The 72,089-nt window shown below is 34.2% G+C and overlaps 3 protein-coding genes across 4 annotated transcripts; 2 read left to right on the top strand and 1 right to left on the bottom strand.

Annotated features, from left to right (window-relative positions):
* Positions 1-32,856: 32,856 nt before the first annotated feature.
* On the top strand, positions 32,857-36,156 carry LOC107898494 (uncharacterized). Its single transcript, XM_016823959.2, has 9 exons — positions 32,857-33,233; positions 33,580-33,605; positions 33,824-33,902; positions 34,004-34,213; positions 34,311-34,433; positions 34,510-34,567; positions 34,664-34,737; positions 35,439-35,527; positions 35,611-36,156. The coding sequence occupies exons 1-9, from the start codon at positions 33,129-33,131 to the stop codon at positions 35,678-35,680; spliced, it is 834 nt and encodes a 277-aa protein (XP_016679448.1). The 5' UTR covers positions 32,857-33,128; the 3' UTR covers positions 35,681-36,156.
* A 3,892-nt stretch (positions 36,157-40,048) lies between these two features.
* Positions 40,049-41,686, top strand: LOC107898495 (transcription factor SCREAM2). 2 transcript variants are annotated; one of them, XM_016823960.2, is made up of 4 exons: positions 40,049-40,609; positions 40,881-41,006; positions 41,204-41,377; positions 41,470-41,686. In XM_016823960.2, the coding sequence occupies exons 1-4, from the start codon at positions 40,532-40,534 to the stop codon at positions 41,566-41,568; spliced, it is 477 nt and encodes a 158-aa protein (XP_016679449.1). In that variant the 5' UTR covers positions 40,049-40,531; the 3' UTR covers positions 41,569-41,686. The 2 variants fall into 2 exon arrangements, with proteins under 2 accessions (XP_016679449.1, XP_016679450.1); XM_016823961.2 differs by having other exon boundaries at positions 40,303-40,609; positions 41,207-41,377.
* A 5,657-nt stretch (positions 41,687-47,343) lies between these two features.
* Positions 47,344-49,746, bottom strand: LOC107898496 (probable carboxylesterase 16). The gene is made up of 2 exons (XM_016823962.2): positions 48,914-49,746; positions 47,344-48,253 (listed from the first exon to the last, which is right to left on the bottom strand). The coding sequence occupies exons 1-2, from the start codon at positions 49,519-49,521 to the stop codon at positions 47,716-47,718; spliced, it is 1,146 nt and encodes a 381-aa protein (XP_016679451.1). The 5' UTR covers positions 49,522-49,746; the 3' UTR covers positions 47,344-47,715.
* Between the last annotated feature and the right edge of the window lie 22,343 nt (positions 49,747-72,089).

Here is a 72,089-nt window from a genome sequence, read left to right as displayed (position 1 = left end):
CATTATAAACAAGCCAAATCTCATGGCTCAATACATTTCAAACACATAGGCACCAATAGCCAAATTACTTATACACTTAACAAACCAACTAGCCTATACATGCCACATAACCAAAATTACAAACCTTTTAAATACTGAAACCATAGCTGGATAGTGTGATGGGATCTCCGACGATTTCCAACCCGAGCGAGCCTTCGAAACACTATAAACATAGAAAAATAACACAAAATAAGCTATAAAGCTTAGTAAGTTGATATGTAAATAATAAGCAATCTGTTAACCTGGTTTTACCAATCCTTACAACATGTTCTCATGATAATACAATCAAAATTGCACATAGTTCTACTATTTACTCATGTTCATATCAAGCTGTCTACTCGAGTCATAGTCACTAAATTATTTATATCTTGCGCTACGAAACTCCAAATTAAGACCCGCTTAATTTTCTTGCAATTAGAATCACATATCTTCTTACCATAAAATTTTCAGAATATTTGGTTTAGCCAATAAGTACAATTAATTCTTCAAAGTCGTCCTTGTTCTATTGTCTGACAATTCTGACCCTTCTTCTCTAAAAATTAATTATCTCTTAGTATGAGATTCAGATGATATTCCTATTTGTTCTTTCTTGAAAATAAACCCATTAAGAATTTTAATCATATAAATTCTAACACATAATTCTTTTATACAATTTTTAATGATTTTCCAAATTCAGAATAGGGGATTCTAAAATCATTCTGACCTTATCTCACAAAAATTCAAATATCTCATAATACAAGATTCTTTTGCTTACACCGTTTCTTGTATGTGAAACTAGACTCAATAAGATTTAATTTAATCTCTTATTAAATCTCTAATGCGATTTCCAAAATTTTTAGTGATTTTTCAAATTTATACAACTGCTGTTGTCCAAAACTATTTTATTGCAAATTTTACTCTTTCATGATTTCTTTCATACATTTTATAAAATTTCATTTCCAGTTCCATACGTCCTCATAACACATATCATATTTCATCTATATAATTCACATAGATCATATTTCATTTCATTCTCAATCATATAATCATTTACACAGCTAACCTTAACTTTCACAAGTTTAATCAATTTAATTCTCATATAACATTCAATTCATACTTCCATACAGCCAAATGAGCACATTTTGGTATACAACATATTTAAACACATACCTTTCTCATTTCATATACATGATACGGTGTGAACTCACCAATTCACTTTCATTTGATTCTCACATAGGTTCTGTACGTACCTATCTTGCTTAACTCAATCGTACTTTCATTCTCAACTTTCACTTACTTGTTAATTACTGTCACAAATACCTTGCTTTCGTTGTACCATCACTTATAACCATGTTTTATCCGCTTTTCCCGTTGAACCATTTGGAATACTAAAGGATACTCGGGGATCTCGTACACATAGTACCGTAACCATGCCATATCCAGATATGGTTTTACATGTAATCTCGTATCGATGCCAATAGCCTAGCCATGGTCTTACACGAAATCACATACCGATGCTAATGTACCAGACATGGTCTTACATGAATTCTCATATCGTTGCCCTATCCTAGATATGGTTTTACACGTGATCTCGGTAACCTTAATGTCATGACATTTTTATCCTATATATTCCTAAGGTTCAACCGGGATTTTTACTTTGTCGAATCTCCGTCGGACATTTCCAAATCATTGTAATCACAATTAAATTCAATATTTAAGCATTCACCATAATTATCTCAATTAAGAATTTAAACATGTATAATTTAATGCTTATTAAACATACGAACTTACCTCATACGCTGAAATGACAAATTAGGTCGACTAATCCGATACTTTGTTTTCCCCAGTTCTAGATCCAAATCTCATTTATCTCAATCTATATAATATCAAAATTTACTTATTTAATCATCATTTCATTCAATTTAGCACAATTTACACATTTTGGCAAATTACATTTTGCCCCTATTATTTCACATTTTTGCAATTTAGTCCTTATCACATAAAATCACAATTTCATGAAATTAAACACAAACTCAAGCTAGCCAAATTTTCCATATCTTACAATCAGCCCATATTTTCAATTTATTTTACATTTTAACCATTAAATTTCCACATTTCACAATTTAGTCCAAAATTGACATTTTTCTCAAAAATCACTTTATAAAAGATGAAAATCTAACATCAAATATTCATAATCTATCATAAATAATCAATTTAATCAAGCATTCAAATGGAAACATGTTAAATCTTTAACAATTTCGAATTCAGAGGCACGAGCTAGCTAGATTACAAAGCAACGATCTCAAAAACGTAAAAATCATTAAAAACAGGTTAAGAATTCATACCTAATTGAAGGGATTAGGGTTGCCGAATGTTGAACATAAAAATGGCTGCTTCCTCTTTAAGTTTCGACTGAAAATGGTGAAAAGATGATGATGTTTTGTTTTTATTTTATTTAACTTATCATTAATTACTTATTTACCCTTTTAGCTTTTAAAAACATTAATAATAACACAAATTTCTATTCTACTATCATCCACTATCTCATAAATGGGATATTTACTACATAAGGACCTTCAATTTTAAGTTCTATAGGTATTTGATAACTTTACCTTATAGAACACAACTTTTACGCTTTACGCGATTTAGTCCTTTTTACCGAATTAAACACTTAAATGGTAAAATTTTTTTACGAAAATTTCACACAATAATTTTATCATGTTTTAAACCATAATAAATAATAAAATAAATATTTTGAGTTCAGATTTGTGGTCCCAAAACCACTGTTTTGATTTAGCTAAAACCGAGCTGTTATAGGCAATTTCATAGAGGTACCAATAGCACAATCAAACATTAACAATAATAATTTTCAAATGCACATGATCGTGAAAAATGCACATGTGAGATCCTACCCATACCATTCGCTGCACACCACGAGTTCCCCAGAACCCGTCTACCAAAATCCAACGTATGTGAGCAATGCTCTATGTGGTAAAGCCACCAATAATCAATAATGTAGTGAAACTGCCAAATAAATAATGCGATATAATCGTCAATCCCCTCGGTACTCCAAATGCAATGCACTGACTAAAAATATGCGCGGACTTATTATGCCGCCGGTACTCCACGGAACTCCTCCGTCAACCATAAAATCTCATCCCAATACACATGCAATATGTCATACAAATTCATACACAATCACATTTCAATACTTTTTACATTTATTCGACATGCTCAACATGTCTTCAATAATCACATATTTTCAAAGAAAGGAAACAGTGTTCCAATTTTCAATTTACCATTAAGATGGTATCTATCAATATCGTTCAATTCACATACTTTACGAATTTCATTGTGCACCAATAGCAACCTTACGTATATATATCATAGTAAATATTTCATGCATTTAAATCATGCATAAAACTAATATCTCAACTGTCGAAACCATTTTCATATTCAAAAAAACGAATGGGGATCAACTTTGAAAATAAAATGGGAGTCGCCACCGATCCTTTATTGGGGTAAGTGTGATCGGATCACCTTGAAAATAATTTTAGGTCTGCGAGATTTGAGAAAATAAGTCCGGGAGTCGGTTACACACGAGGAAGGGTTAGCACCCTCATAACGCCCAAAATTGGTACTGAATCGATTGTTTAATGTCTTAGTGTCGAAATTTTGAAAAGATTTTAAAATGCTATCCTTTAAAACGAAAATTCGAATGAAATGAATTGGATGATAAGACTCACTTATTTCGAGGAGATAAATTGCCACACTCAGTAAGTTAGAGTGCGTCAGTTCAATCTTCGAAATTAGGTTTGTCCCTATTTTAAATTTTAAAAAAATCATGTATTTTGAGAAGGATATCTGATTATTTGGGTCAAATGAGAAAATCAAAACCCAGTAAGTTGGGGCTCGATTTCGCAAAATTCTCAAATATCGAATATTACCTTTATTTTCATTTATTAGAAAAACCCTCGTCTCGAGAAAACAACATGTCATATCCAATGCGTTAGGACACAACGTGTCGAATTCCCGAGAATGAGCTTTTTATTTATGTTTTAATTAGAAGGGATATTCTCGATTATTTAGATACGACGAGGAAAATTGGAACCCAATACGTTAGGGCTCAATTCTTTCGAAGATTCCAAATACCGAACTTTGCGTTATCTTGAAAGTTTTTGAATAAATTGGTTTTGATACTTAAACCATATTAAACACGACTTTTTGAACGAATAAAGCACAATAGAATAACAATGCACGACGTGAGGCGATAGTTCATAAACCACAATATATGTAAATAAACACTAATAATAAATGAATACAAATAAACAAATACCATACGCATAAAGACAATAATTTCACATCACATGTAAATATCAACATTAACATTTAAAAGCTAATAATAATAAAAAACTAAGAAACAAGCGAATTAATACAAACACCAACCCAATGTACAAGTCTGAAATAACTAAAAAAACATGAAATAAAGGAAATTATATATTAAAATAAATTTAAAATAAATAATATATAAATGAAAATTTGAAATAAATTAAATAATACGGTTAAAGATAAATACTACATAAAATAATAGTGTCCAAAAAATTTTAAAGTAAGTATTATGTAAAAATAAATCAAAGCACATTAAATAATATATATATATGTACGTATATTTATAATAACAATACATAATGAAGATTAAACAATAATACGTAATAAATTTTGAAACAATTGAATAATACACTAAAACGATTATTTATAATACCAATAGAATATAATGAAATGGGATACTGATATATGATAATATAAAAACTTAAAATATTAATACATAATAAAAAATGTACATATACAAAGAGATAGATAAACGTGTAATTAGTACAAATGATATCATTGGCTATTACAAAAATAATTTAAAAAATAATAAGAGCATTTAATTTGTAGTATAAAAAAATAGTATATATAGAAGAGCTAACTTGAAACTAAAACAGAAAGTCGAAGTGCAAATATGCAATAAAATGAAATGAAAGGGACTGAATTGAAAATCATTTAAAATAAGAAGGACTAGAATAGAAATTAAACGCACAAATCCTATCTGGCAATCAAGTCAGATCATTGGAAACGGCGTCACTTGACTAAGGACTAGGATGAAATCACAACGAAATGCGCGGTACAAATTAAAAAAGGAAAGAAAACTGAATCGAAACAACTCCCAAAATGAAGGACTCATAGTGCAAATAGACCATAAGGCACAAACGACCAGATCCTTCCTTCGGGTTGGGTCACCGTACGGATCTGAACTTCCAAACGACGCCATTTTGAAGCCATCGTATTGGCTCAAACGATGGCGTTTTATCCCCTTGCTTAAAGGCTAACAAAACCCTAATAACCATAACTTTTTCACTTAAAAAAATCAAATCAAACACTCTCCGCGCCGTCCTGCGGACGACCGATCGAAAAAGGCCTCCGAACCCTCGCTCATGCTCCGATTGCGATGGAGAGAACAGGGATTCGGCCTCAAGGTAACTCCTTTCACTAATTTTACTTTCTCATTCATTTTACACTAGCTATAAACAAAAGAATAAAAGGAAAATAGGAAAAAACGGAGATAAACTAAAAAAACCTTGCGAAACTTCGTTTTCTTTGAATCCTTTTTTATTTTCTGTATTCAATCTGTGTAAAAAAGGGGAATAAGAAGCCCTTCTAGAAAAAATGAATTGGCTTTTTATAGCCAAAGCGAAAATAAAAGAAAATACATAATAAAAACAAAAATCTCCTCTACTCTCTGTTCTTTTTTTTCTTTTTTTTGGCTATTTTTTTTCTATTTTTCTTCTCGTTTTGCTGCTTGTTTTCGTTTGTTTGCTGCACAGGTATGGTCGTACGAGGCGTCCGTGGCTGGGGTGACGTGGCGCGGAGCATATAGACGCTCGTCACACGTGGATGGCTTGGCTGCGGCGCCTGGGTCTTCTAGGGTTGCCTGCTGCTGATTTGTTTTTCTGTTTTGGGTTGTATGATAGCTGGGTTTAGGTTTGAGCTGGGTTAATTTGGGTTAAAACGGGTTGGGCCATGTTGGGCCTGTGTATTTAGACATTAAACTAGAAACTTTATTTGATTTTTATTTTAATTTAGTTTCAAAATGCCAGGGCAAATTTGGGTTATTACTGCTGCCCCTCTTTGCTCATTATTGTGTAACGGGAATGAAGCAAAGAATAAGAAAGCCAAATTTGCCTGGTCATACGGGATTTTGGTGTTCCTCTTCAAGTAGCCTCATTCCATCCTACTACATCTTCAGAGGTATAGGAATTGGTGCCTCGATCCACTCCACTGTAATATCAGGGACATAAGATTTGTAACTCGTAACTTTTGGAAAGTAAGATTCGTCATTGTGGCTTTAATCTTTTTAACTGTAATGTCGAAGAAGCAAGATTCACTGATGTGGCTTTAATCTGTTCCACTGCATCGCCTGGGGGATAAGATTACTAGCTTCAATCTGCTCCGCTGTAATCTTAGGGAGATAAGATTTTTGGCTGCAATCTGATGTGATCTACTCTATTGTAACTTCAGAGAGATAAGATCCTTTATTTTAATCTACTCCACTGTAATCTCAAGGAGATAGGATTACTAGCTTCAATCTGCTCCGCTATAATCTCATGGAGATAAGACCTGTTATCTTTAACCAGCTCCACTACAACTGATGGAGGCAAGGCTTTGTTTTTGATCTGCTTCGCTGTTAATGCAAGAAGGCAAGATCTGCTATCTTTAACCAGCTCCACTGCAACCGATGGAGGCAAGGCTTTGTTTTCGATCCGCTTCGTTGTTAATGCAGAAAGGCAAGATCTGCTATCTTTAACCAGCTCCAATGCAACCGATGGAGGCAAGGCTTTGTTTTCGATCTGCTTCGCTGTCAATGCAAGAAGGCAAGATCTGCTATCTTTAACCAGCTCTATTGCAACCGATGGTGGAAAGGCTTTGTTTTTGATCTGCTTCGCTGTTAATGCAGGAAGGCAAGACTGCTATCTTTAACCAGCTCCACTGCAACCGATGGAGGCAAGGCTTTGTTTTCGATCTGCTTCGCTGTTAATGCAGGAAGGCAAGATCTGCTATCTTTAACCAGCTCCACTGCAACCGATGGAGGCAATGTTTTGTTTTCGATCTGCTTCTCTGTTAATGCAGGAAGGCAAGATCTACTATCTTTAACCAGTTCCACTGCAACCGATGGAGGCAAGGCTTTGTTTTCGATCTGCTTCGCTGTCAATGCGGGAAGGCAAGATCTGCTATCTTTAACCAGCTCCACTGCAACCGATGGAGGCAAGGCTTTATTTTCGATTTGCTTTGCTGTTAATGCAGGAAGGCAAGATCTGCTATCTTTAACTAGCTCCACTACAACCGATGGAGGCAAGGCTTTGTTTTTGATCTGCTTCGTTGTCAATGCGGGAAGGAAAGATCTGCTATCTTTAACTAGCTCCACTGCAACCGATGGAGGCAAGGCTTTGTTTTCGATCTTCACTGATCTGTTCTCTGGAGAACATGACCTGTATAATGAACCTAATTACGCCTAATGATTAGGATGGCATGATCAAAGTGAATCAAATGCTCCTAACTAGACATGTGTGAATGGTGTTTGCATGAATGCAGAATTTTATTTTTCCGAGAACGATCCTGCTTAGGTTGTCATTACTCGAAGTTTATTAAGGCTTTGTCACTGAAGTGCTATAACACCTTCCTTCTCGACTGGCGTTTTATAAAGAAACACTTAGTTAGGTTGCCCCCACTGTAAACCTCAAAGTTTAATCCATTGGGGAGCAAAATTTGTACCATCATTCTCCCACTGCAATCCAAGGGTAGAAATATGTGGCTTTTCCTCAATCCTTCCTTATCACAATTTAAGGATACATGATCCGAATCGTTCTAGTTTCTTTCACCATTCCCAAGGTGTCGTGCCAAAGACTTATGTGCAAATGAAGGCTCTCTTTTCCGAGGTAACCTCCTCCTCTTGCCTATTAATTGTCGCTTTCTTTCTAATTCAAACTTTGTCATTAACCCGACATCTTGTCATTCTGCCCAATCAATGCATTTGAAAACAAAATCCAAAGAGAAAATCCAAATTTAGACTCTTCCTTCTCAGATTTCCAACCTTTACCTGGTGCTTTCTAAACAATAGTCCTGTTTCAGGCTCCTATATTATTTAGAAACTTTTTAGAGTAATATGCAAAACTTTCTTTGTGAAAGTTTTATTAGTCCATTAATCATTATTCCAATGCAACATGTTTGCAAAAAAAAAAGGTCATAACAATGGATAAGAATAAAGTTGGTTCTGAGCATAGCTCGAAAGAAAAAATTATCGAAAATAGTAAAGAAGGATGACAAAAGAATTAATTGAGAATGTATATCTTGGAAAAGAAAAAGGTATTCCAAGAAAAACAAATAATATGAGAATTGGGTGCCCTAGATATCGCAGCTTGAACTTCTCTGTACAAACTTTCTGAAGACCATTCTGAGTTTGACATGTGTTTAAGAGATCTACAGTGCTTTGTCGATGCCCCAAGATGTTGCCTACTTTTTCCTATTGATTCAGGTATAACAAGATTACCACATGCCCCATTCTGATCAATATTTGAGCCGCCTTTTTCGGGTTTTCAACTCAAATCCCCTTTGGCCTAAGGTTCCCTTTGCGGGTTTTCCCCTTAGCCTCTCCATTTTTCATTTTTCATTTTTCATTTTCATTTTTCATTTTTCATTCTCATTTTTCATTTTTTTGACTTAGAGTGCCCTTTGTAGGTTTTCACCTTGGTCCTTTCTTCTTTTTTAAACGAATTATTTCTTGACTGGATCCGAGTTTACAGGATTTGGTGAGTTTTACCATCTATCCTACTCAAGATCAGAGCTTCTCCGGAAAAGGCCTTTGGCATCCATTTTCCTCTAAAATCCTTTTGTGGAGGAAGGATCTTTTCAACATCCAACCTTCTCGTGGAATTCTCTGAGACGACCCTGTTTATTATGGGCTCGTATCATTTGTTTCTGGTATATCCGACCCTAATGAATAGCTTTTAACATTTTTCCTAGGTTCAATTGATCACATCACGATTGGATCCATTCTGCTTCATCCAACTCTAGCTCAACTAATACCCAGAGAGAGAGGAATTCAATAGGTAAAACTACCTAAATCCCACAAACCAAAGAGAAAGGTATTGCCCCAGTACAGATGTTCGACAAGCAATGAAGGCAAATGGTAATTTCTCATGCCGGTCCTTGCAAGTCTCAGTCATTTTCCTTCAATTTTCTTCATCTCTAGGCAATTTGGTGACAAATCGTGGTGTCTGATTTTGACTTGATTTCAGACCTCAGCAGTCGTGCTGTTGTCCAAGTTCAATACCATCTTCTCTGGAATTCTATATAAGCATATGATGACATTGGCGTATGAAGCGGCCTCTAATGATCTCAAAAATGAAGCAATGCCCATTAGAAGTATTCGATAATGTTGATGTCCATGCCCCATTTTGCTCAAAGTTTGAGTCGCCCTTTTTGGGTTTTCAACTCAAAACCACCTTTGGTCACAAAGCGCCCTTTGCTGGTTGTCGCCTTGACCTCTCCTTTTCTTTGTTCTTTTCCTTTTTTTTCTTCTCTCTTTTTTCATTTTCATTTTGACCTTGATTTTTTATTTTTATTTTCTTCTTTTTGTTTTGATTTGAAATTTTTTTGCTCCTTTTTTTTTGAATTGGATCTGAACTCTTGGGATTAGGCAAGTCATTGTTATCCCTTTCGAAGAATCTTCTCTGATATCGGATTTCCTTTATAGAGCCTTTTGGGGCGAAACTAGGACTGAAAACTTTTGATCTTCCTCTTCCATCAGGATAAAATCCAACAACATCTTGAAGGGATAGAAACTCGACTTCAAACGGGCAAAGCTATGCTGGATCGACGAAAAAGGCATTGCCCCGGCAAAGAATTGCATCGTTCATACTGCAAATTTCTGCCATCGCGCTGCTGTGCAGATTTCATTATTAGCGGTTAGCCCGGGCATATCCTGGTATGACCATACAAAGACATCTTTGAACTCTAGAGGTAACTCAACAAGGTCTTGCTTCGCCTTTGCAATCAGGTCAATTCTAATATTCACCAAGCCCACAATTCCTAATGATTCATTGTGAGGCAGGATCTGTCTATCCTCTCGTGCTACCATCGTCAACAAGTCAGAATATAGGTTACAATCCATGTCATTTTCAAAGTCATGAAATCCCTCTAAACACATGCCTCGCTCAAAAGGAAAATCTGGGTCTATAGCAGAGTCATTCACGTAATTGATATTTGGGAACCCATAATAAGTACCGAAGAATGTACAAAAGAATGTATAAATTCATGAATAATTATTTGTATCATATGATTATGAATGAATGAATAATAATTTGTATCATATGATAATGAACGAATGAATAATGAATGAATAATAATTTGGAAGAAAATCCAAAAGAATGAAAGAATCTGGAATTGTTTGTAAAGAATGAAAGTATTGGCTCAGTAATAATTGCAAAGATGTATTTCATTAAAATAATAACATTCAGACATGAGCCTATTTCACAAAGGAAATTTCTATCATTTTTAGGCTAAAAATAACAAAAATGTTCTGAACATTACTTTAAAAAGCTCTAGAGACTATAGGGTTTTCTTCCACAGTCGAATTGCTTAGAACACTTCCACGTTTATAAGGGCGGATATCTAACAAGGTCCCTTCTTCAGTTGCTTGTGCATTGCATTCACTCCATTTATCAATTATGATTGGGTAACGGATTTTCTGCACTGAAGTCATCAAACTTGACAACACCCATGTTAATGAGCCTTTCAACAAGCTTTTTAAAGACGGTGCAATTTTCTATCGAATGTCTCCCAATTCCCGCATGATAATCACACTGTGCATTCGCATCATACCACCTGGGGTACGGAGGTTGCAGGGGCTTTGAGTAGAAAGGGGCAACAATGTGCGCATCGAATAAGCGTTGATACAGCTCCTTATACGACATTGTAATTGGCGTGAACTGGAGCTTCTCAGTACTTGGTTTCACTCCAGATTCTTGTCTCAGTGCACCTTGTTGACTAGCGACCCCTTTATCTTGATGACTTACTGACCTTGAGTAACCTATGTTATTCATCTCATCTTCTTTTCTCCTTGAGACTGATTTTTTTTGTTACTCTCTCCACCCTCTATTCTTCCATTTCTGATGGCGTTTTCGATCATTTCACCATTCATGATTATATCTGAGAAACTCTTTGAAGTACTTCCCAACATGTGAGTGATGAACGGGGCCTTCAATGTGTTGATAAAGAGCATCGTAGTTTCTTTCTCTAGGAGTGGCGGATGGACTTGGACTACAACCTCTCTCCACCTCTGTGCATACTGTCTAAAGCTTTCATTCGATTTCTTTTCCAAATTTTGCAAGGTGATTCTATCAGGGGTCATATCTGTTACATGCCCGTATTGTTTCATGAATGCCTGTGCTAGGTCCTTCCATGAACCAATCTCGGTACGGCTCAACTGATTGTACCATTTCGACGCTGCTCCAATGAGGCTATCCTGAAAACAATGTATTAATAGCTTATCATTGTTAATATACCCAGTCATTCTCCTACAGAACATGGTGATATGGGCTTCTGGGCAACTGGTCCCACTATATTTCCCAAATTCAGGCATATTAAACTTGTGAGGGAGTACTAAGTCTGAAACCAAGCTCAGATCTTTTGCATCGATTCCATGGTGACTATCGGCGCTTTCCAGGGCTTTGAATTTTTCCTCCAACCATTTACACCTATCCCCCCATTGTTTCGACAGTTCGACGTTTGCCTTCTCTTTTTCAGCCATTTCATCGAAATCAGGAATAACAAGATTCACTGGTTATCTCTAGGATTAGAACCTGATCCAGCCTGAAAGTTCATCAGCATTGAAACATCAGTTTGAAACCGCTGAGGCTCAATTGAAACAGAGGATCTGCGCGGAGGTACCTCGGTCTGAATCTGTGCATGCAGAGGTGTAAGGCCTAGAGGATAGATAGGTCTATCATTGTCTTCTCCTTCATCATTTACCATAGGGCCTTTCCCCTTATTTATTCCTTTTAGTAATTGCGTCAGCTCAGTCATCATGTCCTTTTGAGACTCCCGCATCTTTTCTGTCATGTCCTGTTGAATTTTTTCCATTGCTCCTTCATTTATTTCTGTAGCTGATCTTGCATTTCTTTTTGCATTTGCTCCAATTTCTCTAATCTTTGATCCATTTCCTTAGTTTTGCGACGAGTACCATAAGGATGTTTGGTTGGTTGGTTTTCCAGATTAGCTGAAATAAATTTACTCGTTTAGACTTTTTCAATGGATTTTAATACATACGATGTAGATGTTTGAAATGCATGCCTAAAAAGACGTTGATTCTAATTCAATTACATTTAGGAAACTTTTCTAGAAAGCAAATTTCCCTTACATAAAGCAGAGGCATGTACGGCTTCGCCCTTATATTTCAAGAGACAATATCAATCTTTTTCTTCATCCGCACGTTTGAGGTAATCTCGCCAATAGATGCCATTGCTAGCTTCTTTTCTCGATCTTGGTCGTGATCCATCATCTACCCGTCCTCATAAGCCTCGTCCACTTCTTTAAGGGGTTGGAATGTTGAAGGCTCTTAGACGATCGCCTTGAATCCTCAGGCCACGAAGCAAGGTCACAAACTCTTCCATATGTTTTTCAGAATATATTAAGGTAGACATATTATTTTCTACTTTATCAAGGAATCAATATTTCATGACAAGCTTTCGAATTTAGTAATTGGACTTGAATCAATATCTCTTTCCTAAGATGCAAATGCAATGCAATCACAATCAAAACACAACAAAAGGGGTTAGTACAAAACAGAAGTAAACAAGGAAAACAAAAAGTACCTAATCAGGTAACCACTAGGGATTTGGAGTGGCTCTACCTAGGTTAAGTTCCTAAGTCCATTATATGAGGTTTGGTTCTAAAGTCAAGGTACTCGAACCAGCAGATTCCTCAATCCTCACCCATTATAGGCTCATACAGACCGAGTTCGGTTCAGGGGAATACATTTCCCTATTGCTGCACGGAGATGAATATCTCACGAAGAATAGGTACGGATGTATCCCGAAAGTGATTCACTATCCTGCACGGAGGTGAAAACCTCACGAAGGAGTAGCTTCTCACTCCCATTTAAAATGACAAGACTAAACAGTTTTATGCAATATGATGCCAAAATATACGACTCAATTTAAAATAATCATGCAAGCAAATGCAAAGAAAAGATCGTAATTTTTCAAATCAAATCTCTATAATAAGACAGAAAACAATCAATTTTACGGCCTGACTCTCTAAAGTCCCCAGTGGAGTCACCAAGCTGTCGAAACCATTTTCATATGCGAAAAACGAATGGGGATCGACTTTGAAAATAAAATGGGAGTCGCCACCGATCCTTTATTGGGGTAAGGTGTGATCGGATTACCTTGAAAATAATTTTAGGTCTGCGAGATTTGAGAAAATAGGTCCGGGAGTCGGTTACGAACGAGGAAGGGTTAGCACCCTCGTAACGCCCAAAATTGGTACTGAATCGATTGTTTAATGTCTTAGTGTCAATATTTTGAAAAGATTTTAAAATGCGATCCTTTAAAACGAAAATTTGAATAAAATGAATTGGATGATAAGACTCACTTATTTCGATGAGATAAATTGCCACACTCAGTAAGTTAGAGTGCGTCAGTTCAATCTTCGAAATTAGGTTTGTCCCTTTTTTAAATTTTAAAAAAATCATTTATTTTGAGAAGGATATCTGATTATTTGGGTCAAATGAGAAAATCAAAACCTAGTAAGTTAGGGCTCGATTTCGCAAAATTCTCAAATATCGAATATTGCCTTTATTTTCATTTATTAGAAAAACCCTCGTCTCGAGAAAACAACATGTCATATCCAATGCGTTAGGACACAACGTGTTGAATTCCTGAGAATGAGCTTTTTATTTATGTTTTAATTAGAAGGGACATTCTCGATTATTTAGATTCGACGAGGAAAATTGGAACCCAATACGTTAGGGCTCAATTCTTTCGAAGATTCCAAATACCGAACTTTGCGTTATCTTGAAAGTTTTTGAATAAATTGGTTTTGATACTTAAACCATATTAAACACGACTTTTTGAATGAATAAAGCACAATAGAATAACAATGCACGACGTGAGGCGATAATTCATAAACCACAATATATGTTAATAAACACTAATAATAAATGAATACCAATAAACAAATACCATACGCATAAAGACAATAATTTCACATCACATGTAAATATCAACATTAACATTTAAAAGCTAATAATAATAAAAAACTAAGAAACAAGTGAATTAATACAAACACCAACCCAATGTACAAGTCTGAAATAACTAAAAAAATATGAAAGAAAGGAAATTATATATTAAAATAAATAATATATAAATGAAAATTTGAAATAAATTAAAAAATACTGTTAAAGATAAATACTACATAAAATAATAGTGTCCAAATAAATTTTAAAGTAAGTATTATGTAAAAATAAATCAAAGCACATTAAATAATATATATATGTACGTATATTTATAATAACAATACATAATGAAGATTAAACAATAATACGCAATAAATTTTGAAACAAATGTATAATACTCTAAAACGGTTATTTATAATACCAATAGAATATAATGAAATGGGATACTGATATATGATAATATAAAAACTTAAAATATTAATACATAATAAAAAATGTACATATACAAAGAGATAGATAAACGTGTAATTAGTACAAATGATATCATTGACTATTACAAAAATAATTTAAAAAATAATAAGAGCATTTAATTTGTAGTATAAAAAAATAGTATATATAGAAAAGCTAACTTGAAACTAAAACAGAAAGTCGAAGTGCAAATATGCAATAAAATGAAATGAAAGGGACTGAATTGAAACTCATTTAAAATAAGAAGGACTAGAATAGAAATTAAACGCACAAATCCTATCTGGCAATTAAGTCAGAGCATTGGAAACGGCGTCACTTGACTAAGGACTAGGATGAAATCACAACTAAATGCGCGGTACAAATTAAAAAAGGAAAGAAAACTGAATCAAAACAACTCCCAAATGAAGAAGGACTCATAGTGCAAATAGACCATGGGGCACAAACGCGCGGATCCTTCCCTCGGGTTAGGTCACCGTGCGGATCTAAACCTCCAAACAACGCCGTTTTGAAGCCATCGTATTGGCTCAAACGATGGTGTTTTATCCCCTTGCTTAAAGGCTAACAAAACCCTAATAACCATAACTTTTTCACTTAAAAAAATCAAATCAAACACTCTCCGCGCCGTTCTGTCGATGACCGATCGGAAAAGGCCTCCGAACCCTCGCTCATGCTCCGATTGCGACGGAGAGAATAGGGATTTGGCCTCAAGGTAACTCCTTTCACTAATTTTACTTTCTCTTTTATTTTACACTAGCTATAAACAAAAGAATAAAAGGAAAATAGGAAAAAACGGAGATAAACTAAAAAAACCTTGCGAAACTTCATTTTCTTTGAATCCTTTTTTGTTTTCTGTATTCAATATGTGTAAAAAAGGGGAAGAAGAAGCCCCTTTACAGAAAATGAATTGGCTTTTTATAGCCAAAGCGAAAAGAAAAGAAAATACATAATAAAAAAAAATCTCCTCTACTCTCTGTTCTTTTTTCTTTTTTTTCTATTTTTCTTCTCGTTTTGCTTCTTCTTTTCATTTGTTTGCTGCACAGCGTGCGTGGCTGGGGTGACGTGGCGCTGAGCGTATGGAGGCTCGTCACACGCGGATGGCTTGGCTGCGGCGCCTGGGTCTTCTAGGGTTGCCTGCTGCTGATTTTTTTTCTGTTTTGGGTTGTATGATAGCTGGGTTTAGGTTTGAGCTGGGTTAATTTGGGTTAAAACGGGTTGGGCCACTTTGGGCCTGTGTATTTAGACATTAAACTGGACACTTTATTTGATTTTTATTTTAATTTAGTTTTAAAATTCCAGGGCAAATTTGGGTTATTACATCAACATTTCATACCATTCCGTCTAACATTCTCATATCACATAATATAACTATGCATAACAATCTTAGTTATACATTCATACAGACAAACTAGCAATTTTGCCAACACATCAATCTTTTAAGGCTCAAAATGTACCTGGTTCGGCCACTCGCAAAACCAATATTTTGGCTACTATGCTAAACCAATCAACAAGCTAATTATCAAATATAACATAACATTTATCATTATCAAACAATTTTTACAAGTTTAGGACCCACACTATCCTAAACCAAAATTCAGTATAAATTAAATCAATTCACCACTTAACCAACTCCCAATTACCCACTTATCGGTTCAAACCAATTATCGAATTAATAACTATTTTATGAATTCAACTAGTTTGATTCCTTACCTTGTATCGATGTGAATCGTACATACGATCGTTCTTCGGTTTTATGGTTGATTCGAGGCATTTGGGTTAGCACCTAATTCCATAATATACTGGAAAATCAGTAGCTCATAATTATTCAATTCTTTCATTTAATCAATCCATAACATTTACCCTACAACTATGTCGAAACAATAATTAATTTTACACTTAACCACACTTATGCTTCCCGATTTGTGAGTTTCGAATGCCCAAACGATCAAGAATGTTTTTTCCCTAATTGACATGGGTTTAATAGATTATTAGAAGGCTTCAAGAAATCAAATTAAGGCTGGAATTAATTGGGCAAGATTCAAGAAACAAAACAGCCCCCTATTCTACACATATGCGCACGCACCACCGCCCATAGTGGCCGAGATTGGGGATGAATTTAAAAATTATTTGAAACCTAATTAAAATCTGGAAAAATACATTTAAAAACATTTAAAATCCCTTAAATTTCAGATCTGGAAATTTAAGTTTTCAATGGACAAGATTAATTAAGAAATTGAAGAGAGAAGAGACCTTACACAAGCTAGTCGAGAGAAACGACAATGGCACTTTCTAGGCGATGTTTGGGATCGATCTTGAAGTTCAAAATTTTAGGTTTAAGGCTAATTTAATTGAGGGAAAATTGCAGCAATATAGCAAAGGAGTCGGTTGGAATGACGGAAATGTGCAAATGTACACAATCGCAACAAGTAATAAAGTGATAAGTAAATGTCGAGTTATCATACCCACAGAGACTGTGAAAAGAATTATTTATGAATGCTATTTAAAACACTTTGGTGAAGAAAAATACTTTGTTTGAAGAGGGTGATTAAAAACTAAGATTTTAAACTAAGTAAACTAAATAAATAAATCTCAAATGCACGATTTCAAAATACGATTTTAATCAAGATGACATAATTGTGTTAGATTAATTACATTTCTTAACCTAGAATTATTAAACTCATGTTTATATTGTTACGAATAAGTTCACGGAAACTTAGTAATTTGCTAACTTATGAACATACTCACCTACCAAAATCCATTTATCTCTTGACTATATCCCTATGTCAATTCAACCAATTAAACAAATCTTAATAGGCAAATATGTTATTGCACATACATACTTATTAAATCGAAATAATCTCTTGTACATATCCCTATGTCAATTCAAACAATTAACTCGATTTAATAAGCACATAAAAGACTATGTGAGGTAACAAAGTATCCTTACCTTGAAACAGTTTAATCACAATAATCTTGCAAGTTATGCAAGGCAAATGTATCTTCCGATACGGTTGCTAATCTAACCCTCAGCTACCTTAGATGATTAAACATGCACTGATTAAATATTGTGTCCATTAATTACAATTTTAATTCGTTTAAATAATTAATTTATTAGTTACCTAACAATTGTAATGCAAGAATAACTTAGTCATGATTTTATTTAATCAAGCATCTTACCGAGGCCTATAAAAACATAAACACAATTTTAATAATTTTAACAAACGAAATGCAATCAACCTAACACGAATTAATTTCAAGCTAAATTGATTAAATTAGCCATTCCAACAACATAAATATTCATAGATATGTTTATCATAACAACAACAGAAATTAAAGAGATAGGGAACAAGAATCAAATCCGGTATTTTTCCATGGCTTGACTAGTTGCTCCGTTCTTCCTTCCCCGTTGTCCTCGTCGACCAAGGCTGCTACGAACACTTAATTGCTGCTCCAAATAGCTGATGAATGCCCCTTTCCCAAGAGGAGAAATCGGCAAGAGAGCAAGAAAATTTTGGAATGGAAAAGAGGAGAGAAAGTGGAGAGAAGAGAGGGAAGATGTGAATGCTTGAGGTGTGTTTCTAAAATGACTAGCCTAAGGGGGTTCTTATAGATGAGGAGGGCTGCTAAAAATAGCTAAAATTATCAGCCAAAGAGCCCTCCCTTGGCCTGCCACACATGTGGCAAGGTTGATAGTTTCAACTTTGTTAATTTAGGCTTGGGGCAAATCTATAAAGCCACTAATTGTGGAGGGGTTTGAATGCAACTTGAACAAGTCTTCAAGAGCCTCTTTGCAAGCTTAAATAATCAGCTAATAAGCTGATTTGGGTCAGCTCTTGGGACGATTTTTGGGCTGTCCATTTCTTGGTCGGTTCGGTTCACTCAGTTCAGTTCAATTGGACCATTTTTTTCATAATTAATTAATAATAATTTATTAACCTAAATTAAATTGGATATAAATTAAAATTAATTATATTATGAATTAATACATATAATTTTGGACCGTCTTAGGTTGAAATTTAGTTCGCCTCGATACTTCAAATTGCTTTTCGGTTTTGCGCTTCTAGCAGTGTCTATTGAGCCATTTTTCGCCCTTTGTGCAAATCTGTTGAAAATAACCAAAATTCATCAAAATTAATTATAAAATTAACTAAAATTCAACATGTTCATATTTTAAGTGCACTTTAATTATTTTGTAAAAATTAATTATTTTTCGACAAGAATTTTATTGAAATTGTATGATTTTAAGTGAAAAAAGGTATATACAAATGTGTAAATTTCCGTGTTTCCAATGGTGCACAATCTTGATGCAAAAAGAAGAAGAAGAAGATGGTAAAAGGGGAGGTGTAGGCAATGACAACAATGGAGGAAAAAGGGAAAAGAAAAAAATAGAGATGAAGAGAGGGAGAGGGGCTTAGGGGGTTAGGGATGGCTAAGGTAGAAGAAAATGGGTTAAAAGGATGATTATTTTAATAAAAGGTTGCATTTATATCTAGGTTTACTAAGCTTGGATGCCAACACATAAAAAAGCAAGGGAATTTGCAAAAAAATTAATTTATTTTGTAAAAGTTAAGGACTTGAACTTAGGACCTCCAACTAACCCTCAAACTTTTACATTTAATGACTAACCATTGGGTCAATTCTCTATTTTTGATATATTTCTAAATTTTATGGAGCTAAATTTGGGATGTTACATTAAGTTTTTGTTTATTTCTTTATTCGTGTAAAATCTAAAGTTTCTTATATCTAATATGTATTTTTCATCTAAGTTTGAGTTGTTTAATTTTGTTATGTTATTCTAAGATTTAAATATTGAGGTTAAAGGGTGAAACTTTTGGCAAATATTAAGGTAAATTCCATACTAATCATTTGAGCTAAAATTAATTATCAATCACTTGTTATAATCATACTTGTAAAGTAAGATCATTTACTTGTTGTAGACATATAAAAATTTACATAATAAATATTTGAATTTTTTTATAAGTTTTGAAGTCATCAAGTGATTATAATACCACATGTTATATTTTTTTTTAGTGAACTTAAATATTTGAACTCTCATATTGCACTATCCTTTGCTTATGGACACATTTGCTAAACTCTTGGACTTATTGGAAAATCATATTGGACACTCCTTTGATGGAGATACCTTTGCTCATGGATTCATATCCTTAACTACTAAACGTACATTGCTAGATTATCCAATTGGGACCTCTATTTTGTGTGGATTCTAATTGAGTAGTAACATTGAGTACTAAAATTTAATCTTAATATGACACCAAAAGTTGATCTTATTACCTCAACATATTTTCTTCCAGGTATTTGTTTTTACTATTTTTAGTTAATTTCTTTAGTTGATTTTTATTTTTTGTTTCTTGCTCTACTTTCATTTTTGACACTCATTCCAAAGTTAAGTGTTACATAATTGTTCTAGCATAATACTTGTAATCTTGTAAGCTCTAATCAACTTCCATGAGGATCGACCTTGGACTCCCGAGATTTTATTACTTGAATATAACCTGCACTTGGGTTGTAGACCTAGAAAGTCCCTGTCAGTGTGTGATGAAAGAACACTCATGTGTTCTTGTTTGTTGAGCTTGAAATTTGATTTTGTAAAAGTAGAGGCAAAATAAACAAGTATGCCATGATATGAATTGTGATATGAAATCATAAACATAATTGGGTGATGTGCTATGTAACACCCTATACTTGATTCGAGTTCTGGAACTTGATATAGGAATATTACATTTGGTGCCAATGTGATCTTGGCTTATCACTAAGTAGATTGAACCTTTAACAATAGATTTTTAACTTAATTCAACTCAGTAACAACATTATGAAAATTTGAGGTCATTTTTGGTTAATTGTTTTCATTTAAAATGAATTAAATGTAATTTTTATTCAAACCAGGGGGCAAGTATCAATATTAAAACGTAAGGTATCGATACCCAAAATAAGGTATATGTACCTTGGTAAGTATCGATATTAAAACTGACATCTGAAAATGAAAACTTTCAAAAATCTAGTGTAGGTATCAATACCTATAACCCAGGTATCGATACCAAGCCTTGGGTATCGATACCAAATTAAAGTATCGACACCAAAATAGCATTCTATTTTCAAAATTTTCAAGAAAAAGTTCTAGGTATCGATACCTAGCCCTTGGTATCAATATCTAGAGTAAAATTTGAGATAAAAACAAAGAAAAAATTACTAAAACCCCCTACGAAGTTATCAAATCAATCCAAAAACTTTAAATCATTTTAAAGTAGTCCAAAACATTCCAAATTGACCCCATTCATCCACAAGTCATCACAATTCATATTCATAAACACAAAACTCATGAAATCTAATTTTAAATATACCTTAATTTCATATAAACTCAACTTAAGATAAGTTCACAAAGTTAGCAATTTGATCCCTTCTAACTAAAACCAACAATTAAAGCCTATGTACATGCCATTTTAACATCAAAATATTAGATCATACTCTTTTCCAATCCTAGAGATATGATGAGGCGAAAAGGTCTTGAACCACTTCTAGCTTCTCTTTTCGACCTTAACCTACACGTTAAAAGGAAACGCATTAAGCTAAAATAGCTTAGTAAGTACTGCAATAGTTTAATATAAACTATATTTCTTATTGCAATTTATTATATAAATACTCTATACAATAATCATGCTTATTCAAAATTCACTTACCAATTGGCATGTCATTTACAAGGCCCAAAGTGTGAACTTAAGTAAAGTGTGTCCGAAAGATATTTTTCCTCTTCCTTCTATTGACAGGTTAGTGGACGCTTCGGTTGGCCATAAATTTATGAGCTTCATGGATGCGTTCTCAGACTACAACTAAATCTCCAAGGCGATGGAAGACCAGGATAAAATCACTTTTGTGACGAGGGAAGGCCTTTATGTTATTAAGTCTTGCCTTTTGGCCTGAAAAATGTAGGAGTGACCTATCAATGATTAGTGAACAGAATTTTCAAAGAGGAAATAGGTCGTAGCATGAAGGTTTACGTTGACAACATGCTGATAAAAAGTGATACTTTGAATCAACATATCGAGCATCTGACAAAAGCATTCGCTATTCTGCGTGCTTATAGAATGAGGTTGGATCTAAAAAAGTGCACTTTAGGGGTGAAGGCAAGGAAGTTTCTAGGGTTCATTATTTTCGAGAGAGGTGTAGAGGCGAACCCTGAAAAGATTCATGCTATTCTAGACATGCCTTCGCTAAGAATGACCAAGGACATTCAACGTCTGACGGGAAGAATTGTGGCTCTAAATAGGTTTGTGTCCAAGATAGTAGATAAATGTCCACCTTTCTTTAAGGCGTTGAGGGCCCTTTTTAAATGGACGGAAGAGTGCCAATCTGCTTTTGCGTAGCTTAAGTCTTACCTGACCTCACCGCCACTTTTAATGTCAGCTCAACTGAGAGAAATCCTCTCTCTTTATTTGGCCACTTCCAAAGAAATGGTAGTAGTGGTGTTAGTGAGAGCGAAAGGGGCTCGATAGTATCTGATGCATTATGTTAGCAAGGTCCTACAAAATGGTGAAAAAAGGTACTAAAAAATTAAAAAAGATCATTTTTTTCCTAGTAGTAGCAGCTCGCAAGTTGTGTTCGTATTTCCAAGCCCACCTAGTGAGGGTCATGACATATCAACCAATAAAGGATATGTTGCCCGTAGACACCTCAGGAAGGATGAAAAACTGAGGAATCGAGCTAGCAGATTTTGGAATATAGTACTCGCCAAAAAAAGTCGTTAAAGTTAAAATCCTTGTTAACTTCATGGTAGAGTGCTCCTTTTACAAATCATCGACGCTTCCAAATAACATCTTAACCTAGTACGACTTTATGATGCATATCCTCTTTTAGAGTATCTTATTGTAGTTACAAGCATAAAGCTAAATATCTTACTTATACACAAAATGTAGAAGTTGTCACCCAACCATAGGAACAAAGTAATCAAACTATAGAATCAAAATGTTGGACAATCTATGTGGATGGGTCCACAGCAAAAAAAGGAGAAGGAGCAGGTGTTCTCCTCAAGGACCCTGAGGGGAATGAGTGGCAGTATGGACCCTCCTTTAGTTTTCATGTTGATACATTGGAAGAACTACTCATTGGAAGAATGATACATTGGACTGGACCCAAGTTGAATTAATTCTGAATTTATTTGTGAATTAATTCACTTATGATGTTCATGGTGTGATTTACCTAAATCTTGAATTAGTCATTGACCATGTGTATGTAACTCATATGTTTTGATATAAATGGAGGCTTATGCTCTAAAGATGGTCGAGCCCATAGTCGGTATGTTGGGTACATGACTTGTGCATGGCATGACTTTACTAGTAATAATAGAAATCATAGCTCGATTAAAGAGTGAACGATATTCTCTCATTGGCATTGTGTGGATTAATAAATATGGAACGTGGTCACGGGTTGCTCATTGTCGAACGAGCAATTTATCACAGTCATTTGTTGATAGTGATCACAATAATCATTAAGAAGATACAGTGGAGACGTTGAGATAAAATAAGATTGTATTCAGTGAACGAATTTAACTCAAAGGAATCAAGGATATCATATGAGAGTAATACACACATGACGAGGTCATTAGACAAAACAGTTGGATGAATTGCTTTCGTAATGAGTATACAATAATGAGTTTCTATTCATGGTACTTCTTGTGGACTGACTCCATGATTAAGTAAATTGTGAATTATCAGAACGATGCTTCTAAACATAATTGCAATTACTAGAGCCTAATTGTATGTGTCTAATTGGTCCCTACGTTAGCTCAACAAAAGCTCGATCAAATTGCATTTGAATCAGAAGGAAATTCTATGACTTTGGAAATAATTTAATTGATTTAATTTATTCGATGTGAAATTAAATTAGGCAGTCGTGAGAATGTTCAACTAGAAAATTTAATTAAAGAATTTTCTTGAAAAATTAATATGGAAAATCTTAGTTAATTTTAAGAAAGATCAAGTAAAATTAAATTAATCGAATCAATTAAAATTAATATGATATTTTTGTAAATTAATTTTCAAATCATACAATTGACCTAATGGGTAATTTAACTTTAAAATTAGACCTAACATCAAAAATTGGGCTCATAAACCCAAAATCGATATCAAGACCCAAAAATTTGTTGAACCGGGCTTGGCATGTGGAACCAAACCGATGGTCCAATGGTGGATAGACCGAACTAACCGGGCCATCATTAGGCCCGAATCAAACCGACTTGGCGTACAGTGAGGGTATTGCACCTGCAATGGCACCACCGGACACAACAATGCCACCGACGGGGGCGACAACATTCTGGTGGCTGGCGGTTGGTCCTTCGACAATTGAGCAGTGGAGGAATCACACTCCTACTGGGACTCTACTGCATAATTTGATTTCAGATTAACTATTCGAAAAATAATATTATTTTAATAGATTTAATATTATTTAATTTAATACTTATCTTGATATTATTTTATTAATTTACCATTAAAGTGATTATCTTAACATTAAATTAAATTAAATATGTATATTATAGATAAATATTATATTAATTTAATATAATTAATATTAAATTTAATTTAATATTTAAGTTGATATTATTTTAATTTAATATTAAAGTGATTAAGTCTAATCATAGTTGAACTCTCTAAACTCTCCTTATAAAGAGAATCATGGGTCATTATTTTTCACACTTGAATTCAAAAGAAAATTGTAGAGAGAATTCTTTGAAGAAATTATTTCAGAATATTTTTAGATATATATTTTTTATTTACAACTTGGCCCAAAAGTTTAGAGAAATTATGAAATTATCCCACTAATAATTTTGTGGAAAATTTTCTGATTCGAGACGAGCCCACACTCGATAGACGTGAGCTTGTGGGTAGCAGAAAAGACTACTTGGTCAAAGCGTTCATCCTAGATAAATAAAAAATGTACGGTTTTGATTAAGTGTTTATTATTTTAGATATCACAACTAAGTTCTTGTTTTTTGGAAAAAAATTAAAAATCTGTTTTTTTCCCCTAAACCTATTTTCCGTTGCATTTTCCAAACCCATTTTTTCAATAATCCAGGCACCCAACAACATGGCAGAATAAGAAGCACTCATTTCTAGTTTACAATTAGCTCGACAGTTGGGAGTAGTTAAGCTAGTGCTTTTTACTGACTCCTAGTTGGTCGTAAAATAGATGACAAGAGAATATGAAGTAAAAGAGCCCAACTTAATAAAGTATCATACTATGGCCAATGACCTACTATCTCGAGTTGAGAAGGCAAAAGTCCGATAGCTATCCAGAGTAAAAAATACCAAAGCCGATGCCCTATCGGAGTTAGCTTCTTCCATTGTGATTGAACAAAGAGGGAAGATCTTTTTAGAATATAGGGCCTCTCTCAATTGTGATAACCAACAAGTACTTAACATACAACAGGAGAAAATGTGGATGACGCCTATCATTCAAGCTTTACAGGGGGAAAATCGAGAAATGAGTAAGAAAGAGTTAGCTAAGGTACAACACAAGGCAACAAGGTACGTTGTATACTCTTTTCTGTAATATATATTGGTCTTGCTTAATTAAATTTCTTAAATCCCTGTTCTTTTAGATACATCATGTTAGATGGTGTACTCTATAAAAATGGCTATTCATAGCCACTATTGAGATGTTTGGCCCTTAGTGAAGCGGAATATGTTATGAGATAGATCCATGAGTGGATATGTGGTGATCACTTAAGAGGAAGATCGTAAGCTCAGAAGATTCTTCGAAAAGGGTATTATTGGCCAACTATGCAGAAGGACACTCATCAATTGATGTGTGCTTGCAATGCCTTCAGAGGTTCACACCTATATAGCGATCTCCAGTCAAGCCTTTTCAAATAATGTCTAGACCTTGGTCGTTTAAGATGTAGGGAATCGACATCCTAGGACCATTTCCAATGGAAATAGCACAAAGTAAATTTATAGTTGTCACATTCAATTATTTCACCAAGTGGGTAGAGGCAGACACCTTGGCAATAATAACTAAAAGGCAGATGGAATTTTTTGCATGGAAATCTATTATTTACAGGTTCGGTGTTCCACGTCTATTCATAATAAACAATGAAATTAAGTTTCAAGGGAAATTCAAAGATTTTTGTGCCGCCTTATAAATATTTCTTAATCAAATCTTGGTGAAAACCTCTAAATCAAATAGTCAAGTTGAAGCAATTGAATAAGAAAATCCTACTAGCTTTGAAGAAAATGGTAGATGAGACCAAGGGTGCTTGGCTTGAAAAGTAACCCAGAATATTGTGGACCCTTAGAACCACCCCTCACATAGCAACAGGAGAAACTTCATTTTCTTTGGTATATGGTACGGAAGCAGTAACACTGATTGAGATAGGCCTGCGCTCCCACAAAACATCTCATTTTAATGATAAAACCAACCAAGAAGCTTTGAGGCTTAGTTTGGACCTTATTGGAGAAGCTAGGGAAACAACTGGAGTAAAGAATGTCGCTCAAGCTCAACAGGTCACTCGGTACTACAACACTAAGGTGAAGTGCAAGTAATTCCAAGTCGGCGACCTAGTCCTATGAAACATCGAAGCTAGTCTACCACCATCCCAATGAGGAAAAATGACTCCTAATTGGAAGGGACTATACAAGATAGTAAAAAAGATAGGTTTTGGTGCTTATAAGATTGCAAAAATATATGACCCCGTCCTTCCTTGCACCTAGAATATACACCACTAAAGAAATATTACGTGTAAGCACTATTTGATCTTATTGAGCTTTTTTTCATTGAATGCAATAATTTTGTGTTGTAAAAAAATTGCCAACTTTCAAATTTCAAAGATTTTCAGAATCTTAGAGTTAGCGATTTAAGATCACACCCTTATTTTATAGTTTGTTGATTTAATATCACGACTTACCTACATAGCATGCCGATTTAAGATCACGCTCCTATCTTACAACCTACTAATTTAACATCACAACTAATTTACATAGCACACCAATTTAATATTGCGCCCCTATTTTATAGTTCGTTGATTTAAGATCACAACTAACCTACATAGCACACTGATTTAAGATCGCGCTCCTATCTTACAATCCACTGATTTAAGATCGCGACTAATTTCTATAGCACATCAATTTAAGATCGCACCTTTATTTTATAGTCTGCTGATTGAAGATCACAGCTAATTTACATAGCACGCTGATTTAAGATATCGCTCCTATATTACAGTTCACTGATTTAATATCATGGTTAACCTATATAGCACGCCAATTTAAGATCGCACTCTTATCTTATAGCCCACCGATTTAAGATCATAACTAATTTACATAGCACGTCGATTTAAGATTTCACCCCTATTTTATAGATCGCTGATTTAAGATCACGGCTAATCTACATAGCACGCCAATTTAAGATCACACTCATATCTTACAATCCGTTGATTTAAGATCACGGTTAACCTACATAGGATGCTGATTTAAGATCACGCTCCTATCTTACAACATGTTGTTTTAAGATCACAACTAATTTACATAGCACGGTGATTTAAGATCACGCTTTTATTTATAGTCCACTAATTTAAAATCACGATTGATATATGTAGCAAGCCGATTTAAGGTCACAACCTCGTGGCTCACGTATATCTTTGACATAATATACCTTCAACATTATAAACTGGAACACAATTCAAAATCTTCAAAAATATGGCAACTAATCATTGAATAGTAAATTGTAATTCATTTAAAAATAAAAACAACAAAAATTCTTCGAAAGTAAAACTCCAATACAGCACAACCAATAAAACAAAAACATTTTAAGCATAAACAAAAATCAAACTACTCTCCCCTCTAGGTTCAATTATGGTGGCAGTGTCCCCCGCTTCCTTGCCTCCCTCTTGGCCAGTTCTCTTAGTAGGAATCACACTTATCTCCACAAACTTGCTAGAAAAGATGAGTTTCCCAGATTCTTTCCATTCTTTAAAAAAACTTTTCCCATTTCTCGTCAGATAGTGAAAAAAAATTAAACCCGAGGTGAACATTTTTGAGGTTGAGCAGAGAGCCAAAGTCCACACACCGAACATCAAGAGGCCCAGTAATAACCTGAACATGCAACAGAATGTTTGCTTTCAACTTGGGTAGGTAGTTCTCAAGATTTTTCCTAGTTTGCACTTGATAGCTCCCCAAAGCTTCACGACTATCTCCCCTTAAATTCTCAATTTCAACATAATGCCTTTCTTCTATTTCCTTCATTTGTTCCTCCTACGCTACCTTCTCAGCCTCTAGTCGATTAACCTCCTCTTTCAGTTTTTTTCTTTAGCCTCCATTGATTTCTCTTTAGCCTCCCAAACAATAACAGTCTCTATGAACTATTTGTTTTGGCACTCAATTTCTTTGTGCAGCTCGCAGAGTCTATTAAGGGCTTGCTCCCTAAACCTTAAGTCCACCACCTTCTTGAACTCTACCTGCTTGGCATCTTCTTCATTGCAAGCTTCCTGGAAACCCCAACCAATGAGTTCAGATTCAACTACCATAATCTAAAATAAACTCATCAATTCCTTCATTGAGGGTTTCCTAGAACGAGTAAAGGATGAAGACTAATATACATATTCTTTTACCGTGACAACCACTTTGTACCACCAATTTTTAATACTCATTTTTTTCTTCTCCTCTTTCTTCTTTTTTCTCCTCTTTTTCACTAGTGTCAAAACAAGTGTTTCTATTATTCACCGCCATGAAAACAACTATAAAATAATAATTTTTCCCTTCCTCTCTATAGCAAATTTATTATTTATCATAGTAAGATTATTTATTATTGTCTATTAATTCTTCTTAGTATTAGATATCTTAGATATTGCGGCTATTGCTCCCAAATCTCAATCATCTTCTCTTTCGTATCGGTTCTTAATTAGTGAGATCGTAAGTATTTGGAATACTTAATTTATTCAAAACCTTTTAAACCCTATATAGTGATCGAATTTCATCTTCCTAACTTGGTGTTTCTTGTTTGAAGGATCAATTTCAAGCATTTAATTTCTTGTGATTCAAAGAGTGGAATCATATTGGATTAACGAAGAGTAAGTATTGTCATAGAAGCCAAAGCGTAATCATTTATCAAAGATTTATCAAAGGTGTTTTAATGATGGATTATTCGTTTTATGTTTAGATCTAATTAAATTCGAAAGTGGGCGTTAAAAGGAGTTTCCTCATTGGAATTACTACGATCAGGTGTGAGTTTTAACACTAAACTAAATTAAGTCTTTGTTTTATATTAATAAAAATATTGTTATTTAAATAATGTTATTGACAAGGATACTTTATGTATCCATAAAGAGAGATAAACCATCGATATAGATTTTGTCAAGTAAGTATTTCCCCAAACCGTATATGTTGTGAAAAGCATGTTGTGTGATATTGATGCTTATTATTGATTTGAAAAATATGTACATCCCATTATCGTGTTATGTGATTATATAGCATACGTAATGTTCGCATGAAAATAAATTGTGAAATTTTGGTACCATATGTACATATGAGATTTGCATGTTAAACATGTCTATATGATTTGAGTGATTTTGGTCATATCACATGCATGGGGTGAGATATATGAAAGGTGGAAGTATGTGGTAGTTTATCTGCATTAATGTGACATTGTTCACGATTTTGATTATATGGCAGTATATCTACGATTTTGGTGGCTTGTCCATGATATTGATTATTGGCAGTTTATCTGCGATTTTGGTGACACTATTCACAATTTGGTGTGTTAGATGGACGAGTTCTAGGAACTTGAATTTGGTGTGTAGCGGAGATGGGTAGGATAGTTTTCATAAAATCTGCATCGTTTTACAAAATGTGCATTGACATGATCATGCATAGTATAAGTGTGAAATATTGAGTTATATGAAATTGATATGATTATTATGATTGTATAATGTGTATGTATATATGTATGTGATTGTGTTTATGTTAATCTCACACTGAGCTTTATAGCTCACCCCCTTTAGTTTTCTATTTTTACAGATAATCCCGAGGTTAGGATTCAATGATGACATTTGGAGGAGTTTCTTGAAAGTATTTTTAAATTAAAGTAATTAAATTTTATTTTGATATTTTGGGTTTGTAATTAGTTTGAGTATGGATTGTGGAATGGGACTTTATTTTGGGGATCTTTCATTCTGGTTTGCATAAATTGCTTGCATGACATTAAGTTTTAAAAAAATGCATAAATTAGTATTTGATAAAATTTTGTTTGAAACTCGGTTTTTAAAATAAAATCTGTAAATAACACATTTTTCTGCTGCATTTCTGAAAAATGAGTTTTTAACAAAATTAGACTTAGTTTTCAAAATTATTAATGTTTACAAATTAGTTTTCTAAAGACATTTGATTTATGAAGTTAATATGTTTTTATTTCTGAAATAATGACGAGTAACTAAGTTCTCCAAATTTGAATAAAAAGACAAATGATTTAGTAGTATGATTGAAAATCTGAAATAGTTTTGAATAAATTATTGAATGTTTACAATTGAGATATTATTTATTTTGTTTCCTGAAATTTATGCGGTTTTTATGAAATTAAAATAAATTATTTATTTCATTTGTTTTGAATTGATAAGCCAATAGTTTTAAAATATTTTTAAAAAAATTATAAATGTTTGGACAAATAGTTTTTGAAATTAGATTGGAAATAAAGTTGAACATTCGATTTTACTAGTTTGGAACGAACTGCACAAATGGTTGAAAGGAAAGTACATTTGAAATCAAGAAAAGTTTTTCTGGGCCATTCCGGTGGCCAATGTAGCTTTTCAAATTCAGCCATAACGATTGTGTCGGGTTTGGGATGTTACAAATTCAACATAAGGGAGTCTATATCCATGATGTGTCTGAGCTTACCTGACAAACTAGTTAATTTCCTTGAAGAAACAACGGTGCTTGCATCACCAATAACATTATCATCAACATCACTCTGCATCACGCGAGAGCTTGCCGACCCTTCCTGATCACTTCTAGATGAGGAGGACTAATTGCGAGGATGCAACTTCCAAAAAGAATAGAAAAAATTTCTAGGCTCATCTTTTTTCCCTAGTAAAATCAAACCTAAGTCATCGGAGGCCTCATGCAGCCAGGCGAGTTCAATGGGCAGGATTTTGTCAGGGTCGACACCCTCCCTGATGTCAAATGCTTGACAACCATCAGGACTCTGCTCACAGAGGCAATAACAGAACATATTCATAGCAGTCAAAATATTTTCCAATCTTAAGACACGACCCCTACACAGCCTTTTGTATTGATCAATTGCGAGCATAGAGTCGAGGGGTTGGCGTTGGAGGCAAACGACTTTGTTGGGCAGTGACCACTTAATCGAGAACTCAAAATCACCCTAAATTTCTTCCACAATCTAATGTATTTACAGTGATTGAGGTGAAAGTTGGACACCCAGTTATGAATGGTTGGTTCATGCCCTTCCCGGGCACTAAAATATACCATTCCCACCAAGAGCCCCTAATTGTAGACCTTCAGTTGGTAGATATGTTGAAAGACACTAGGTAGAGGTGGCTCCTCCCACAGGCAACAGTCAATAACATATGCAGTTAGAGTCCACCACAAGAAGCCAATAAGTTGTCCTAGAACGATTCCATACTCCTTTAAAACAAAACAAAAAAAGGGGTGGAGGCTAGATGAAACCCAACTTTAAGCAGATAAAGAGGCAGTAAAAAACCCTCATTGGTGTCCCTCAATCGCTTTTCCCCTTTGACAATGTCGAAATCAAAGGCAAAGTTCAGAAAATAGATTTCTCGGGTCACCAGATGCTGAACCAGATCCTCCTCTTTGGTCATACACTGATGTGGGTGGCTTCTACAATAGTGGTAGCATAATGAGGCCTTTGCAAGACACCACATCCAACATTTGAACCGACCCCATGCCCCCACTAGCCACGACCAACACGACCATCAACCATTCCATTGCAACCCATTCTAACCCTAACCATGACTCACAGTCGTACTAAAATAAGGAAAGAATAAATGAAGAATGGATGATTTACCTATTGACTGATGATGATTTTAAAAGTGAACCAACAGAAGAGTCAATCAAATACAAGCAAAGTAAGAAAATAGAGTTTCAAAAATTTAGAATGAATAAAAAATTTGGGGGACAATTAATCTTTTTCGTGACGGTTCCTCTCCTTTAAATTGTTAGATGGATAGAAACATATCCAACAAGTTTCAAAATCAAATTGCCGTCTAGACCCACCATCATGCATTCAACACGTGTGAATATCTTAAAAGGGTCACTTTTTAACCCTTCTTCGGCCAGCCGAAGGGGGGGACAGATTGTTACCACTATGTATCTCGCGATCCGGTCCAAATGGCGACCCAACTTGGAAACCCGAATAGTTCGCTTCCTCATGCGTCCACGGCTCGCCATCCCCTGTCAACCTGATGGCCATGGCTTACCTTACGATTCACCTCCCCCCCATACGTCTACAACCCCCTTACAGTTTGCCTCCCCAAGCGCCCATGGCTCGCCATCCCTCTGTCTGCCTAATGGCCACGACTCAACATCTCTTTATTTGCACCACTCCGCTCCTCGCTCGCCACTCCGCTCCTAGCTCGCCACTTTCCCCAACTCGTCAGTTTGTCATGTGGCTGATCCGTAATTCGCCACTCTCCAACTTCATCTCCCAGCTCATTGTTGCCCAGCTTGCCTACTCGCGAGGAAGCCCTTTTAGGGACACCTCTAAGGTACGTGTCAAACCTAGAGGGGTAACGTGTCGTTGTGCATGGCACCTAGTTATACCCTAACACGTCCTATCAAGGAACCGTGCTTTATAAATATGAAGATAGCTTCCATGAAAAGGGGATTAGAGAAAAAAGCCTTCAATAGTATTCATCAAAATTTATTTAGTATAAGTCTAATTTAAAATAATTTCTAATAATTTATTTTTAATATAAATAGTCTTAATTATATTCAATATAAATATAATTTCAATATTCTTTAATTATAATTTAAGGAAAATATAGTTTTAATTTATATTTTATTATTTAATTTAAATACATTTTAAATGATTTTTAGTAATTATAATTTCTTAATTTAATGTATTGCTGGGTCTAATTTTACGACATCTCGAAACAAAGTCCCTTAATGACCAAAATAAAAATAAAAAAGAAGCCTTTACCACTAATTTTAATCTTTTCTCTTCGGATTATCCAAACTCACCGCTACAATCTTACCACTATCACCGCTCCAAACAGACCGGCCCCTTTATTTTGGATACCGGTGGCAGGTGAAAGTGGCGATTTGCGAGATTTGCGAAGGCAAAATAATGAATCTTTATTCTTAATTGAATCAAGAGATTCCAACTTGAAATTTAAGAAATGGAAAAGTGGTCAAAACGGCTCGTTTTCATGTTTTTTTGCTTATCAGTTTGTATCCAAATCCCATATGTTTCTTCGTCTACTGCCCCCCTTCAAGGAAATCAGGTATATCAGAGATTTTCTTCGCAATCTTGGTCCTTTTATTCATCAAATTTATTTCTTTCAAAGAAAATCCAGATTGCAAATGATGAAAATTGTATGGTCAACCCACTGAATATTGAGTTTTCTGAGGATTTCTTGATTTGGGTAATCTCAAGTTTGTCTTTCATTTTAGTCTCCCTAAAAAGATTGTCTTTATTATTATTATTTTCTTTTTCTTTTTTTTTTTTGGGGGGGGGACTGCGTTTGTTCCTCTTAATCATTTTTTCTTGCTGTCCGAGTGTATCTGTTGTATGGTGTTTTGCCATCATTATGATTCAATTTGAAGTCTTTGAGTTTATTGTTTGTCCAGGGTAACAAAGAATCTTCAGCTGCAAGGTAATTCTATGTGCTTTGATCTTGGTTACATGGATTTTAGGTGTACTTTGTTCCTTTGTTTCTTCAATTATGACTAACCTATCAACTAAGATGACCTGCTAATGTAGCAATTCTTTGTGCTCAATATGACATGTCTGGGTTTACTAATGTCAGACTTAGTTTTCTATTGATTGTAGGAGATATTGTAATAATGCTTTCTTCATTTTCCCCCTTTTTAGAACCTTTAAGCTAGAGGATGCTCATGTAGTACGTTGTTCAAGAGAAAGGAGTAGAGCAGCATGGAAAGTAATTGAAGAGGTATTCATGCAGCTGGAGTTTCAACTTTTAAGATGCTATCCTTTCAAATATTTTGCTTTCAATTGTCACTGAAGTTAGTAACCTTTCATGTTTTAATGCAGTATCTAATGCCGTTTGTGGAGCAAGAGCGATACAAGATTTCAAGTGGATGTAGGCTTCACCCTGACAATGATTTGTATAGAGATCAGGAACAGCACAAGCACCATGTAGATATAAACGAATGGCGATGTGGGTACTGTAGAAAGAACTTCTATGAAGAGAAGTATCTGGATAAGCATTTTGACAACAGACATTTTGATTTGCTGAATACGGTATGTGGACTATTATAGAATAGATAACATCCATTACCTTGTTCAAGTTTTAACAGAAGTAACCCCTTGAATAATGGTATGCTTGTGCTGAATTCAGAGTCATAGTAGGTGTCTGGCTGACCTGTGTGGTGCATTGCATTGTGACCTTGTCATGGATTCTTCACTCCACAAGACTAAGTGCAATCCTGCTGCTGCTGCGAGGAATGAACATCTTTGTGAGGTACCTTCTAAATGATTTATTAGGCTAGTTATATACTTTGGCATTCTTTATGTCATTTTTTGGGACTTCTCTGCAGAGTCTTGCTGATAGTTGTTTTCCGGTTAGCAAAGGTCCTGTAACAGGCCGTCTTCATGGTATTTAGTTTTTCTCACTATAACTGCTATTTGTTTACTGCATTTACATCTTTTCAAACCCTTAACTATTGCTTTCCGATATTGCTGAATCAATAGAATTCTTCTTGCGGCAATTCTGTGATGCCCACACTTGCAGCGGAGGTCCAAAACCCTTTCCTAAAGGGCAAAAGGTAGAAATCTCTGTAACTTAAATATCTCATTACTAACCATGAGATGTGGTGTGGTGGTTGCTCACCTCATCCCTTAACCATAAGGTCGAGGTTCAATCCTCACCAATGGGAATGGAGCCACAATTCACGGCCAGCTATTTATCTCCTCAGAGAGCACCTGTGGCAAGGGGATTAGTCATTGTTACCGGTGGCGGATACCTTGGTTTCGACCAAAAAGAATATCTTATTCCTTACACATGATGCTCATACACACAATAATGAACAATCAACCTTGAAGTCCAACTCCGCTTTTATATAAATGCTTATATAGCATTTATAAACCTATACTTAATTTAAGTGTTTTACTGATGTCGGTTATGATATTACTAAAATACCCTCTTATATACGAATTTATTTTTTATGAGGGTGTTTTTGTCTTTTACATAATAAATCAATAAAAATTTGGTCATAATGGGTTTTAAACCCGGAACATCATGGATGATAAACAATTAACTTACCATTGTAACCAAAACATCAATTGATTTTTATATTAATTTTTAATAAATATATTTGTTATATAATTTCTTTTCACCCACATTGTAGGTGTACCATAAATCTAGTGTCTTTAATTGTCTTTTTTTTCTTGCTTTTTGAATAGAAAAAGCTTACCTCATTCTTTAAATGTATATATTGTTATGGATCATCCAATTTTATATGTGCAGAAGCGAACAAGTATGCTTTACATTTCTCTATCCATTTTGACTTTGATGCTGCTGCCGCTTTTCTACTTCTTCATTTACTTGTACCAAAGGTAAGCCTTTTGAACACTTCCTTTACTGGTGTCCTCTTCTGGAGTTTTGGAGGCCATAATAGCTTGCGAAATTCTTGTTGCAGGGGAATTAAAAGTGGGTCACAAGAGCTAAAACGAATCTCACTAAGTGGTCGTAAGAAAAAATCGTTTTAAACATACAAGGCTTCTATATCATCAATTATTATGAAGGTTTTAGCTGTTTTATGCTCTCTAAACTGCAACACAAAGGTTTCTCCTTTTGTTCACTTGATCAAGTTTTATTTGAACAGTGCTGCATAGCTTACATCTGTTTCCATCTCTCGTCTACATGTGTTGTGCATGTATGTCATGTTTCGTTTTCTTTTCTTTTCGATACTTATCATGCAAGGATAGATGCAATATAAACTAAACTACAGAATCTATAGGGTAAAACTCTCCTATTTTGTTGGGCAAAAGAAGGGTTTTGGTTGTTTCCTCCTAAGGCTGTATACATGGATATATGTACCTATGTATGCGTCTCCCTTCCATTTACATGTGAAACAAGGAAGTGACAAAGCGCTGACCCGGCAACTTCTGATTAGCTCCATATATTCATCAGTAAAGACTTTGTTTTATATATATATATATACGTGTGATGGATGTGTTTGTAATATTATTTGTAGTGAAAACTGAAATTATATCATGTTCGAAACATACAAGTTAGCCCTTCAAGCTACAAAACTACCCCGTGACCTAAATTCCCCCCCCCCCCTCTCTCTCTCTCTCACACAATGAGTGTGGTGGTCTACAATTTGCACAACTCATTCCTGACTAAAACATTTTGGTACATTTTGTACAGAGAGTGCTGCTAATAAGTTAAAATGCTCGTGAACCATATTACTTTGATTTGATTATATATATATATATATATAAACATTTGTTGGACAAGTCATTTTAAAAAACTGAAGTGCTTCTCCAATCAGTGTATGGACTTTTGCGGTTAGACTGTTATCAATATTTTAAAGGATGCAAGTATGCAAGTAGGTGTTGGGGATTCAAGCATATAATTTGTTAAGAATGGTTCTATGAATGAATTTAAATAAAGTTTCGGATTCAATTTTCTTAAAAATTAAATTTCTTTTAAAAAATAGAAAAATATTGAAGAAAACTTAAAATAATTTTTAAATTATGTGAAAATTAAAAAACAATAACAAGTTGTTTTTGTGACATTGCTTTCTAGAAAGTGTTTTGAAGTCTTAAACAATGCTATTTTTTAAGTATTCAATCCATAAGTATTCTAAGTATTTTTAAAAATTTTTTAGTCAAATCACTTGTTTAACACTTATTTATAATCCATCCAAATGTATCTTATGTAATATTTAAATTACATATATAATGATTTTCATATTAAAATTTATTTCTTATATATTTAAATTTATAAAGGTTATATTTTAATATTTAAAATATAGTTTATATATTAAAATTAAATTTTACAAATAATTAATATGAATTGCTTAAAAAATATTTAAAATATTTCATATATCAAAATATTGATGAGTTACAATAAATCAGTTTTTTACTTATTGGAATATCATAATATTAATGAATTTGAGTATTATTTAAATATATAGTTTTTATTTTACAACGTTATGATTAAAATGGACATTGTTTTTTTAAAAGATACTTTTTGACAACAATACTAAACACTTAAATTTTTAATCAAAATTTTCAAAAACACTTTTCAAATAGCAATGCTAAACTAGTCCTAAAAATGCTTCACAAAGTGAAAAATGATTAAAGCAAAGGTTTTAAACTTTTTTTTTTGGTACTTTTCATGTTTGTTTTACAGTTGATGTTTGAAGTTCGTAGTTGCTGTTCTCAACAATGTAGTCTCTAAAGTTCGAACTTCGCTCTCCCATTTAAATTATTTTAAAACAATGGCTGAAATCCATATAAGTATAAAAATATTTTTTAAATAGTTTTTCAAATAATAAATTTGATATTCATATAAATATATCTTTTTAATTTTATTTCTTTTTTTAATTTTAAAAATTAAAAATGTGAAGTCTACTTTTTAAATATAAAAATAAAAGATATTTTTAAAAATCAAAGGTTTCGTTTATTAAAATAGCATAATTTTGCCATTCTTTCTTTTTGTTATGATTTTTACCCATCCTCCTTTGATGCCTCGCTAGTATAATATCGGAATCGTTCCAACTTATCCTTGCAGGTTTTGTGTTTCAATATTATCTTAATTAGATCGGATCAATCGGTTATTAAGAATTAATTGATACATTGATCTTGAATATAGAAATTAGACTGATGTTTGTACAAATTGTTTGAAATAGATAAAAAATAAAAATAAGGAAAATATATAGTTAAATTAATTTTATAAATTTTAAAATATTTTGTAATTTTTTTATAAAATTTCTAATTAATTATTTAATTATTACTGATTCAATTATTAAAACATAGCTCTCGGTGAAAAAGACATTTGAAAAGAAACGTCAAATGTTGTCATATTAGCTAGAATTTTATTTTAAATTTTAGAAAATTTTGGCAAAACAAATTTGTAACATCCAAAAAGATGGACAAAGAAACACTAAAAATAGAGAAGAAAACAATATGGAAAAAAATATTAAATTATTATTGTAAAAGAAAAAAGGACAAATAATTATAGCTGTCAAAGTGCAAGGCTACTTTGTTTGCATGAATAGCTATCTGCTCTTTTATAACAGCGAAGCATTTTGTAAGCATTATTATATATTCAAAATTCTAAAGAGTGAAAGACTGATGAAAACGACCCTAATATTCTACACAAATAGAAAATTAATAAAATGCTAAGAATGTTGCTTCTTGAAAATGACTACATAAATGTATTAATTTACGATAATCACAATCTTTTTAAAATAAATTTTAAAAATTTTGATTTTGTCTTTATTATTTAACTACATCAATTTCTCTTAGATATATGTATAACGAAATCATTTATTATTTAACTTTATAGGTTTACAAACTTTGTTTTCCATGGTTGCATTTGCATGTGAATATGTACTTTCCCGAAGTGAAAACTCACGTGAGTTATTGCTATACCTAGTCACAAGAATCCCTATATTACGTCTCTGCAAAAGGATATCATTTTATATATACAATGAAGGGGGAGAAATATATATATATATAATTAAACCTTGTAATTGAGCTTCTTTCCAAGCTTTGATGAAGTTATAAATTGTCTTTGCTAAGGGGGGTTTCAAGCATATACAATGTAGAGGACATTAATGACTTCGATTCTACTTCACATTGGATGATACCTATTTTAGCGTATTATGAATGGAAAAAGTTATACATACTTGTATCTTACATTCATTTCGAATATGTATGTAACCTAAGATGCATGCACTACTACTCCCATACTTTATGAATCATGTGAAAAGCAACAATCAAATCCAAAACAGAATCTTCTCCATCTCCAACATTTTAGCAACCAGACACCCCTCCATCAGTCAAACCATGTTTCAAATCGAACAAGGGCTTTACCATTTTAAGAAAATAATATATATAATTATATATGTGTGAGTCAAGAATTAAGAGAAACGCAAGCTTTTTTATCAAGTAATTTCAATTCTCCATTTCCCACGGACTTGATATATAATATGTAGAAAGTTAAAAAGAAAATGTAGAATATTCTAAAACTGATATATATATATATATAAGGAAGATTTGATGGAGGAGGGCAAAAGACAAGGTTGGGTGAGGGTATAAATATGGAGAATATTGTTTTGTTGTAAAGATAATGAAGGGTGCACACATGTGAATAGGCGGGTACATGCATGATTTGTCCCTGCATGCTCTGTAGTGGAGCCAATGCTGGATCCTGCAAGGACCCAACCCTCCACACTAGCTTAGCTACCATATGAACTAAAAACCAACAAATATCCCATTTTTTTCAACATTTTTTATGTCGGTTTTACAATCTATATTTTAGGATTTTGGATTATCTTTTTCAACAATATCATCTGTAAAATTCAACTATGCATTCTTTCCTTAAAAGTCTCATTTTAACAGTCATAGTTGAGTGGAGAAAAAAAGGGTGGCTAGTGTTGAATCAGAAAATGAGTTGTTGTCATTTACGCCAAAAATGGAAAAAAATTATCCTCAATGTCTAAACCATGCACCGTTTGTGAACAATTAGAGCATAGTTGAAAGTATACATACATGAATTTTGATATAAAAATCATTGAGAAAATTAAGAAAAGATTTTGCATGCCATCATGAAGGAGAAGTAAGCTAGCGTAGAGAAAGGCACGTGTGGGATAGAGAGACAAAGAGGTGACGGCTAGCTGGTGAATGGTACATGTAACGTGTTTTAATTAAATAATTTTCTCATAGTGTTGTATAAATTGTGTGGCATTTTAAAATTTATGGTGTGGAGAGAATAGATAGTGAAGTCTAAAAATAGCCCGTGAGGAGTGTTTTGGAGGCATTCTATGTATCACAAAGCCAAAATTATAACATATCCTTATATTTTGTTGCTTCTCCTTCACTTCTTTCGATGTTTTTTTTTTCTCTCCTTCACGAGCTCTTGATTCCCCTTCTTACTATTTCTCTTTTCCCCAAATACCCTTTCTTTTTCCTCCTTTAGAAACTGTAATTATAATATTAATCCAATGTATATACTAAACGCAAATTCTTCAAAATAAGGTTCAATAAGTTTGGGCAACACATGTTATTTTAACAAACCATGCATGCATATATTGTAACTTTTTAAGTTTTATGAAATGTAAATCCGAGTGACCACTGTGTTCCCACAAAAATTCTTGGTGATAGGATTATCACATAAAATGCAATAATATTATTGGAAAATATATAATTAACATAAAGGGCAATCTGGTAAGCCAATATAATCTATATATTATATATATTGCGGGTGAGAAGAAACTGAGTCATTCATGTGGAAAGCAAGCAAACAGTAGGATCCTATAGATTTGGGAACTCATCATCCCCTTTCTCTTTAACACCTTCAAAGCATTAAGAGCTTAGAGTTCAATGGTTTCTAGGGAGCACAAGAGAGCAGGACTGCACGAGAAACTACAACTTCTTCGTTCCATTACTAACTCTCATTCTGTAAAATTCCTTACATATCTTATTTTCCCTATTACCTTTCTTTTTATTATTCAACATATCGATCTTTGTTTCATCTTTAATTCTGTAGGAATATAAATATATATATGTATAACTACTGTTAATTAGTTTTAATAATTCTTTGTGTTAATTAAACTTATGGGGTTTATTTATTTAAACAATTATTTATTTCTGTGTTGCCTTATCATAATCTATGTTGCTTGAATTTTCATGGTGGAAATCACTGAAACTTACTTGTATATATGTATGGCAGATGAAAAAAGCATCAATTATAGTAGATGCATCAAAGTACATCGAAGAGCTAAAACAAAAAGTAGAAAGACTGAATCAAGATATAACAGCTGCACAAACTTCAAATAATCGAAATCCTTTGCCTATGGTAATTTTTTTTTTAATTTAGTCATTGAATCATTTTTATACTGTATTTCCATTTTGTGCTTGAAGTTAACACTGTACCTTGTTTTTTTTTTGTTTTTTCTCTCTTTTTCAACATAGTAAAAACCTATTAGTACATGCAGTAATTAATGTATCAATCTTCAATTTAATTGTTCCGTTTTCGTATGTATTTTGTTATAGCAGGTTACAGTGGAAACCCTAGAAAAGGGTTTTCTGATAAATATATTTTCAGAAAAGAGCTGCCCAGGTCTGCTTGTTTCTGTACTGGAAGCTTTTCAAGACCTGGGTCTTAATGTTCTGGAAGCTAGGGTTTCTTGCACCGACAGTTTTCGATTACAAGCTGTTGGGGGTGAAGTAAGCAAGCATCTGAACCCATTTATATAAAACATAATTTTGTAATGGAAAAATATGATTTACATAAACGATTATATTTTGTTTGACTGCAGAATGAAGAACAAAGTGAAAATATTGATGCACAAGTGGTGAAACAAGCAGTGTTGCAAGCTATTAAGAACTGGAGTGAAAGTAGTGATGAACAGGAGTAATTAGAATGGATATTTTTGTTGTTATATATCCATTAACACTTTGTTACTTGCATGCATATTTTTCATTCAAAATGTAGGGTAAGGGTTTTAATCGGCAATAATGTTGTTTAATCAAAAACTTGAGGTTAATTTCCATTCCTTGAACAACATTCATGATCATATATTAAAAAGAAGAAAAAGAAAAAGGCTAAGATGAGTAACAGCCTCACATGGTGCATGTAGACTATACTTGCCATGCATGCATGTATATTAATTGCCACTTGTTCAGTTTCTTTTTCCGACTTATATATTAATCTACAACTATTTATATATATATAATTATGTCGCTCTTTATTTTCTTTAAAATACTTAATTAGTTAACAAGATGAAATTCATTCACTCCATCATCTTTAACAAATGGTTAAAAATATATTTATACTCACATCCCTCTAAGTTACCAAAAAAAAATGATGGTGGTGAATTATTTGTTGTTCATGTACCAAATACTTGATGACAAAGACTGTGGAGAGACAATTCCTGGAAGCATGGAATGGAAGATGAAGTCTTTAATGTTGAAATAGGGTATAGGTAGCTAAGAGCTATATGTATAGGTACTTTCAAGTAATGACATGAATGTTTAATAAACTACAATTAATTTTGATGGAGGTGGATTTTGTTGCTGGAAAGCAAAACCAAACAAAACCAATGTATTGACTCCCAGGGGACTGGATGGGGAAAAACTATTATTACTTAATTATTTCACCCCAAAATAATTCAATTTTTTTTATATCATGAGAAATTATGTTTTTATAATGTAAGATTCCACACATTATTCTTGGCATGCTTCCTTTTTTTTTAATTTTTTATTTAAAAATGAGATTGCAATCTTGAATTATAAATTTTAAGTTTTAAATATTATTTTTTAAAACAATTAAATTACTCATTGAATAACTCAATGTTTCGGAGTTCCCACTTTTCATATGCATTTATTATAACTAGAATGTCTCCCACAATATGGGTGGAAAACATAATATTATATATAAATTCTATTTTAAAATAATGATATTTATTATTTTAAAAAAATGAATAGCTTTTTAACTTTGCGAAGTTGTGTGAATATATATATTTTTTGCCATTAAGTAATTTTAGAGGAATGGAGAATTTTTTTTAAAAAAAATAAGAAATTTAAATAATATAATAACTTTTACATTTTTTATTTTGATTTAATGATTTGATTTTTTTTATATTTTCATCAATTAAATTTTTATCATTTGACTCATAATATTAACTCAACTAGTAATTCAACAAATTATAAAGAATAGTTTCGATAATTTAAGTAATGTCCATTAAACTGTCAAATATTGTAATTATAAACCCCGAGAAAGATCACCTATCTTAATATTTGTTTAAATATTTTTATAATTTAATATGAGGTAATTACAACTAATTTTAATTTTTATGTGTAGGTCAATTTTTTCATCTTAAAGTATCAATATCGATTTGGACTCTAAAATAAATATCATCATAAAATTAGTGGGAAATATACACCAACAGTCACTTAATTTTGATGTAGTTGATAAACAGTCACTCTTCTTTCAATTCAGTTACTCAACTTTCAAAAAATAATAAATCAGTCACTAACATTATCGAAAAGTGACAAATCAGTCACTCGTTAACATTTTCTGTTACAGGCTTAACGGGACAGCTGATGTGGCTAGTTAACTAGCTGACGTGGCCAATTAACTTGCCACATTGGACATGAGTTGTACATGAGGAGCAGGAGGGTCTTCTTCTTCTTCTTCAACTAACCATCAAAAGGAAAATTTGCCAAACAAAACCTATGGCAAATTTAAGGTTGTTGACCCTTACCATTGCCATAGCCATTGTTGTTGTCTCTGCCTCTGCTTTGCTTGCTGCCTTTGCTTTCTCTTCTTCTTCTTCCTCCTCTTCTAGCAATTCTTCTTATTTCCCCAGGAAACCAACAACCTAATTTCTTTTTCACTTACATAAAAAACAGGAACCCAAAGCAAGACCTTGAAAAAAATCAGAGAGAGTTAATTTCTTCCCCCACCATCTGGAATCTTTGATGGTTAAAAAGCTGATGCGATCCAGGGCGCATCATGTTACGACACAACTCAATGCCACCGAGATTGACCCAAACTCGAGGGGCCCAAGTGCAAAATGAAGCTTTTAATTTTAGTTTGTTAATTTGGTTGTTGGAATAAGGACTTTGATTTATTTATTTTAGTTACTTTAGTTATTATAATATGAGTCTTTAATTATGTCTTGTTTATTAAATGCCTCTTTAATTAATGTCTTGCATTATTGATCTACATCTTTTAATTATGACATGCATTATGTGTTCTGCATTTAATAAAGTCATGCATTATGTTACTCTCATGTTAGTTAATATTGCATCATAAATTATGTCATGCATTATGTAACTCCCATGTTAGTTAAAGTTTGTATTTTTTTTAATGAAGTCATGCATTAAGTAATTCATTGTTCATTTAGTTTACATCTTAATTAAACCAAGCATTTAAGCATCTTAGTTGTTAAATATGTTTGAATTTGTTTATATTTAATTTGACTGTTATTTTTTAATGCATAAGTTATAGTATGTTTAATTTTTCTTAAATAAATTGATTGTGTGATTGTTGTAGGAAAGTCCAAAAGGCTAGTCACATATTTAAAGCTACAATAGGGTTGTTCGTTTGCCAAGAAGAATCAAATGCTGTCACATTCAATTGGCTGTCCAGTTTTGGTATAAAAGAGTGTGCATTTGGTCACTTAATTGCTGGAGCATATTTGGAAAATTTTTAGGGGATACTGAAGCACTCAATTCTCATTATGGTGACTTTTCAAATGGACCAAGAGTAACTCTTAAAGTCTGATCGGTTTCATGCACTCAAAGCTAGTTATGGTGCCAATTAAAGAGATGAATACACAAGCATTAAGGTATTTGGTTAAGGGGAAAATGAAAGAGCATCAAGCAGCACATTTAAAGGACCATTAAGCCTTCATCAAGTGAAAAGGCATGACTTTTCAGCTATGCATGAATCAAGTGAAAAGACATGACTCTTTGGCTATCCATTAAGAGTTATAACTGAATTTAAATATTTTAATAACTTTAGTTAAATGCTGAAGGTGAAAGGTTACAAATAGGCATTTGAACAGTCATAATAATGCCTATAAATAGATTGTAAGAAGACATTATTTTGGTTAGACAATACACTTTGACATTTTATGAATTTTAATTCATTTGTGAGTTTATTCAACTCTCTAAATTCGTTTAAGACTCAAGCTGACTTATCTAGCATAGCTAGTGGCATCTTTCTTGTTTCTTTGAACTTATCACTCAATCCAAGTATGGCATTCACCCTATTGATACCTTTGGTTCCTATTTTCCTAAATAGCGGGTCAAGGTCCTATTTCAATCACCTATCCACCTTTAAGTGTCCTATAAGTCTCGTGTCAATACTCACTTTAGTATTGGTTCATTCTTGACTCTTAAACTCTATCTCCAATATTTCACCCTCAACTATCCACTTTGTTACTTGTCCACCAAAACTTCATCATCCATTTCCTTAACCATTTTCATTGTTTTGCTGAATTTCATACTTAAACCTATTTTCTACATCTAACCTTAACCTTTATACCTATTCGAAACCTTTTGTTTAAAGCCTATACTTAGCCAAATTCCATCAAACTCCGAATTGAACGAGACTTCTCCATTTTACGATCGGGCAATCTAAGCGACTCAAATCATCATCGAGGCGAGTTCGTATCAAAAGTGAAGTTACAACACTTACCACTATTTTTAAGTATAAAAAGAAGAACCCAAAAAATGATGGATATTTAATTAAAAGAAAAATAGGGTCTGTAAGTCAGAGTTGTGGGAAGAAGTGTGGCAACCATAACAATTAGTTGAGGTTCAAAAAAGGTCCTCATCTTCAAAATTTTGAGGTTAAAAAAATGTCTTCACCTTCAAAATTTTCAAGTCTCAAACCCTAATTTCTAATCTCTCCAACATCAATCGACAATTGTTTCATATTTGATGAGCTCTCTTAGAAATGTTTTCAAAATTGTCTCTTAGAAATCCCAAATCTCTATGGTTGGTTGAATGGTTTTTGTTCAAATCTTTATGGTTGGTTGAATGGATAGAAGAGGAGAAAAAACTTGATTTACATTAATAGGTTTTGAAGAACTCTAAAATGAAATGGAGCAGCGTGAAAGAAAAAGTGCGACATCTCCATTTCTTCTTTTTTCTCTTTTTCTCTTCTTCTTTTTTCTGTCCAATTAGAGTTCTTAATTTGGGACTGTTTAAATGACATCAAGCACTCCAACGTGGCCGGTCAAATGCCAGGTTACTTTTCCATTACGTTTGTAACGAAAAATAGTATGGAGGACTGATTTGTTATTTTTCGAAAGTTGAGTGACTGAATTGAAAGCAGAGTGACTGTTTTGTCAGCTACATCAAAGTTGAGTGATTGTTGATGTAATTTACCTTTAATGAAAATTTTTAATAGCTTTAAAGTGTTAGGAAAAGAATACTATATTAAAAATAGATGGAGAACTTTATTAAGGCGTTTCCATGAATAATCAAAGCTTTTGAATAGAAAAAAGTAGTGCCCCTAACTTTATTGTAACATTTAGTACAAGTTAATTGTTCAGACAAATATCTCAATATGCTTGGAAACACTTGGAACTGATCACCAGCTTTTGCAATAACATGGGGAAAACGCCTTGGTGATATACAGGGGTGGTTCATCCACCTGAGCTCCAGGAGGCTTCTGTTTTTGTAGCCATGGCTTTCATCCTCCTTGTCTAAGCTATCTTTGGGTATGAAAGACGGAAAATTTAATAACCGGGAATCATAACAATACAAGCTGATTATATTGTGACTTGCTGCGAGGGAAAACGTAGTCCGTCTTTAGATTAGCATGACTTAATCACTATTTAAAACGTTGTTTCATTTTCTGTCTTTCTTACCAAACGAGTAACTCTCTCCCTCAAAAATGCTTCCAATATTGGGGCATATCAACCAGAGAATGCTTTGCTTGCTTGAAGATGTAAAACACTGAGAAACAGATAAAGAAATCCAATCAATTTCTTGTGATAACCTGCAGATTCTCAGTCCACTTTCACCTTCTCCATCTATGTTACTCATACTCAAAGCCGGATACTAGTATATATCCAACACGGGTATCTTCAAAAACATGTCGAGTACAAATATCGAACATGAGTAGTTTAAGAAAAATGGAGAGTTGGAGGAACATAGTTCTCCATGGTTCCGTGAAACCAGGAGTTGAGGCAAAACAAGCAAAGCTTTTGATATGGAAAATATGAAGCAACAATGCCCAGGAATAAGTATTGCCTTGTAACTGGTATTTATTCAGGAATTGAGGGGGGGGGGGAGCTTTCAAACCAACAAGGAGATTGAAATAAACTAGTCTGTCAAAAATGAGAGTGACATTGGGCCAAAAAAAAAAAAGCTTTGGAATGGATACAAGATTGTAACAATGAGAATATTAACATAGTGGAATTTTAACTTCTTGTCTGCCTACCAGAAGATATTTCCACAGCATTGTTAAAGTCACAAAGTGCTAGCATTATTGGATGTCCTTATCTTGAATGAATAATCTATTTATCCAAAACAGCTCTCTGCATAATTTGGAGTTTTTAGATACAACTTTTTGTGATGCCAAGATTCGAAAATGTTTTCAATTTTGATGGTCTTCTGCAATTTTCCCCATCTTCCAATCAGACAAAAAGAATTTCATTGTAGACAATGTATCTAGCAATAAGACAATATTAATCATAAACAATGTTAAAGCAAATTAACAGAGACAAATTTTATGTACCACATGTTTGATGGTTGCATGTAAGTTTCTATAGCTATACTGTAAATAGTGAAACAGAGTGTTCCATTGAATAAAACTGTATTCACGAGAACTTGTACAGTTGCAGCTCCCGAAAGATGTAATCTTATCCCTCAGCTAACTTGGAAATTAATCAGAGTAAGTTGGATTAGCGAGAAAGACCACAAAACTACAATATATTATTCCGGTCCCGTGTATGGCAACCATGCATCATTTTTCACTATCAACCCAACAACTGGGATGCTATGCCGAGAATCCTTTTTTTTTTATGATCGAAACGTTGCGCTTAATAAGAGAACTCGTGACATCCAAGTGAGATATACTTCTTAACCCAAATGCAAATGTCCTCAGCACAGGCCTCAGCCTGAGGGGTCTTTAGAAGCATTTCAAGAGTTGCGAACTCATGGACTGTATCTTTATAGTCAAGAAGAGGAGCAGGGACATTTACCTTGCGAAGCTCCTCTGAGTAAGCAACACCCTGGTCTCTCATCCAGTCATGTTCTGCTACAACCGTCAGTGTCGGTGGCATGAGCTTAAGAGGTGGGCCTCGGTTTGGGGCGAGCGGATTGGCAGCTGGGTGTTCCAGGCTAAACTCATCCTTTGGAAGAAATAGTTGCCATGCAAGCAAGCAGATCGCCTTGTCATAGAAGTACGTGTTTGCCAACCTTATTTCGGATTGTGTGGGTTCATTTGCAAGGAAGAATGGGTACATTAGGATCTGTGCTACAACCTTGACAGGGTCCAGTTCCTTGCCTAACTCAACAGTTCGGCGAGCAACATAGTCCGCGATGTTTGCTCCACAACTCACCCCAAGTAGAACACATCTGTTTCAACAATATCACGATTAAAGATTTTTAAGTAAAATGGAAAAAAATTTCTTACCAAATCTAAGCAAAAGTACTAAGAACCTGCAATTTTACAGCTTAGCAATCAAACATAGGCATGAATTCGAACTTGGAACAATGAGCCTCAACCTTTACTTCACTGATTTCCGGGTCAACTCAATATTCTTTGCATGCTTCAGATCCACAAGACAATTATACAATCAACTAATAGCAGAGATTATGATTTGCAAGTTATCGATTATAGTTACAAAAAACGAGAGATCACAAAACGTAAGACGCTGCATGATACAACGTAAATTAGAGAATTTGGGGCATAAGTTGCTCAATAACAAAGTAGTAAAAAAACATGTTCAACAAAGCTAACAACCAGAAAAGACGAAAGTTCATAAAATAAGCAATTCAGCAATCAGAATCCTAAACCAAAATCAATCCATAAACTGAGCTACAACCAAAGCTAATAAATCAAATATCCAGTAAAAAGTACATCACTCATAGCAAATCTAACAAAAACAATCAAAGATCATAATTTCCCATCCATGTCATGATCCAATTAGACTTAATTAAGTCCTTACTATCAACCAAATCAATTCATTAACAACACTGAATGCAACCAAGACCAAAACGAAATGGAATTACAACCTTGAGGGATCTGCATGGGCTACCAACCAAGGCTCATCCCCCGTCGAGTTATTCGATTGTTTCCCTAACCAATTCAACACCTTCAATCCATCTTCAAACGCTGCCGGATACTTACTCTCCGGCGCCAACCTATAACCAACCGCCACCACTATAGCATCACATAATTTGGCTATCCTCTGGCAAAAGGAATCATTAGCAACCGAATCATTGCTCCCACTCACCCAACCGCCGCCATGAAACTGTAACATTATCGGTAACTTTCGACAATTTTGACCTGATGGGGTATAACCTTGATCACCATTATTTTCTGATTTTAGACTCGACTCTTCAGCCTTGGATTTCGGCTGGGGCCGTTCGGAAGGGAGAAGGGCCGATTCAGGGAGGAAGATCCGAACAGAAAGGGCAGTTGAAGGGTCGACGCGGATATCTTTAGTGGCGATACCGTCGGTGAAATAAGGGTTGGAAGCGGAGACGGGTTCTTCGGCTCGGGTCCTGACACCTTCTTGATTTGAGGATTCATCAGGAGGGGTCTGGATCCAGCCCTGCAAACGGTTCTTCAACCTCATCTTGAAGAATACACTGTATAATTTTACAGTTATGCTTGGCATTTCCTTATATTTATATTTGTTTAACCCCCTAGAAAGAAAACTTGTTTTTCAGTGTGGAGTTAAATTCATGAATGTGGAGTGGGAAAGTTTGAAACTTAAATCCATGATTTTGGAGGGGGAGATTTGCTTAGTGTTATCCCAGGTGCAAATAGAGAAAGAAAGGAGATGATTTGCATGCAACTTCAGCAAACTATTTTTGTTTTCTGTTGGGTTTTGATACTCTATGATGATTTCGGTGAAACTATAAGAAAATATGGGGTTGTACATTGTGACATATTTGACCTTAAAATGGGTGGCACTATAATTGGAAGGATGGATATAGAATGTACTTGTATTTAATTTTGGGAAATGTGATTTATATTTGCCTCAACTTCATAACTTCATAAGATCATGGTAAGAGTAATTCCCTATTGTGATTTATATTTATAGACCAGTGTTATCATAAGATCATGGTAAGAGTAATTCCCTATTGTGATTTATATTTATAGACCAGTGTTATGTTAACGTGTTGAATTTGTCATTAAGTCATTATTATGAAACATATAGGGGTGGATGTCTTCAATGAGACGAGGATGTCTATGATAGGACAGATCCTGTTATTTATTTTGACTTGATGGTATAGAACAGTTGAGCTAACATGCTATTTAGTGACCAACAATTTCATGTTCTAGATGAAGACTCTGAGATTCAGACAATGGATGACATGTAGTTGTCTAGGCGATTGTCCTGAAGGAAAAAATCCGTAGGTGACCTCCTAGTTCATTGGTGGTAGACTTATTGTTTGGGTGTCTTTCTAGCTTGCCACGTGTCTTGACGCAAATAGGATATAACAAGTATATATAATCGAAACGAATAATAAATTTTTGAAAAGAATAATAGTTTCAAAAATTTAGGCTTTTTTACTTGAATATTATAAAATAAAAATAATATACCAAAATGGTATGTCAGAGGGATTATGTACCGAAATGGTACACTCTTGCAAGTGGAGGGTGGTGAAGAGGCGGCACCACCTTAAATTTCTAACACCCATGACTAAATATATATATTATTTTACTAGTGGTGCCTACCTAGTAGGCGACACCACATTTGTACCGGGCTAGTATGAACCCGTGTATATATACGGAGATAGTGTGTAGGGGTGTGGTGCCTATCTGATAGGCGGCACTAGTGACCCCTATCTGATAGGCGGCACTGGTGACCTCTATCTGATAGGCGACACTAGTGCATTAATTTTGCCCTCCTCTTTAATCGTCCGATTCAAGAATAAATGTTGGTTAAAAAAATAGCAGAACACAAGGAAGAAGAGAGGGAGAAGAAAGAAAGAAAGAAAGGAGAAGAAATAAAGAAAGAAAGGAGAAGAAAAAGAAAGAAAGAAAATGTATTTTTCTTTTAATTTTTAAATAGGATGGATTATGATGAGGATAAATTATTTTGTTAGTATTATATAATTTGTTTATTGTTATTTTTATGTTATTTTTAATTTGTTTTAAAGTTATTTTTTTAGTTACTATTATAAATTATTTGTTCAGTTTAATATTTATTGTGATTTGTTAGGTTATAAATGTAAATATATATTAATTTTTAAGTTATTTTTAAGTTATTTTGTTAGTAAGTTTTGTGTTTAGGTTAATTATTTGTTTAGCGTTAAGGGTTTATTGTGATTTGTTAGGTTATGAATGTCATCTTTTAATATTTTTTAATATATTTGAAAGTTATTTTGTTAGTAACTATTATAAAGTAATTGTTAGTTAGTTATAACACCAGAGAAAAATAGATAAATATTGAAAAAAAAATCTGTCATAGATATTGGTAGAAATGACAATAAATCTGATATTGTCTGATGAGATAATAACTTCAGCACAAAAAGAGAAAGCTGATAAGATGATGAGAGAATTGCAATATTACAAAATGAAACCAGAAGAAGACATCATTCAACACCTTATTACCGTAAATCAAAAGATGCAAGAAGTGTTATGGAAGAGTCATAAACTGATTAGAAAGAGTAAAGTGTAATACCTGACCCTTAGAGGGACACTAATGGAACGAGAGTATCAAATCATTTTAGACCAACTTTGGAAGACATTGGTACCATGAGCCTATTGGAATCTAGATATATACTTCGTGAAGTTTATAATCTCTTATGAAGCAAAGAAAATAGCGAGACAAAGTGTAGGTTCGCAAAAGTTGACTGGGAAGCAAAATTTGTTTGACATACCATGGATGGATAAATTAGTTGTTAGGAAATTACCAAGAGAATTTCTAAATTCAATATCTGTTATAAATATTGAAGAGGAAAAAGATACTGAGGAATTTCTAAATTGGATTGTAGAAGATGAATTTGAAGAGAATTCAGAATTTAATATAGAGAATTTCCTACAGGAAGATCCAGAATTGGATATGGAAGAAAATGTAGAAATGAATTTAAGTGGTTAAATGTAAAGATAAATGTTAGAAAGAATGTGAAAAAAATGAGTAAATATGGTTGTTCATGTACAAAATGAGAACTAAAAAAGTCTGAGCTTATGAATGAAAAATTTTGCATATTGATATAATTTTGGTCTCTTTTTATTAATTAAATTTTTTATGTAAGTACTTTTTGTGCTGTTCGAAATTGTTTTGAGAATTTTTATTTTGTTTTTATTGAAGATAGATAATCAGTTATTTGTATGCGTTTATTTCGATAGAGTAATTTTGACAACAACAGTTGGATTTATATTTAAATGTCGCCAAGGAATAGCAATGAGATTTAATAGAAATGTCTCGTTTGATGATATGAAGGAAATAATTAGTGTAAAAATTATTAGACGTTGTGGGAGAAGGATCTCGAAACTTTTCTACAAGTTTCCAGTTTCGACAGATCCCATCAAATTTACCGAAATGGAACTTGTAGACGATAAAGACGTGCAGACAATGGTCACACTTTATTGTGGGAATCAGAGTAACCAAAATGTACCGATTTAGTTATTTGTTGAGTTAGTTGGTGTGGAGCCAACTGAAGATCTCACTCCATTAGGTGAATAACATGGAGCTCAAAAGCCGTATATGGTGGTTTCGATATCGTACGTTGATAGTCAATCAACTGCACGTGGGTTCGACATCGATCTTAATGTTGCACCCGATACTGATGTGGTTGGTGAAGACAGATACGATAGTAGTGATCCTTGTGATCACGAAGTCGATAGTGATAGTGATTCCAATGTGGATGAGGTCCTTAATGATATTGACGACGAAGGTGTGAATGACGATGAAAACTTTAACGCGTCTTCAGTCAGGAACCAGATTCGACGTATTGTGATACAAAATAATCCTAATGCACATATGTCGCTCATAGACCCCAATGCAGCACACGAGCCAAGTTCCCGGAGTACCCTGAAGTACTACCTACTCACTGGCTGACCGTAGATTCTGATCCTGAGGAGTTGTTAGTAGGCTAGAGATTCGAAAGTAAGGAAGAGTGCGTATTTTCCATTAAGCGATATAGCATGAATATATTAGTGGACTACAAAATCGCCATGTCTAAACTGACGTTATATATTGGGGAGTGTTGGAAGCCGGCGGAAGGCTACAATTGGCAAGTACGAGCCACATTTATCTAAAAATCGTAGATGTGGGAGATACAGAAATTTTTTGCGCCTCACACATATACGTGAACACGTATGACATAAGATCATCGAAAACTTGATTCCAAAACTATCTGTACGTGCATCATGCCAATGGTGAAGGACATGCCGACCATTAAAGTTTTAGTACAGATTACCGAAATGCAGGCACGATTCTAGTATCGAGTATCATACCGAAAGACATGGATAGCTTAACAAATGATAATGGAGAAATTGTACAGAGATTTCGATTCATCGTACAATGAGCTATAGGGATGGATAGTCTTTTTGTGGGAGTAGGTGCCGGAGACTGTCATTGAGTTACAGACACGACCTTATTACAACCCGGATGACCAACTACAACCCGGGACAAGAATTTTCCAACAGATGTTCTGGACGTTTGATCCATGTGTGTGAGCATTTCTCCACTACAAGCCGTTTGTGAAAGTAGATGGGACTTGGTTATACAAAAAATATACACAGATCCTACTTCTTGCGGTTGCTCAAGACGGGAGCAAGAACGTGCTCCCGATAGCGTCTGCCATCGTAGATAAGGAGAACATGGGATCGTGGGAATTCTTCCTTATGGACCTGCGGAGATATGTTATTAGCAGCGATAATATTTACGTCATCTCTGATAGAGGGAAATTATTAATTGCCCCCATTAGGCATTTCAGTGTACCATGAAAATCCATTTACTGCATCCAGTACATCGCGACTAACTTCTACCGAGATTATAAGAATGCAAACTAGCGGAGACAAGTTGTGAGAATGGGTAAAGGGTAACCTTATGTTTTCAATATATGTTTTAATGTTTTAGGGCGAGACCGTAACTTATCTTTTCTTAATACATACATAGCGCACGAGCTAGAGCCACACATTTTCTGGCAAAGGATGGCTCGACTTAAGAGTGACATGAAGGGTCAAATGAACACATCTTTTCGACAATGGTTGGGTACCATGGAGCCGTGGCAATAGGCTCAAATTTTTGATGAGGGCTTTTGCTATGGTCATATGACCACCAACTTGGCAGAGGGGATTAGCTCTGTGTTGCTAAAAACACGAAATCTTCTGATTTCATCTATCTTATTAGCTATGTTCTATAGGTTGGCTACCTTGATGCCAAGAATGGGGCAGCAACAAGACAACCAGATAGAGGTGGGACACGTGTTTGTCGAAGATGTCAGGGATGCAATGGTTGCAAACTATCGGATGGCGAGGTCGATGAATGTATATATTCACGACGTCTTGAAATGTTTTGAGTTATGGAGACCATTGGTTGTCGACCCAATATACCACCTAGGTTCTACAGAGTTTATCCCTGAAATAAATGGTGTGATTATAGGAGGTTCCAAACACTTTATTATCCATGTGTTCATGTCGTGGCAGCTTGTGCTAAAGTCTTGCTCAATGTTGAACAATTTAACGATAATGTGTACACCCTCGAATGCACGTTGCGTGTCTGGGAGAACGAGTTCTCCGTCCTGCCTGATTTATCTACGTACGAGGTGCCTCCGACAACTTTCAAGCTTGTCCCAGACAAAGGGTTGCATAGGAATCTGAAACGTCATTCGCAATCAACTAGAATCCATAATAAAATGAACATTAGGGAGAAATTCGACGGGAAGCTTTGTGGATTATGCAGATTAGCTTATCATAATCGGAGTAAATACTCGCAGCGAAACTACCATATTGGACTATCATCACGATCGGGTAGGAATTGAGCTAATGTAATCTAATGTACCTAATTTATATAATAAAGTATGTTCATCGTTTTAATGTTGCAATGTATCTAATTTATATTACAAAGTTTGTTCCTCATTTTAATGTTGTAATGTATCTAATCTATATTACAAAGTTCGTTCCTCATTTTAATTTACAAAGTTTGTTCCTCGTTTTAATGTAGTAATGTATCTAATTTATATTACAAAGTTTACTCCAAGTTTTAATGTTGCAATTAATGTAATTAAATAAATAGAAAGATTGCCTTTTTTTCATTTATAATTTTGTAGAATTAAAAAAGTACAAACTTGACTATTTAAATTGCAAAAAACCTCTAAAATTGATGGTTTGATGGTGTGGTCCAAGGGGTATATTTTTGTAGAGGTCAACGTTCACGTTGTGGGTGATCACGATGATCAACGTTCTCTTCACCTGCAAGTAGGGGTTTGTGAAACATAGAAGAAAAATCATATGCTACAAACGCCATTGATGAATTTGAGCTGGGAGGAGTGGAGTATTACGGTGGATACGAGCCGGGAGGAGTGGAGTAATGCGGTGGATAAGAGCCGGGAGGAGTGCTATACTGCAGTGGTAGTGGACTGAAGGTATCAAACTCGGAATGATATCTGTGTCATGACGAGTCCGGGAAATAGTCATTGACCCGTAACTCCAAATGATAAGAACTATCTCCAGAATGTGTATGAGACTGCTCGGGCTCTGGCTCAGGTTCTGGCTCAGGCTCAGGCTCGTATGCCCCAAGTCGGTGCATGTGCGGGGGGACTACAATCGATTGCCCACCAAGTAAATACAATTTTCCCTTTCTAGAGTACCACTATATGTACTTTAACGATGGTTGCAAATCGAAAGAAATATACATCTGAGGTCTCCGCGCCATTCGATTGTCCCACACTGTAATATATTTCTGGTGCACAACCCCCCAATTATTTCATGTTTTCCTCTCTTGTTAATCCCGTGGATCTTCCCCACATGCATTGGCGGAGCCAGGATATACTGTATGCAACCAAACTATCGGAGTACTCGATCCCCGCTATATCACTCCACCGTCTGGAAATTTATAATGGGGGCGTTAATGCACCATATGTGTGAATGAATGTGGGCAAACTTAGGAATAACAACTACAATTTTCAGTCTCCGGTACGACATCCAGATGAATTGCACAATTAATAATATGGTTAAATTTTAACATGGTTCGAGTAAGATATACAAAGTAAATACATGTCACGAATATTGGAATAGCTTACCCCTTCCCCGACATATTGATCAATCATCAGGCGGTATATCAGGATAGTGTATGACCTCCCGATACCTAGATTGGTACTCCATCTATGAAAACAAATTACATGTTAGAATAGTATCATTAGAAAAAAATATTTCAATTAATTGCTAAAACGAGTAAAATTTTGTCACCTATTCACCAGTGGAAATATATATGCTTGGTGACTAACCGATGCCAAGAATGACATTTGGTAAAGAGCCCAAGACTACAGCAATATGAGGCATCTGTCTATGTCACCGCAGAAGTCTTTGTCGTCTGACAAAGCTCACGATACAACATAGCCAGTACAGCGGAACCCCAACTATACTAGCGAGCATTCTGTAGATCAGTTAATAAGGGTAAATACATCAAATGAACCCTATTGTTGTTTGCATTCGACATGAGTGCACCCCCCATAATGTGCATAATGTACGCTCGAACCATGCACATCACCTCCTGCTCAGTGGCATTAATTGATAAATGCTCAAAATAGGCTTTCAGCCATGAAAATCTCAAACCCGTAAATTTCGACTCAGCATCATTGTGCGAGACTCCTAGTAGGTTATAACAAAAGGCGATCAGCTCAGAGATCGTACTTACGCCCGTTAGCGCACTCTCTTCAGTTGGGAGATCAAGTTGCAGTGCAACATCCTCCAGAGTGATAGTGCACTCCCCACACGATAAATGAAAAGTGTGGGTCTTCGAGCGCCAATGCTCGACCAAAGCGGATATTAAATCGTATTGCAAATCAAATGTTCGGATCAATGCTGCTGACCCGAATCCGGCTAACTCCAAGTATGACATCAGTCGTTCATCTAGGGAATATCCTAAACCATTCACCCGACCCCTCAATGCGTGGTACAGGCTCTGACAATATTAAATTATAGAAAATAGTTATTATAACATAATTTAGTTCATTAAATGACATGGAACTTTTTTTAAGGGAATCCATGAATAACAATATATTACCATCTTATTAACTGTTTTTGATATGATCATCGTTCTTAATCAATGAACCCATTTTGATACCTACAATTTTAAAATAAATTTCGATAATTAATTTCTAAGTTTGATGCATTTTAAATCATTATCAAAATACCTAAATGTGATACAATAAATTTTACAATAAATTTTCATTACAAAACTACCAAACAGTTTTGTCCACATCATATTTTTTGCTATACTATATTAACAAAATAAATATATCTCATAAATTTCAACTCAATGGTCCCATTCACAAATTTCATCTCAATGGTCTCATCTTTTACCTACATAAAAAAATTATATTAAAATAATAAAAATAACATGCCAATAAAAAAATATAACAGAAACATAACATAAACTATCTCAACATAATAAACTTAATAAATACGAATATTGTTATTATTATTTTAAAATGATAATAAGTAAAATGTATTGGTTTAAAATATAATATATAATAATATGTCAACTTAATTATTGTCAAAAAATAGATTATTAATTTTCATAGTTCAAAAGAAATTTCAATTATAATATTTATAAAAAAGCATAAAATAAAATTTAGAACACGTAAACTCTTATTCCTAATTTATCTCATAAATTCCAACTCAATGGTCCCATCCACAAATTCTATCTCAATGGTCTCATCTTTTACCAACATAAAAAATAAAAAATATATATTAAAATAATAAAAATAACATGCCAAACAAAAAATATAATAGAAACATAACATAAATTATCTCAACATTATAAATCTAATAAATACGAATATTGTTATTATTATTATTTTATTTTAAATAAATATAATAAATCTAATAAACCTAAAACACACATAACAAATAAATTACATAAAAAAACGTAAAAGATTCTACATAAATACGAATGTTATTATTTAAATATAATAAAAAACATAAAAAAAACTTATGAATGAAAATAAAAAATAGAAACATACCTTAATACTTTTTAATGAAATAGTACCTTATAAAAAAATAATTCTGAAATAAATAAAAAATAACAAAAAAATTAACATATATTTATAACAAAAAAATTACTAAATTAAAAAAAATACCTTTTATGATTTTTTTCTTCTAACCCCAAATACAATCTCTCAATTTTTTTTCAAACCCTAAACACAACCTTAATTCTTTTCTCAAATCCCAAACACAACCTCTTCTCCTTCCCTCTCTCATTTCCTTTTCTTCTCTTCTATTTTTTTTCCTTCCCCTTCTCCTCTCTCTCTTCTGTTTCTCTTTTTTTCTTTCTTTTTTCCCTTCCTTCCCTTCCCATTCTCTACTTCTTCTCTTCTTTTAAATTGTTTTTTTTTCTTTCCTTCACTTCAAAATGGCATTGGGGACCATTATAAAGTCCCCCAAAACACAAGTCACGGGACCGATGTTAGTCCTGTCCTATCGCTGCCACCATTGTAAGGGAGTGTAATTCGTAGGGGGTGTGCCGCCTATGAGTTTGGCGTCACCTGTGATCCTGCCACTTCAATGTCAACGGGTCAAGTTTTGGTCGTATACGGGTCGTATTTGACTCGTAATTTCTTTTGTGTTGCCTATTTACATGCCATTTCTAGTTTTTTTAATTCTTTTTTTAGTCACGGGTTTCAGAAATTTAGGGTGGTGCCGCCTATGCATCACCCTTCACTTGCATGCGTGTACCATTTCGTGTACATAATCCCTCTAACATACCATTTTGGTATATTATTTTTATTTTTGTAATATTCAAGTAAAAAAACCAAAAATTTATGTAAATAATATATAATTTGATTAAATAAATTTTAAAAAATAGTTTTTAAAGTGATGTATTTTGTTGAATTATTTAATTTTTTTAGTTATTTTGTTATAAGTTAAAATAGTTTGCATTCCCGAAGCACGAATTAATGATGTATATAATTTAAATTTTAAGTTAATTATAATGTGAAAGTAATTAGTGTATAATAATAGTATAGTTTTACAAAATCGTATTTATTATTTTCTTATAAAAATAAAATAAACAACTTGTAATGATTTAGCGATATTTTAAGAATATTATTTTATTGTAAAAATAAAAATGGTTTTCTATTATTAATAAAATTATATAATATAAATTTAATTGTCGAAATTATGCATATTTATTAAAATAATTAATTATTGTACTCTATAGAAATTATAAAAATGATCAACAATTGGAAATTAAATTGAACAAATGTGTATACATATATTTAGAAAATATTCATTTTATAATAATTTAATGCATTTAAGATTTAAAGTTGTCCAAATTAAAATTAATTGAATGTAAAATGATTTTTTATTTTTAAATAATTATAGTTTAAAATATTGAGATTAATATTTAATACATTTTTTAAATATATTTAACGTTCATAATTATTTTCATACACTTTTCATTAAAATATTATAACATTTTGTATTAGTTTTACAATAATTGTAAAAAAAAATAGATGAAATTTAGAAATAGTAACAATTAATAAGATTAAATTGTGTGTGAAACAAAGAGGACTAATAGTATAAATTAAAAAGATAGATGAATCCATTATATAAATTGATTTGGACGAAGGGACTTATTATAAAAAAATATATCATTAGCAAATGGTATAAATGTTATATATTTTTCCCATTTCTTAAGTCCCTTTCCAAAAAAGAATATGTACTTGACAATAACCAAAATATTTTAGATGTTATAAGCATCTGAATAGATCATCAACATAAAATTGACAATAACCAAATTAATTGAATTATACAATACTCTATACCTCCAAAAACATTAGTAATTAAAAGTCATAAAAATGTTAACTAAATTCAATAACGTTAATAAATAACATTTGAAACAAAGACTAAATTGAGTAAAAAAGAATTTTGTGAACAAATGATTAAATTAGTTTAAGAAATTTATAGTTTCTTCTTTCTTGTGGCATATATGTGCCTTGAGGATATCCCCGCTCCATCTATGAAGTAGAAGAAAAGAAATAAATTTTTTATTATTTATTGACGTTGTGTATCAATATTATTGTCTACTTTCAATTTATGCTGGTATGAAAAATCTTTTTATGCAAATACTGTAATCTTTGGCTATATATCTTTTCTTTTTTCTTTTTATAATGAAAGAAGGCAATTAAATGTCTTTAGGTCAAATAAGTCTTACATGTGATGTACCAAGTTTATCTTCTAACAACAATTTTCTAATAGGAAAACTAGGAAACTCAAAATTAGTAAGTTCAACATCATCAATCGAGCCTGATTTGGCAAACCAATCTGCTACAATATTACCCTCTCTTAGAACAAACTAGAACTTAACTTCTTGTAACTATCTTCTGACCTCATTAATCCTTCGTACATATACTTGAAACATATGTGGCGGACCGTGCCGTAGACTAAAATGTGGCGGACTGATCTTGCAGGTCGTCCAACTGTGTATTGAACTGTAGATGGTTAAACTACGGACTATCTCGCGGACACAAATATTGTGGAAAGTAAGGCGAACATCTAATTTCCTAATTTCTTGTGGACACATAAATGGCGGACTGTTTAGCAGATATTGTAACAACCCATTTTTCAGTGGTGTCAAAAATAGTAGTGTTTGGGCCACAATTCTGACGAGTGGGTTTATAAATTTTATTATTTAATATTTACGAGTCAAATACATTGTTATAGCAAATTTTGATTTGAACAATTTTGATAATTGATTAGTTAATTAAAGTACAAAGTGGTTTAGTCATAAAGTTAGTGATTTTTAAAATGAGGTATCGAGACATTGTTTCTATAAATCGAGCTCATAAATATTTTTATTAAATTAAATATTTATGAAGTTGTTATATAGGTGGATTGAAGTTTGGTTAGAAAATTTTAATGATTTGATAGTTAATTTAGGTACAATGACTAAATCGTAAAAATCGTAAAAGTTAATCACTTCAAATTTTTTTAGCTTACATGCTTAATTAATAATTGTTTAAGGTCTAATGTGGCAATTTACCAACTTTTGAATGTAGGTGGACGATCAATGCTTGTTATTTATTAAATTATATGTTATTTTAATGTTAAATTAAAATAAATGGTTAAGTAACATATTATAAAACATTAAAAAAAAAGTAAAGACATTATCATCTTTCTTTTTCCCCTTCACCACCGATTCTCCATGGAAGAGAAAACTTAAGCTTTGGACAAGCTTCCAAGCTTTTACATGGTTTGTTATTTTAGTTCATTTTTCATAAATTTTATGTTTTTGAAATCATTGCAACTAGGTGTAGTTAACTTTTATCTTCATTTTCAAAATTGTTAAATATTTTAAAACTTGCCATTGATGAATTTTAGATGATTTTGATAGAAAATGGTAGGTTTGGAAACTATGAAATGTTTAAGGATTATTTGATAAAGTAATTTTTGTTAATTTTGCATTTAGAGATTAAATTGTGAATATGTTAAAAGTGAAATTTAATTTCTATAAATTTGGAATTTTAAGGGATGTTGAAGGATATAATTGAATTTGGAAAAACAAAGCTTAATTGTGAAAGTTATACTTGTTTCTATTTTAGAGACTAAATTGAATAAAATGTAAAAGTTCAAGGAAATTATGTATAATGAAACTAAAAGTTTATAAGCATGAATTTGAGTGTTGTTATGAGATTAGTGTTGATATTTTGAATCTTAACTATTATATAGATCAAGTTGTTGACTTAACCGAAAAAGGGAGAACTGCAGAATAGTCCTTGGTATTTAAATCTTTATTGTTTTGTCAAGTAAGTTCGTATAGTTTAACTAAATTGTTAATGCTGTTATGTTATATTTGATTTGGTAATGGTGATTACGACTTGTGGTTCATTGTGAAACAAATTTTGATGAAATTAGTAAAAGTCTCGTATACGAGGTTATGATTTATTACCCCAGGTTTTGAGTGCTAGCATATGTTGCAGACTCGAGAATATAGATATAGGTTTCGAGCTACAACAATTGTTGTGGACTCAAGAATACAAGTATAGGTTTCGAGCTCCAGCATGTGTTGCAGACTCGAGAATACAGGTATAATAAGACCTGGCCAAGCTAATTGTTGTGTAGGTTCAACCCTAACAGATAACTAGACACTATTACTTTCACCTGTATATGGAGTTCTTTTACGAAATTTCATCGGGTAGAAATATGGAATGAAATAATATGATATGTTATTGGAAATTTGCAAATGAAAGTTTAGACTAATTTACCAGAAAAGGTCCATTTCCAAAAAAAATTACGAAAATGGCCCATTTTGCCTGATATTTACTAGAATGACCCGTTTTTTGTAAAACGCATTGAGCTAGAGTCATTTTTAGGGGAAAACCAAAAAAGCGCGTCCAGCTTAGCATTTTTTCCCCTCTAACCTGTAAATAGCGTCCACGCTAGCCCGCTTTACTAAATCACTTCCACGTAAGCATGCTTTTTCCCGTGTTTTCTCAGTGGTTGAATTGCTAATTAGGGTTTATGGTTTATAAAATTAGGGTTGTGGTAATTTTAAATTAGAGTTTAGGGTTTTTTTAGATTATAAGTGTTTAAGTTTAGGGTTTTATTTATTTTAAGTGTTTTTTAATTATGAGTTGTAGTGTTTTATTTAATTTTTAAGGTTTAGAGGTTCTAAAAAAATAATATTGATGAGATGGGTTTTGAATAAATAATTTTGAAGAAAAAACACTCCAAGCAGGACTCGTAGTCAGCAAAAGTATTGAAATGCTTCCAACTGGATGCCATTTTTAGTATTGCTGCTTTTGAAAAAAAAATAAATTTGAGAAGATGGTTCTGAAAAATATCCCAGATTCTCGGGATATCTGAAAGGTTTGTGAAAAATGCCCCGAATAGTGGGGGTTGTGGTTTGTAGAGAAAACATGCTCCAACCAGGATACATTGTTAGCAAAAGTACTGGAAATGCTTCCAACTAGACGCCCTTTTCAGTACTACTGCTGATAGTGCGTCCTGCTTCTAGTGTTTTTCCTCTACAACTTTCAACTCCTATTATCCGGGGCATTTTACAGAAAGGAGTGAGATGTTATCCCTTAGGCTATAAATGCCTCATATTTTAGCCTTTAGTGGCATAAGTTGGAGCAATAGAAATTGAAGAAATTTAGAAGAATAAAAGTTCATAGGGAAGGTATAAATTGATTTATTGTGTTAATATTTATATGAAGCATTATATTTTTTGCATAATGTTTTTGTTTCGAATTTCTCTCGACATATAATTTGGTTGAAAATGAGTGGATGAATTAGTGCTACTATTTATTACGATAGTGAGGGTTGTGATACTGAGAACGTCGTGGTTTTTTTATCGGAGAACACAATGTGACTGGATTTTAACTAGAATATAGAGTTGACAGAACTTCATAAAAGAATTAGGTAAAAAATATTTAGATCTATTGCAATGAGAGTTTCATCTATTAAGTATCGATTTTGTGCTTCGGTTGATCCCGTGAGATATGACTTATTTGATAACAAAGGTGTTCGGGGCTTAGAGGCGATGGTGCAGACGCACCTCGATAGTGGATCACCGTTTATTGAGTTATATGTGGAATTTTCATGGCCAGATGAAGGATTTACGACTTCAACATCTCTTCATGTTCGAGAGGCGAGAATGGTTGAAAATTTCGATAGTCCAACCACTTTGTTAGAAAGTTCCCATTATGATATCCCGAAATCATTAATGGGAAGACACTTATCCGCCTCAGCCTTAGATTTCAATCGTGGGAGGTAGATCACTGAACCATCGAGTTTTGGTGGTAGAACGAAATACACGACCCTTGCACGACACTCAGTTAGTGGATGAGATATGCACCTCGGTGGGTTGATGTTCAACACTGGGAATACTTATTGGGTAATGGCATCAACTTCCAATTGTTGGCAATTGACATGTGATTTTTGGACGTTCCGAAATGTACACGAGAAAAGATGATGTACTCTGTACGACGTCCACCGGCGAGGGGACCTCCAACATGACAGATGTTGGTAGGTCGAAGAATGAAGGTGACAATGAATCCAATGTGGATCCACCCCAGGAGCTTGGTGTAGACGGTTTAGAAGTTGCATTATTTTCTAAACTGGAGCTTGTTCCAACTACACCTGAAGACGGTGAAGGGGGTGAAAATAAAGAAGAAGAATATCCATGATTCACGGTCTACTCGCCTCCAGCCCACATGCATAATGTCGATCTTTTAGTAGAAGATACATTGGAGTTTGCATAATTACCATACAGGAGGCCTGGCCACTATCGCGTGTGAATATGTAATGTGAATGTGCAAGTATACATGTCGAATCAAGTAATAAAGTGATAAGTGAGATCATCTCCACAGGGATCGGAATAGGTAAAAATATGGTTAAGTTATTACTATAAACTATACTAATTAGGCTTATGGCAAAGTAAACAGAATAATGATTTGAAGTGACGTAGTAATGTATGAAATATAAAAATCAAATAATGAATAAAATGCTATGGAAATTCTACGAGATAAAGTTGAGAGGATTGATGCTTTTGAGTGGGAAGGTTGGAATTACTTGGATTATATCTTAATAACATAATAATGTCATGGAAAAATCTTGACCAAATTACTGCTCAGAGTATAACTACTGCATTCTACTTCTTCCGAGAGCTAGAATTAAAGCTATCATTCTAAGTATTTGTATGTCTACAAGTCTCAAGAACAAAACCTAACAATATTCTTCCTTACTCTATATAGATCACAACAATATGTCTAGAGTGCTATGAGTATTCACTTGAGTACTCACTCGTATCATTCGATCACGTTCCAACTTATTTAACCTTTCTAGTATTGAATCATTTCTAAGGATATACCATTTATTCATCTATGTCTAGAGCTTGTATGCATATATTTAAAATAATCCAAACCTAATAAAATAGTAAATGTACTCAAAATATCACCATGATCATCAAATATATCAAAATAGATCTAGTAATTCCAACCCAAATGAAATTAGCTCATGGGTTGGGATTTAAAATCCAAAATCAGAATAACATTCAACATTATCATTAATAATTTAGAAATCATATAAATTAATTAACAGAATGAAGGTAGAATTGCAGGAAGCTTTCGCCACTCCAGCTTTCACTTCAACACTACTGAATCATGCAAGACCCAAGGCTGATTGCTCGTCCCTTTCCTTGTGTCTCTGCTCTCTTCTTAAGCTACTGCCCTCTCTCTTTTCTCTGGAATTTTTCACAAGTTTTTTTGGAGATAAAACTACTCTCCAAATCCCCTCCAAAATCCTCGTCGAAAATCTTTTTTTTTCTTTCTTTTTTCTTTCCTCTTTTATTTGGTAGGCCCTCTCTTAATACACACTTTTCTCCCTCTCTTTTAGGTGGATTTATCTGGTACATGTCTAGTTGGTTGAGAGTGACAAGGATTGAGTGTTGCGTTAGTATTTTCCTGGAATTACCATGACTTTTGTGTTGGCAATCCATCCAACCTTTTGCCATGTCAATATTTCACTTCCTTCATTCTCTTCCTCTTTTTTCTCCTTTTCATCATCCTTCCTGCACCTACTGCATACAACAACCAATTCCCTTATTCCCAACAGTAAAGTAAAAGTAACATAAAATGACATTTAAGGCACAATCCAAGCGTTATTATGCAATGTTCTAAAAATAACCTAAAAATGAAAATATATAAACTTAACTACAGACATTTAATCAAGCTTAGAGTGTAACACCCCACCCGTATCCATCGTCGAAATAGGGTTACGGAGCTTTATCGTAAAAACATAACTTAAAACATTCAATTTCAAAAAAATTATAAATCATAGTATAATTCATCCAAACTCATGCATAAGGTCCCTTATTCGAGCCATCGAGGCCTTAGAAACACTTTAGAAATGATCCAGGACAAAATTAGAAACATTTAGAACTTCATGGAAAAGATAAAAAATTTCACACTGCAGGGGTCACACAGCCGTGTGGCCAGGCCGTGTGACTCACACGGCTGAGACACATGCAGCTGAGACACATGCCCGTGTCTTAGGCTGTGTGGACATTTGAAGTAGGGACACACGGCCGTGTCCCAGCCTGTGTTCGTGCCTATGTAACTCTCTGACTTGGGTCACAAGACCGAGCCACATGCCCGTGTGCCAGGCCATATAACTCTCGAAATGGTCTCATACGCCCGTATGCCAAGCCGTGTGCTAGGCTATGTAACTGCTTGACTTGCAACCCTTTGAACCTACAAGGGGCACACGATTGTGTCGCATGGCCGTGTGTCATACACGGTTAGGCCATCTGGACAAGAAATAGACCATTTTCAAGCCATTTCTTTCACCCAAATCAAGCTCACACCTACAAGCCATTTGCACATAAAATCAAGCTTCAAAACATACCTAAAAGATGCATGATAGGACTAATTCAATATGGTATCTATCCATACAACCAATATGCCAAAAGGCATCCCAATCACAAATAATCAAATCAACCAATATATAAACACATTTGGCTTAAATCAATTATATAAAACTACCTATTTCCATACCATGTCATAGGATAACTTATCATGTACCAAAACACAACCAAGCATACCAAATTGGTCATCCAACATATACTTTTACTTGACTATTTCAACACCAACCATTTAAGCACCAAAATGCCAAAACTCCATCAACCATATTACCACATATAAACATGCCAAACATAACCACTAGATCATTAATACAAGTCCACATATACATGCTATTATAACCATAACCAAAACATTAAAAACTACCGATATATCCATGGGATAGTGTGATAGGTCTCCGACGAGCTTCCAAATTGAACGAGCTTTCGAATATCTATAAAATACGGGAAAGGAAACTGTGTAAGCATATTATGCTTAGTAAGTTCGTATAACATAAAACATAAATTACCATTTCATTACATAACATTCAAATTTAACATGGTATTGTCCAACCTTTAGCTTGGTACAAGCCTAAGCACCAACACAAACATGTTAGCATACTTGAACATAATTCGTATGAATTTAACATGGATAACCATTATACTTGAGCATGATTCAATTGGATTTATCATCAATCATAACATAACATGTTTTCCATTTAACTCACCATTTCAATGTATTTCATACATACATGTCTTGGTTCATATTGAACACTTAACATTTCCTTTCAAATTCATGCCTGTTGAACTATTTAGAATATCATCGGATATGCAGGATAGCTCATACGAAGTGTGCTAAACATATAATCATAACATTTCCTTTCTTTTACATCGTTGCTCACACAAGCTGTGAAATGAGTTTGCTCACACGAGCTGTGAAATGGGCTTGCTCACACGAGCTGTGGGTCAGAATGTAAGCTACATGATGCTGCTCACACGAGCTATGGAGTATCAACAACACATGCCAGACCTCAGCTATCGATAGGACATTCAAGACCAGCACTCGAAACGTAGAAACCCTAATGACATGTCATTTGTATCCTACAACTCATAAGGTTCAAATGGGGCTAGATAGTCATCGTAACATCGTTGGATTTGCATTAATTATTTATATAACAGTCCATAATTTACATATAGCAGTCATTCTGAGAAACTGTCCATTTGGTCCCTTCTACGTATAAATACCCAAGAACTTGATTGAGTCCTTCTGCTGTTATTGTCTTGACAAATTGAGAAAGTTCATCAGGGCCTTCAAGTAAACCATATTGTGTGTCGATGGCGTATTCATCGACTAACACCGAAGCACCGCGTACATAGATGAAAGCATTATCTAGAGAGGTTAAATGGGCATAAAATTCCTTTACAACTATTGTGAGAACATCATCAGGATGAAGGTAAAAGAGTTTCCATCCCTGTTTCTCTATCGCGGAAGAAATTGCTTCAATGTATTCCTAAAAGGCTGCGTCTTGAAAAGGAAAGCCTTTTTCCATACAAAAGGGTTGCTTCGTGTTGTATTTTTCTTTAGCGACTTTGCTGAAAAATGTTCTTGCAGGCGTAAAGGTTGATGAAGATGGCATACGTCGAGCCATTTGAGAAGAAATAGTAACAGTAGATGTAATGCCCCAAAAGTTTAAGTCTTTATTTTTTTCGCATGATATGACACAAATTGCTTGTTTGCTTTAATGGCTAAGTGATTTGGGTGTGTATGGGAGTATTTGAGAAGCTTGGGTTCAAGTTAGCTTCTGCAAAATTTTTAGTTTTGCTCTTAAATGAATCTGGACACTGGCATATAGTCCTTATAAATAATAGTACTTGTTTTATGACACAAAAAGAGCTTTTGGTCTAGTGGCAAAGTGGTGTGTTGTGTAACTGTGAGGTCTAAGGTTCAAGTCCTAGGTTGTGCAATGAAGTATTTATTTTGCTGCTTGAGCTATGTAGGTAGCAGAGTTGGACTGAAACACAGCTAATGGGAGTTTGAATAGAATTTGAATGGGGTTGTTGGGGGAGTTGAGGAGAAATCGGTGGAGTAATGCAATGAGGGATAAGGGGAGAGATACTAGGAGAAAATCAAGGAGTTCGACTGAGAGGAAGTGTTGTGCCATTTGGGGGAACTCTAGCTTTGAGAATTCGGCTGGGGAAATGTTTGTCATTTTCGGCATTGGAGAAATAATTTGGTGTTAGCATATGCCGAATTCTCCTTTTTTTATCATTTATCGGCTTTTGGTTCATTCGGGTTTGTATTGGTTGCTACGTATTATTCAACAAAAGTCCCTTTCTTTTCGGTCAAAAGTTGTTAGTCGGTTTTGTGAGCAACTCATCCATTTCTTTTTCTCTTTTCTTCTCTTCCTTAATCTGTGCCCTCTTTTGGCAGAATATCACCCTTTTTTTATCACTCTCTTAGCCGATCTTCTCTTCACTATTTTTGCTATTCCAATGCTATAAGTGTTTCTGATTATCGGTAAAGTTTTTATACTCCTCACTTTTTGATTAAACCTGTTCTCTTCTATTCATTTTCTTAAAACTGAATACCCTTCTTTTTATCCTTTGATTACCAACTGTTGATTCTTTCCTCACGATGTGTTACTTGTTGCGATTCTAGGGTTTTCCTCGAGGAGTGGTGGAGTGTAAGTGGTTTTGAAGTAGTCGCAACCCTTGTTCTCGGTATTCAATCGAGGTAATACATTACCTCACTTTTGGGGTTTAGGCCGTTTACTAATTATGTTCTTATAAGATATCATTTGTGGATTGAGGCCGCGTATATCGCCTACCTTGGTTAATGAGATCGGTGTTTGTGGTATAGATAATCGATAAAAGCGTGTGATCACTTTTGGTAAGCGGTCTTGGAGGACTAAAGTCGCCCTCATTCAAGCAAGGTAAGGATGGTGTTTCTGGATTAAGTGCCAATAAGAGAGTGTTTTACCCTAACGATTAAAGGACTAACATTGGGTCATGTTTGAATCTAGGTTGGTGTACGTGGAGATTTGCGCTCTTCTCATAAACAAGTGTGTAAACACCCCACTGTAACTGTAGAATGGTAAAAGCCGAAAAGCTAAAAATACGGCGTTTGAGACCACACGAGCGTGCGATCACTCGTGTGGTAAGCCAAACCCACGAACCTTGGGCGATAGACTGTGGAGGCCTCCATGAGCATTTTCATGGGCTTAGGCCGTAATGGTCCACATTGGGCTGAAATGGGTCGTGTGGGCTCAATATGCTCGTGGGCCCTATATAGATGAAATCCACAATTTTTGGCAAATACTGGACTAGGCTATGTAGATCTTATAGCCGTGGAAAAATCTGGGCTGAATGGGCCGCACGAGCGTGCGGGCCAATTTTGACCGAGTAATAGGCCTTAGGCCCATTTACACTGTTATGACTATTTAGGTTACCTGAGTCACTCGAGGCGACTGTGGACCTTTCGAGAGGTCGATATCTGTATCGAAACCCTAAAATAGGTAAAATAACAATAACCAAAATACCCGTAAAGGGTAAAATGACTATTTTACCCTTAATTGATAGAAATGATCGTTATACCTTTAGAGGTAGGTTGACTGATGTGTTCATGATTTGTATATGATTATTACTGAGTATGACATTATGCATACACGTATGATTTATGACACGACATACTGCATGGAGTTGGGATACTGTTATGGAGGAAGTATACTGTACTGGCAGTTTTGCTGCAATACTGATACTGGCAGCTTTGCTGCATTACTATTACTGGCAACTTTGTTGCTATATTGGTGTACTGGCTAGGTGGCTCGATTTTATCCCCACATAATGTGTTGGTGGTACAGAGTGGTGTGTTGGTTGGATTGGGATGGGTTACATTATTGCACTGTATTGATACTATAATGGGCTAAGGCCCACACTGTTACTGTATTGGGCTAAGGCCACACTGTACTGTTACTGAATAGGGCTCCAGCCCAGACTGTTACTGCATGTTGTATACTGATTGATTGATAGGGGTTTACACACTGAGTTTTCGTAAACTCACCCTTTCCTTTTAATGGTTCAGGTAATCCTTAGCCTTAGGTAATTTAGCGCTGCGAGGGACTCGGAGGTGGCCACGCAACTACAGATGTTCTACACTTGATTTTATTTAAATTGAAAGTTTGTGTTGGGTTTTGTTTATGTAATAAGGCCATTTATGTTTGTTTAAATTTTTAATTGGGCTTTTGCTTATTTATTTTAAACTGCTAGTTTAGAAGGAGACAAATTTTCAAAATAATTACTATTTTCAAAGACACGAAATTTAAACATTAGAGTTTTCAAAAGCTTCCGCGATTTTAGATCTACCTATTATAACAATAGAAGACAACAAGGTAAACATTTTAACTAGTTGATTTGTTAAATAATAAAGGGGTTTTTTAAACTTAGAAACGAAATTTTTACCAACAAGTCTAATTTTCAAAAGACACTTCAATGTGACACGCTAGATTCGACCATAATGTGTAGGCTGGGTTTTGGGTGTTACATTTAGTGGTATCAGAGCCAGGTTGCAAAACTCGGCTGTGGAATGGGTTTTGAAAATATTTTGAAATTATGGAAAACTGTTCTTGAAGTGTTTTGGAAGGTTTACAAGTGTGGCACACCGAGTCTCCAGCGCCGAATCCATAAGTTTTCTTTATACTATAGACTGCTTGAACTGAAATACACTGAGAGTCTACTATAGATAGTAGGACTATACTAAAACTCTTTAGTGAGAGTAGACTGAAACGGTAGGGAGACCTTGATTTGCAGAAACAAAACTCTGATTACTGCTTTTCATAAGACATCTGTTAATAATTATTAGAATTACAAAATAATACATTAAACTTTGTAAACAGATAATACGCTATTTGATATGAGCACTAGAGGCACTCGCGGAAGGGGTACACGAGGCCGCAGTAGAGGCCGAGGAAGTGCTAGGGTTGGGTCCTCGGCATCAGGCCACATGCCTAATGTTGAGGCTAGGGAGGCACCAGCTTCACCGGTGACTGAGATAAGATCATACGACCGAGGGACTGTGGATGATGCACTATCCGAAGCTATGCTCCGCTTTCTGGAAAGGGTCGTAGGGACCAGTACTGGTACTGTGGGCCGTGGGTCAATTTCAGAATGACTCCGGTCGAATGGAGCGAAAATCTTCAGGGGTATTTCTGGAGTGGCCCCTAATGTGGCTGAATACTGGTTGGAAGCCACAAAGAGAATAATGGACGATCTCGACTACACTTCTGAGCAAAAACTAAAAGGTGTAGTGTTTTTACTATGAGACGAGACCTATCAGTGGTGGCTTACCGTGAGAGAGGGTACTCAGGGCGACCGATTAACTTGGGATTTCTTTAAAGCGACATTCTAAGGAAAGTATGTGGGCGTAAGTTATTTGGACGCCCGAAGAAGGGAATTTCTGAGCTAGACCCAGGGGAATAAAACTGTGGCAGAATATGAGGCAGAGTTCTTGCATCTGAGTCGCTATGCTCGTGGGATAGTGGTGACTAAATATGAATGCTGTGTGCAATTCGAGGACGGTCTCCGAGATGAGTTACGAGTCTTGATAGCTCCACAAAGGGAGCGAGATTTTGCTGCCCTAGTAGAAAAGGTGAAAATCACCGGGGATG

Source organism: Gossypium hirsutum, chromosome D04 (genome assembly GCF_007990345.1).
Source record: "Gossypium hirsutum isolate 1008001.06 chromosome D04, Gossypium_hirsutum_v2.1, whole genome shotgun sequence".
In the NCBI taxonomy this organism is placed as follows: domain Eukaryota; kingdom Viridiplantae; phylum Streptophyta; class Magnoliopsida; order Malvales; family Malvaceae; genus Gossypium; species Gossypium hirsutum.
This window is presented reverse-complemented; position numbering and strand designations above follow the sequence as displayed.

What these genes read in the sequence shown, in the direction of transcription:
- LOC107898494 (XM_016823959.2), top strand. Translation starts at nt 33,129, where the DNA reads ATGGAAAAGTGGTCAAAACGGCTCGTTTTCATGTTTTTTTGCTTATCA. An exon ending in GGAATGAACATCTTTGTGAG is followed by an intron (nt 34,434 to 34,509) that starts GTACCTTCTAAA and finishes ACTTCTCTGCAG; the next exon opens with AGTCTTGCTGATAGTTGTTT. An exon ending in TTCATTTACTTGTACCAAAG is followed by an intron (nt 35,528 to 35,610) that starts GTAAGCCTTTTG and finishes TTCTTGTTGCAG; the next exon opens with GGGAATTAAAAGTGGGTCAC.
- LOC107898495 (XM_016823960.2), top strand. Translation starts at nt 40,532, where the DNA reads ATGGTTTCTAGGGAGCACAAGAGAGCAGGACTGCACGAGAAACTACAA. An exon ending in CCATTACTAACTCTCATTCT is followed by an intron (nt 40,610 to 40,880) that starts GTAAAATTCCTT and finishes TATGTATGGCAG; the next exon opens with ATGAAAAAAGCATCAATTAT. An exon ending in TACAAGCTGTTGGGGGTGAA is followed by an intron (nt 41,378 to 41,469) that starts GTAAGCAAGCAT and finishes GTTTGACTGCAG; the next exon opens with AATGAAGAACAAAGTGAAAA.
- LOC107898496 (XM_016823962.2), bottom strand. Translation starts at nt 49,521, where the DNA reads ATGCCAAGCATAACTGTAAAATTATACAGTGTATTCTTCAAGATGAGG. An exon ending in GCCCATGCAGATCCCTCAAG is followed by an intron (nt 48,254 to 48,913) that starts GTTGTAATTCCA and finishes TTGTTGAAACAG; the next exon opens with ATGTGTTCTACTTGGGGTGA.